Source organism: Triturus cristatus, chromosome 2_1 (genome assembly GCF_964204655.1).
Source record: "Triturus cristatus chromosome 2_1, aTriCri1.1, whole genome shotgun sequence".
NCBI classification, from domain to species: domain Eukaryota; kingdom Metazoa; phylum Chordata; class Amphibia; order Caudata; family Salamandridae; genus Triturus; species Triturus cristatus.
This window is the reverse complement of record NC_140581.1, coordinates 857,954,020-858,026,108: the sequence shown is the minus strand read 5'-3', so window position 1 is coordinate 858,026,108 and position 72,089 is coordinate 857,954,020. Positions and strand designations below refer to the sequence as shown.

The window sequence follows — 72,089 nt, the reverse complement described above, 5'->3', positions numbered from 1 at the left end:
TGATTGATGCACTCCACCACCGACATGTTTTCTGACCAGAAAACAACTGATTGGTTCCTCAGTTGCTCCGGCCATACAGACAATGCCACCAGGATGGGAAACAGCTCCAAAAAACCAATGTTACCTGTTGATCCGGTTTGGACCCACCATGCCGGCCAGCGTTGTGCTACCCATTCGGTACCTAGTATGGCCAAACCCTTCACTACCTGCAGAGTCAGTCATTAAGCCTATCTCCGTACAGGGTGTGGGCGGGCCGGGCCACAGTACCTTACCATTGAAGTCACGCAGGAATGCCATCCAAATCCGCATGTCCTGCTTGAACTCGCTGGATAATCTGGTGTGATGGAGTTTTTCCTTGATTGCTGACATGGCCTGTGCTATGGAGCATGAGAATGGTCATGCCATTAGAATGACCCTTAATGCAAAGTTTAACTGACCCACAGTCTGCTGCAGCTGATGTGATGTAACCTTCTCTTTTGCCAAGCATTGTTGTAAGGCTGACCTGAAACTAGTGATCTTTTCTTTGGGCAGACGTGAGCAACCTTCAACCAAATCCAACTCTATCCCTAAAAATTCAATCACCGTGGACGGCCCGACAGTCTTACCTTGCGCCAGCGATACCCCAAAATCCTGCATGAGTGCACAGAATTCCCGCACCGCCCAACCACAATCCTGAGAGCCTGGTGCTCCAAGGGAAAGGAAGTCATCCAGGTAATGCAAAACATACCGGTGCCCCGTCACCTGCCTGAAAACCCATTCCAAGAAGGAACTGAACTTCTCAAAACAAGCACAATAAACAGAGCACCCCATAGGCATGCATTTATTCATGTAGAACTTCCCCTGAAATTGGGAAACCCAGAAGATGGAAATCTAAAGGGTGTAACGGCAACAAGCGAAATGCTGACTCGATGTCTGACTTCGCCAGAAGCGCGCCAGGTCCCAGACCTCTGAGCATCTCAACAGCCTGATCAAAGGATGAGTACCTGACCGTGCACAGTTCTTCATCAATGGCGTCATTCAAAGACTGACCCTTGGGAGCTGAGAGATTATGAATCAACCTGAACTCCCCTGGCTCTTTTTTGGGGACCACCCCCAGTGGAGAACAAACAAAACCCTCCACTGGAACGCAGTCAAATGGACCTGCTGCCCTGCCCAGACGCAATTCTTTCTCAATTTTTGCTGCCGCCACCCCAGGGTTAGCCCTAACTGATAGCTGATTCTGGCAATGAGATACCCCTATGTAGTCAGGCGTGGGAATTCTGAAGCCATCTCTGAAACTTTCTAACAACATTCTGGCAGACGTAGGACAATTGTATTTGTTCAACCACAGAATCAAAGCACTAGTTATTATGGGGGGAACGGGCTTTCGTGCGGGAAAGACAATCATTCCTGTTTCTTACCCCCTCTATCCCTTGATTTTTTTAAACTCTTGGACTCTGGGTGGGAAGTATTACCGCAGAAGGAACATGAGTGCTTGAAATTACATGTGCCTGCAGCCCTGGTGCACGTACGTATGTTAAAATCCCAGCATGCCCCTTTCCCCCCCACCCCCCGAGCTAACAGGGGGGCCTGGCCGTAAAGGACTGTCCCTTAGAGCTGCCTTGCGACCCATGTCCCAGGTGGTCTAACCACAAAATCATATCAATTTGGTCCCATGTGAGGGCAGGGTCAGTAGCCTTTGCTCTCCTAAAGTCCTTATCGTATTCCTTCAACCCGATCCCCCCATATTTAGCGTGTGCACCAGTGATCCTACTCTGATATCATGCCATTTCTGCAGCTAAGCCTGGAAAGTGTTCAGCCATGACTGCCATATAGATTGAAAAACCCCTGACCCAATTAATCAAAGACTCTTCAATCCTATATTTTTGCAATTGGCTTGCCCATTCCCTCGGGTGCATCTACTCTTTGTTCTTTTTGGCCTCCTCCCTTTCAGTTTCATCTAATAGTAAGGAAAACATATTCACATAACTTCCTTTCCAACATTTTTTTTTCACCTCCTGTGTCACGCGCCTTGACAGTTTTTCTCTGGTCGAGCGCACTTCACCCAAGCCCAACACTGGCAATGTCTGCCACTTACCTGTTGCAGCTGCCTCCGCTGGTTTCTCTTTTCCTGAGTCCACAGGTGTGTTAACTGTTAGCAACACTTTGCTGACCCCTGTGGGAGCTTCCCCAACCGTTGTTGCACTACCTGATGGAGCTACCTGTCCTTCCCCTGGCTTGCCACCCGAAGCTTGCGCCACTATCTTTGCTGCTTTATCAAGAGCAGAATCCCCACCACCCAAGACCCCCGCTGTTGCACCTGGCGGCCCTGGCAAAATATTCTCTGGGGCAGAAGTGCCCGCTGCCCCTTACTGGCCACCCCTATCAGCAACCTGTGGCACCCCCACTGCCGGCACCTGCGGTTCTGTCTGTGGCACCTCACCCACTGGTGTAGTGACTGCAGCCATCTCCCCTGGAATCGTGGCGGGTTGTACCCTTTTCTTAACTTTCGACTTTTTTGGCACCGGGAAAATGCTGCCTTAGGGGCCGCCCCGGCTAGCCTGGACCTGTCCTCCACCCCCTCTTGCCCATACACCTTATTCCTTAATTCCTCCAAGGCTTCACCCATGTCTTCTACCTATTTCATTATGGACTCCATAGCTCCCATTTTAAGCATCATGGTCTCCATGAAGGTGTCCATGCGTGAGCACTGCTCGTTACGTTTTTGCCTTAGGGGCCGTATTACTACACACTCACAGTGCACTTGCTCAATACTATGCAGGCACCCTGAACACCAGATTAATATATGGTACTACACCTACACCCTCACAATGCACTTGCTCCAAAAGCTATGTCGGTACCCTGAACACCAGATTAAATATGGTACTACCCCACAATGCACTGTTCAATAAGTGTACACACCACCTAAGCAAATTGCAGCCTTACTACAATATCACCAAGGGAACAAGCCACTAATGATGGCCAAAACACACACCCAAATTCCTGTCACTTATGCTGCCCACTGTGAACTGGTCTGGGACACTGCCCAGACCCTTACCTTGCTGATGTAGCAGACCCGGCCGGCCACCAGCACCCACACAACCGGAGCCACGCCCACCAGCTACTCTGGTGAGTCGGATGAGTAATCTCTAACCCGCATGGCTCCCGGAGGCAATGAAGTGCAAGGCTGCCCGATCTGCCCAAAACAACGAGGTCAATGAGGTCCCTGAGTCCCCTGATCCACTCCCTGGTACTCTTGTTGTTATCCTCACTCCAAATGCTCCCTGCGCTGCCCCCAAACTCCAGCTGCTGCCTTGTGCCCAAAAACCTGCAGTAGGGAACAAAAGAAAATCGCGGGATCCCGATGTTCTCCCATTGAAAAAAGACCGGAGCGCTCTCTTCAAACTCTAGGCACCGACACCTCCAACAAACGAGAAGAGAAGAGAAAGAGAAATTGATGGGACCTCCTCACGAGGTCCACGTCCCAAAATCCAGTCAGCTGTGAGGGGCGGCGAGCAAAGAGGACGTCCTCGATGCTCCCCCAGTCTTTTATTTGCCTTTTCATGCTGGGAGACGGTTCTAACCGGTTTCCCAACATTGTTACGACGTGCGACTGGAAGCAACTCCGATCGCCTCAGGGTCGTGCGCCTGAACTGCCAATCAGGAAGGGTGGTGAGACACCACGTCACTCCTGTGCGCGGCGCACTACCGCCTCCCTGTTGACTCTGCGGGGGACCGGCACTGCCGCCATAGATTCGGCGTGTCCAATGCCGTCCCCGGCTTTAGTAAAAGGTTCTCCCCTAGGACAGTATGCATGCAATTCTCCCTCTGCGGACAACAGATAAAAAGACTTTAACCAATATATGACCGTTAACCCCAAACAGAACACACCTTTTCTGTATCCCCTGGTAATTAGCATGAAAACATACTAGTAATGTGCACACAATATTAACAACTGCTGTCTAGGTGTAGTCCAGAAGGGGAATAGATAATCATAAATACACAATAGAAATAGTGTATGGTACACTTTATTATGTATTTAACAGATAAAAAGGCCTGCCCTGAACAGACAAGCAGTTGCTGTCACAATTGCCAGGCCTCCGTAGCCCAGTGAACTGGCGGCAAAGATGCTCAGTAAAGGAAAGTGCACGTGAGGTTTCGCTCCAGACCACAAAGCTAGCTCTAAGTTGCTTTCTTTGCCCCTGTGCGCCCTCAGTATGGACACATGAGTGCTGTGTGCACTAAACCAAGCCAGAGACTCACTTTTTTTTTGTTTGCCTCTTTTATATAGCGCGAACTCGACCTGAAGGTATTGGAGTGCTGTACATGAGCACCGTATTTACATTACATATACAGGCACGGGGAGATTAAGTGATTTGCCCAGAATCACAGGATGTGGACGCGACCCTGAGGCTCGAACCCTGGTTTCCAGCACCAAAGTCGGCAGTCTAGCCGATGGACCACATCCTCTCCCACTCACTGAAGCTGTCTCCTGGCTTTGAGAAGCATGCTCATGCAAGCCTGGCTGGGAGCCTCGTCTGTCCCAGCAGCATGCATGGGGAAGGGTAGATGCCGAAGGTATGGCGGTCGTGCCTGCCCCCGATGACCATACAGGGACGGGCCTGTCGAGCGCATTGATGACGCGACAGGCGCGCCTTGCCACTAATTGCTCAAAGTCAGGGGCGTGATTCAAAGCACTTCCGGGTCATGCACTTGGGCTAACGCCAGGCTGGTTAGAACTGGCCTGGCTGGAATATGGGTAATAAAAGGCTGGGGAGCGGCGGAGTCCGCCTCTTTCCTTGCCGCTCCCTCAGCATGCCATTAGTCACGCCAGCCTCGCTAGGAGGCTGTATTTTAATTTTCCCACCCACCGTCCCCTAAAAGCAGGGTTTACAGGGTGTATTGTTGGGAATTTTAAATTTCAGGTTGACATGGTTATGTTTATCATATGTGTGATGATTTTTCTTTCCCATTGTTTAGGAGGTTTTTTCCTTGTACATGTTATGTTTTTTGTCGTATTTTTAGTGCTATTCCTTGGTAAGGAGGTAAGGTCATGATTGGTGAGCAGTAAATTGAAGGTCCTTAGAGGGCGGCGTCATTCTTGAATGGGGTCACCCAAGAGGGAGGGACAAGTGGTCTCTACTAGAACTCCAGGGGCAGTTACAGCCAGTTGGCTGGATGGGTGCGGGGGAGGGGGAGTTACGCTTTCTGGTAGGCTGCTTGGCCACCCCACACGTGCACAATGGCGCAATTAAACGGCGCATAACTGCAAGGGCCCCATTATGGAGATAATCTACAGGGCGTACGGGGTGACCTGGGGGGGAAAGTACCCTCACGGGGAACGGGCCCTCTGCGCATGCGCACTCTGGTTGGAGGGCAGGCATAAGGTCGTATGGGGGTGACCTGGGGGGGAAGTACACTCATGGTGAACGGGCCCTCTGCGCATGCGCACTCCGGATGGAGTGCGGGCATAATTTGATAAGGATCTGGTGCCAGTTATTGACCTTGCAGTAGGCTCATAATAGGGATACGCAGAAAAATAAAATGTTGTTATTATGATTATTGATTATGGTATGTTTAGATTCGGATAGGAATACCTTTGTACTAGAGATATGTTAAGGTTAGCCATCTGACATCTGCACCTATCAATGTAATCAATGTAATATAATGGTTTTCTGCGTATTATGTAAATATTGTATATTCATTTTTGCTTTAAAAATTGTATGTAAATAAATACGCACAGGCGTTTACGACCCCCTAATCCAAAAATCTTCTCATGTTATCTTGATATTGACAGGGGAGGAGGGGGTCTAGGTAGTACCTGGCCATACTCACAGCGCCACACTTTAGCAATGTGTGCAAGTAAGAGTTTGTGTTTTGGTAAAACACCTTAGCAGTAACACTGTCTCTAGTTCGGGTAATGGACTTGAATCCTCAGCAAAAAAACTTTCCAAAGCAATTAAAAAGGGTTTTCATCTGGTGTCGTGTCCACAACGAGTCAGTTCTCTTTATAAACCACACCCACCTAAATAACTAAGGCAAATGAACCTACCTCTCCGACAGTAAGGGATACTTAGGCAAGTAGTTAGTAAGTACTCCGCGAAATGTGAAGAAATTGAGGTCCTATTTGAGGGGCTGCAGCCAGCACGGGGAACCACTTGGCATGACTGCCCAGAGATCAAAAAATCCCCCAAATACCATCTCGGGCTATCCGCAGGCCCTTCATGCCGCTAGGACAGTAGCCCGAAACCTGACACAAATAAAAAGAATGACAATAATATTCACTAGCCTGCCTATGTGCATCACATTCCCATTCTCCTTCATCAGGCAGCACAAATGTACCACCTTTGATGCTAAACGTACACAGGGAGAGGGTAGTCTGTGTTTTATTGTTTTCCCCGAATTGCAGGTGGAATCTGTGGTGACAAAAATCCATAAATCTGTGCCTGGCGCTCAGGACTCGCTATTTCCAACCGCGGATTCATCGGAATGTACCCTCAGAGTAATTACTACTAACCGGGCATTTAAGGGCCAAATCGCCCACATCAGGATCATGCTATGGCTAGTTGTTCTCTGAGCAGGCACTCATATTACCAGCTTGTGTACCTTGCTAGCTGTGCCCACGCACTACAGAGGGGAACATACATAGAAGCCTGTTGACACCCATGGCAACTCCTTGTGAGGAATCCTCTAATGTCAACGCAGATTCATCTAAGAATCGAGCACAGAAAAGATGTCCTTGCTTCAAAAGAGATGTATTTATTTATTTTACAGCATCACATTTCGAGCAGGAAAGTTTTGTAATAGAAGAGTATCGCGGTACATTGTACCTTAAAAAGGGTCAACAGGAACCCCGGTTTGAGTATATACACATTCTCAATATATACCCTCCCCGAGCACACTAAACACAAAATTTTATATTTAAATGTCCATTGATTTATTCATCTTCTTTTCAAATCAAGTTTCCTTCAATCGGTACAGCACTCTTGTCTGTGTGTCCAAAACATTCAATGTAGTAAATTCATCCAACTTAAATCATATCATTGGCAGCCAACACGTGTTTCGTCATGCTATATCAAGCATCATTGACTTCTTCAGGGCTGCAAACCCAAATAAAACAATTTGTAAAATATGTATAAGAGGGTAATATGCTTTATACTGCGGTATGAAATAACTAAATAGTACTTGTTTTGCATACATTATTTAAGTTGTTTATTATACATGGATAATATCTGGTGCTTTTCTTTAGAATTTGAAACCTTCCCTCGTTTAGATAAATTTGAGGAAAATTGATAATTGCTAGCTGCATATATTGATTGAATTCAGAACATTGTGTTAGGAATAATACATTTTTTATTGGTTCATTAGTCTTAAAATATATGACAAATTGAGATGGGGGATTATGTGTTTTGATTAATACCTATATTTTTTATGAGGGTTGCATTTGATGCTTGATTTTGATTTTACAGTGTAAGAGTTGTACGTTGTTTTAATATTACGGATCAAGGTACAAGTTGTGAACTTGGCAACTACATTTCAGGTGACTTTACGTTTATAATTATAAAATAATGACTAACTAACAAATTATTTTTAATTTTGGCAATTACATATTAATTAACATAACCTTTGCTCTTGGGCTGACTTCACTTTTGTTTAAATATTAGTGTTTAAACACGCTCGGTGCATTGATTTCTGAGAATGGATTTAAGTATCTTATACTTTCTATCACTGGGTGATGTCTATTTTTTTAACACATGGTTATTGAAATTGTTCTGAATAAATAGGCTTTAAGAATTGTTTTATTAATGTATAAGATAAAATATACATATTTTACAAATTGTTTAATTTGGGTTTGCAGCCCTGAAGAAGTCAATGATGCTTGATATAGCATGACACATTTCTACTACTTCACGGAATTCTGCTGGGGGAGACTACAGTCTACGGACCTTGTGACGGCTGGGCGGGACTGCGAGGACCAGCCTGCCTAGCGCATTGTTCATCCCGAGCGCAGCTGGTGCCTCTTCTCTCCCACCACTTCCAGCACTGCAATTACGTCTCGCGGCCCCCGCTGCGCGGGAGCTGCTCGCCGCATTTAAAAACCGGCCCAAGGCAGGAACACTGGTACCACATTTCTACTACTTCACGGAATTCTGCTGGGGGAGACTACAGTATACGGACCTTGTGACAGCTGGGCGGGACTGCGAGGACCAGCCTGCCTAGCGCATTGTTGATCCCGAGCGCAGCTGGTGCCTCTTCCCTCCCAACACTTGTATTTAAGGGACGCACGCTCCTTCCGCGTTAGCGGAACGCGAGCGGGGCGGAAACCCGGGGCGAAGACCGGGCAAAGAGCGGGCCCTCTGTGGCCCTCAGAGGCACGAGGAGACCGGACCGGGGCAATCTATTAACTTTATCATTCATTGGAGGCCATCGTGAGTACTGATACATTCTACTGCTTTGTTAATAATGGCCGAGACTTTGTTCAAAAATCCACCCACAACTGTAGGAGGTATAAACAAGGGTACATTGGATGACTATTTCTCCAGGGCTGCTGTGGCTAATGGGAAGGAGACTGTACTAGCTGAACATAGGGCTGAGCGACGTCGTTCCATAGAATGTATGAAAAATAGATTGCCCACGGACATTTTGCTTTATACTACTCCTTCCGAGCCAAGTCCTCTCACTATTACTCAGGAGTCATTAGCCATTGATAATGTTCCTATATTGCTTCGAGACACCCCCTCTTCACCCGATAAACCTAATAATTCGCATGTCTCCATCAATTTATCTTCCTCTAGTACTTCTATCAAGGAAACTGATATGATCACGATTTCCTTTCAACCAGAGGTTAAGGCTACTAAAAAGAAGGTTGGGAGGGTAGTTGTGTCCAAAGTCCAAAGACCCCCTCCTACTAAAAGAAGAAAGAGGGTAGGTGACCATCAAAGGAATAAGATTAATCACTCTGACTTTGGTAAGGGACCAAGGTCTACTCTAGATATTGTATCTATGCCAAAGTCTAGTGTACCACCTATTTCATCTACAGCGGCCCCCATGGACACAAGCTCTAACACTGCAATGGCATCCCCCTCCCCTGACCTAATTAGCTCCCCATATTGTTCGACAAATGAAGGTTTGCACGTTGCCCCTCTTGAGAGTATCGAACGACTATTAAGGTCATTCGTTCTACCTATAATGGAAAGATTAAAAAAGATGGAGCAACGCCTGGGGGACCTAGAATTGGCTATCACTGAACACGTGGGGGCGTCTAAAGATCTTGCACATTTAGTGTTGCCTCCCCCTGTTGTATCAGTGTCATCCTCCATTCCCACTAGGAAAAATGGTAAGGTTATCCCCGGCAGTCAACCTATGGTTATATCTCCCAATACAGCCCAACACCAACCAGTACAAAATGATTTGGGTGAAGCGACAAGGGGAGCGTTAGAATCTACTTCAGGAAATATCCAAAATGTGAGGGGAGGTACTCTTTTAGCCAAGGCAGTGGACCACTTAAGGCATCAAGTTGATTTACCCCCAGAAGCGGTCCCTTACGTGGTAGTGCTTACGAGAGTTCCGTTACTGGAAAAGGGCAAAAAGGAAGGGTTTTTTTAGCTGAAAAATGAAACTATGCACTGGCTTACCCTAAATAGGCCTCTTCCCTTTAATGTTAATGGGGAGATATTGCACGTTCCGCGACTCCCCTGGTTGGGACGTATAGCTAAGGATATTGAGGGGGATCTAATTATTATCTAATTATTATTAACTTTAGAGATCCCAGAGCTGTTACTCATATCCTTGACTATACTTTGGGCAAAAGTAGCGGGTCCATTAGGCCTCGCGAATTGACATATTTCTATCCAAGATCCTCAGTCTCCCATAGGACGTACCCCAGGGTTCCGGCTCGAATGCAGACACATCAATCAGTATTATCCATACCCTCTGATAATCAGCATTTTATTCATGCACCCATCCCTGTGGCTTGTGAAAGTGTATCCGATTGGGCCACTGTGCCTTTTGGGAGCACCGAAATGGTTTTAGGAGGATAGACTATTGGCCACCATTTACCCCGCTGGAAGTCGCAAATAGATTCGATGCCCTCTCAGGCTTCGATGATTGCGATTGACAGGGGGTATCTCTAACTAGTAGGCCTATTATTATGGAGCAACAGGCTGAGAACATCGAGCCAACTTCCCTACCGCAGACCTTCTCCCTGCAACAACCTACTCTCTCTGGAACAGTTTCACCTTCTCCCGACCAATATGCATTGCCTCATGAGCATGTCTCTGTACCAGAAGAGGGATCTGATATGATTAATGACCCTTGTGGTTCTCTGCCCCATGACCAAGTTAACCAAGATCTATTGACTGGCCATATAAAAATTCTTTCTTGGAACGTGGCGGGCCTTAAGAGCAAATTGCCCATTCCTGAATGGGGCTCTTTTATGGCCATCCATGATATTTGTATGCTACAAGAAACCTGGGCATTAAAAAGTAGCCGAGCTCAGGGATTTGCTACATTTGATATCGTGGCCAGCAAGGGTGAGAGGGGTAGACCTGCAGGGGGTCTGTCTATATGGGTTGGTACGCACCTGGGAGTAACTGCATCACAAATAAGTACTAATTCGCAGGACGTTCAGTGTGTACTGTTGACCACACTAACTGGGCCAAATATCGCCCTGTTTAATGTATACTCAAGGCCAGTTAGGCGGTGTAGGAGAGTAGGGTCTGCTATCCTATGGTCACCCCAAATTTTTGCTTTTTGCTTCACTGGTTTTTGACATATTGAGGCTGTGGGCCTGCTAATCAGACCCCCAGCCTGCTGTTCTCTCTACTAAATTAACACTATGCACCCTAGGTGCATAACCAATTGGAAGTGGATCACCCTGTGAGCCCCTGTACCAGTGTACACTAGGTACCCAGGGCATTGGTGTATCTAAGGCCTACCAGGGGCTGAAGCATGTATTATGTCACCCCTGGCCTGGCCTAACAAATTTGACACAACTGGCTGATCACTCAGCTGGGGTAAGTTGGTGTAACCACCTCTTACTTAGGTGTAGTATACCTATACCTAACCTTAAATGGGACACATGTTAACCTATAAGTCACTCCTATGGCAGGCCTTGACAATCCTGAAGGCAGAGTGCTTGGTTCCATGTGAGATGGTGCTCTGGCATGAGCTGAGCCTGTCTGCAGTGGTCGGAACAACTTCCTTCTACCGTTTCCAGATATCGTCATACCATATACTCTTAAGTGCATTATGAACCTCGCGGTTAAATGCTATCTTTGGTTCGGCTTTATCAAAACATGTCGAGTAAGGTGTCATACGAATTGGAATACTAACCCCTCGCCAATTCTGGCGACGGGGTTAGCATTCCACCCTTCTAGAGGGACACGACATGTACAGTACCTGAAACCCGGGTAAAATTAGACATAGCCTCAGCTCCACAAAATGGATGCTGCCACCACAGACACAAGTCTGCCCTCCCGCTGCTGGGAGTCCTTCCAGCTTGGGAGGTGTGGACAAAGGGTTTCCTGCCAGGGGAGGTGCGTGCACCACCCCAGACAGGATTTTGTGTATTGGTCAGGTAGGGCTTGAAAGAAACCAGACATGCCTGAGGCTCACAAGGAGCCTCGGTGCATATGCCAGTTCAAACCGGTCCTGGGGCCCACCAGCCCCGGACCTGGGGCGAGCTGGACAAAGGATTGGGGGTGTAACCACACCCCTTCCTGGTCCCACCCTTAGGGAGGGACCTAGCAGGTAGTCCGGCCCCTAGAATCCGCTTAAAGGTAGGAGCTGTGTCCTAAGACTTCAGACAGCCTGCAATCAACTTAACTACAAGAAGAAGACGGGAACTTCGACGCTCTGCTGCACAGAGGACTGAAGGAAATCTCCCCTATGGTCAGGGAGTGACCATCTTGCTAACACAAGCACCAACCAGCTATTGAACGTCTGCTTTGCCGCCGCCTCCTGCCGGAGCCCGAGCCCAGAGCCCAACAAGACCTGGACCTCCAGACCTCTCACAGCCCGATCCACAGTCCCTGAAAAGAAGGAACCCGTGGAGGCACCGAGACACGTGGAGCCAGCCATCTTAGAAGACCGACGACAAGCTGCAAGCGCAACAACAGAGGCTCCCTCCAAGTTGTGCTTTGGGTCCTGAGAAGCCCAACCACCGAGCAGCATCTGCACCAAAGGTGAGCCCTCCAGCATCTCCACGATCTGCGTGGGGCCCCTCTGCACTTTGCATCTCGACGCGCCTGCCCGGTCCCTGGCCCGTTGGCTAGTGGCCATTTTGGCGACGAAACTTGAAATCAATGATGCTGGTCTGGTTGCTCCAGACTGGCCCTAGCTGCTCTCCAAAAGAGCAGCCCCTCTGACCTTGCTGGTCAGAACAATCAGCTTTCTTGAACTTCCACGACTCCTGCCTTTGCCAAGGCTTGTTTGCTTCTTTCGAGTCGCCGACACCGCCGACAGCGGGAGCCTGCGTGGGACAGCTCGTGACTTGACTTCTGGATGTCGTCGACCTTCAGGGACCACGTGGCTGCGGAGACAAGCTACACCTCTTTGCCTGTTTGCACCCGACATCGCCTTTACCTACCTGGTGCCACGCCGGTCACTGGCTAGTGACTGTGAACACTGTCCCCTCTGCTTTCAGGTCTTCTACAACTCCGATCCACCCTTGGATCCAACGCATCTCTTCTGGACCGACCGCCTGCAGCATCTTTGTCATCAGGCTTCATTGAATCGATAGAAGAAACCCGACGCACTTCGAGACCTATGCACCCGCTTCCTGTGGGTGAGGTAAAACTGGCACTCCGGTGCCCAAGTGTAGAGAAACATCTCTAGTGTCTGTGTTTTAAGTCTTAAGTTCGTAGTCCATCCAGAAGACCCTTCTAGCAGTAACTTTTGAACTTTTACGCACCCATTGAAAACCTATGGGAGCCCGCGTGTAACTTTCCTCACTGCACACGCGACCCGTGGACCTCCTGGTCACTAACTGAAGTTAGCTCCTTGTAGACCCAGCGATTCTAGAGGCCCGAGGCCTTTTCCCTTTCCTGTTTGTGGTACTTATACCACTATTTTAGTATATGGTTTGAGTGGCCACCAGGGCCCATCCATATAGAGTGCAACTTCTGTATATTATAACGTTGTCTTGTTTAACGATTTGTGCTCCTGTGCTCATAAAGAGTCTAGGGGATACTTTGAGAAATAAATACATATATATTTTCAATATATATCTGTGTGGTGTCCTTTCATTGGTATAAAGGGGGGTTACATTTGGTAAAACAGCCTGCTTAACACGCTTTAACGAGTTTAGCCTCAAAGACTGCTTAGCCTACGCTACCACTAGGGCAGCTAGTCCGAAAAGGTTGACTTACAACCACACCATAAGGGTTGCTTGGCATGGTACAAGGTGGTCACTTTAACTAGTGAACATCATATACCAGGCCAACTTCTCACATTGGTGAGCAGCGGTTGGATTTGAGCTTGCTGTGTTTTACCATTGTAATCTCTTGGTTACCAATTGAAAGATCACATAGGTACCTGTAGGTACATATAAAACAAGATAGATATACTTAAGTTCTACTGAACTTAGTTGTTGTAGAGCAAAGGGAGTAGCACACCCTGACTACAACTACTAGATAGGTTTAGTAGGTAAACCCAAGTGTAGGTAGATTGCAACACATCCACCCACACTTAAGAGCAATGGCTGGGGCAGAGGGGTCCAATGTACCCATCTCTGTTGAGAGTGACCCCCAGAGGGCACCATCCATCTTTGCTACCCTAAACTAAAATGAGCTCAGGCAGTTGGCAAATATCCGGGGCCTTAAACAGCCCAAGAACCCTACTTCTGCTGAACTCAGGGAGCTTTTACAAGCTGATGAAGATCAGAAAGCTCTCAAGAAAGCCTCCCAGTTAGGCCCCTTAGGGACTGGAACAGGAGGCCCCCCTTCTGAAGATGCTACTGAGGTACACCTTTCCAATAGTCACCCCTTAGATGAGAATCATACTACAGTGGATGAAAGTGATAAGGGTACTGATACAGAAGGTAGTGAGGATGAAGGGAGAACTAGCCCAGTGCCAAGTGTTATACGTGGCCCAGCTAACCTAAGGCTATTGGGGACTGACAATGGGATCATCCCATTGGATCTCCCCAGTGGACTTAACACAGGGCTTGGGAGGCAAAGGAATCACTCAGGTGAATCTAATGCTTCCCATGCCTCTAGAGGCTCTCAAGGTCACTCCAGGAGAAGGATGACCACCCCTCAGAGGAGGGAACATGAGGCCAGAATGAAGGAAGCTCAGCTGAGAATCAGGAGACAGGAGCTAGAAGTAGCTCTGATGGAAGAGAAACTGGGTAAGGCTAGGCAACCTAGAGAGAGTGGGTCTATACCCACTGGTGGCAGCATTGTCCCTAAGGACAAAGATAGGGTCTTTGACAATAGGAACCTGTCCAAGGTTTGCCCCCCTACAAAAGTGGGGATGACATCCACAAATGGATGACTGCTCTTGAGAGAGCCTGCAAAGTGCAGCAGGTTCCTGAAGACCAGTGGGCAGCAATCTTATGGCTCTCCTTTGAAGGAAGAGGCAGAGATAGACTCCTCACTGTTAGGGAGGAGGATGTCAGAAACTACAGAGCCCTGAAGAGTGTCCTAGCTGATGGGTTAGGCTTAACCACTGAACAGTACAGGTTAATGTTCAGAGACACCCAGAAGACACAGACTCAGGACTGGTCTGAATACATTGAATGTGCCACTAAGGCTTTGGAGGGTTGGTTGCTGGGAAGTAAGGTGTCTGATTATACAGGATTGTACAATTTGATGATGAGAGAACAGATTTTAAATAACTGTCAGAACCAGCAACTGAATCAACACTTGGTTGACTCAGATCAGACCTCTCCCCAAGAATTGGGAAAGAAGGCAGACAAATGGGTCAGAGCCAGTGTTAAGCAAAATAACCAGAACCAGGGCCAAGGGGGTGATCAGAAGAAAACAGACCAAAAGGGTGGAGATCAGAAATCTAAAGACCAGAAGTCTTCAACAGGGCCCCAAACTAGTACTAACGAGGGTGGGTCCCAGCCTAAAGGGAAGAAGAAAGAAGGTCCAAAGAAACCCTGGTGCAAATCTTGCAAGAATACAACTCACTGGACTAGTGATTGTAAGAAGGGTGGAGCCCCCAACACTGTTGCCCCTAAGGCACCTGCTCCCAGTACTACTGTTAGCAGTGTTGGTCCCCAAACAAAGGGTGTAGTGGGAATCACTATGGGAACTGAAGGAGATTCTGACTTAGACAGAACCCTGACACAGGCAGTCTTGATCTGTGATGGTGTGGAAATATGGATTTTCCCGATCAGTTATGTCCCCTATCTTGGACCCCAACGGTTCTATGAGCATGTCACAAGTACATGTATGTTCCCTCCAGTTCCAGTTATGAAGACGCAAATACATGTGCGTCCACCGTCAACATGCCCTCTGTCAGATCCGCCATGACTAGGCCGGATATTCCATTCCTAAATATGAAAGGCCACCGGCTTTATATGGTTCACTTATGCCATTTTACAGTCCAGGCAAGTAGGCCCTGATTCTGTCATCAAACTCCTCTTGCTTTCTGCCTCTGAAAACTCCAGTTCGAGCCTGCATCTGTGACCATGAACTTTGTCTCATTCTCTGCGCGGCTCACGAAGCCTGACATCAGCCTATTCTCTGCCAAGAACTGTATTTCGCCTTCGAGTTATCTGCTTCCCCCTCAGCCGATGCATTCCTGTCTAGTAGTTTAAGTAAACATCCTTCCAGCTACCGAGCAAAAGGCTCGACCTCTCTGTCCTCATGCAAGTAATTCATAGCCCTGTTACCATGGAATATTCCTACCCCCCCGCTTTCAGTGTAGACACTTAGACGCTTGTACACGCACGCACAGTCAGTATAGAATAGATTCTGTCCGAGAGTCCTTCTTTTGTGGATAACATAGTTCTTTAAACATAGGATGTTAGATATGATTTGGGATTAGGTTGACTTGACCTCCCAGACTTTTTGTCTCCACATGTAGAGCTAAATGTCAAGTCCCCTTCACCCCCTAGTTGCACGTCAATCACACGTCATACTGCTGCGCACGCATCTATGTCAAGTATTATCTTATAGATCCACCTATATGTGACATCATAACCAATTATGTTCCTTTTTACTCCTTATTACACCCATTTTTGGTTACGAAGATAAATCGTCATTTTCCTTATCAATTGTTACGCCTACTGCATTCGCCTCATTGTAATGTATGATCTATAAAAGTCATTTCATGTCAATAATGTATGTACTTCACTTCCTGAACCTCCGTGGTGATGGAACTTGGAGCAACCGATTATAATCGTTCATTGGAATAAAGCCCATTCCGAACCTCTAATACCACGGATTCTGCCTCTCATTTTACTGAGCTATTTAATTATGTTTCTGTATCAAATTCAGTCCAGGTAAAGGAAAATTATTTACCACATGAATGGCGCCCGAACAGGGACACTTTCTCATCTCACGCGCCGGCGGTGAGTTGCAGGCCCGGTCTCCTGCCACAGCTGGACGGACAATAACGCGTACCAGCAGGATTTCCTGTATCTCCCTCCGGCCAAGCGGGGGCGACTGAGACTGCGATCAACACCCAGACGAGGCGGTGAGAAGTGCGAAGTATCCCGACCAGAGCCTAGCTGAGAGAGCAAGATCCGAGGTATACAGAGACCCACCAGTTCGAAGTCAAGCCCAGTGTCCGACGAGTCGAGTCGAGTCCAGTCCGGTTCAAGTTCAAGTTACCGAGGCCTTCCGTTTCCGAAGCTACCCGGTGAGTACCATTGCTGGGGAGGCATTTCTGACGTGCACATAGGTTGTGCCGGTCAAGACGGGTTTGGGTACACAAATCCGGTCTGCACTGTTTCAGCAGTGTATCTGTACTGTTTAGCAGTATATCAAGTATTCCGAAGTATCTAGTTATTGTCAAGAATTATGCTTGGTGATTAGTTATGCAGACGATCATCATTGTTGGTTATTTTAAAGGTTAAAAATGTTTTAATGTTTAATGTTTAATGTGTTAAACGTCCTGCATATTGTGGTATGAATGGTTGTTTATTACTGTGCTTTTGTATTAAGTGTGTTCAAGATTAAGTATCGGATCAGTTGTCAATATGCCGCTCTTTTCGAAATTAAGACAGATCACTACGAGAAAAGGGGTTCTCGAAGAAGCCGTCCCTATTCCCCCTAGGGACACTCCAGGGCACTTCATGTATCACAAACATGGCTTAGACGCTATATTATTTCTTGATTTATGGGTAGACTACACCAAGGGATTACCAGAAAGTCAGAGGTGGCCCGCAGCGGGAACCTGGGATGCAGAGTGCATCATGAAAATAGAGGAAGAGTTATGGAAAAGGAAAGTCAGACAGTCACAGAAAGACGCCGTTGAGTTATGGCGTAAAGAATCTCATAGACGCACAGAAAAAGCACGTAGACAGGAAGAAAAGAATAAAGAAAGTTCAAATAAAGTTCGAGAAAATCTATTAATCGAGGAAGGTATCCGAGTGAAATCAGAACAAGTAGACAGACAAAGAAACGCCCTTATGAATGGTATGTATCCCCTTCTGGCCGAAGGATTACCTAAGGCTACTCCAGAAATACCGATAGACTTGCCACCCCCATTGTTCCCAATAAAGGTACATCCTAAGGGGCATCCTGGAACCGCAGAAGATGTTTTTCTTTCCTCATATTTAGATGACGCAGCTCCCGAATATGCTAATTCCGCCCCGCATAGACCGCATACCAGGGAGGTCCAACGCCAAGATCCAGCATCCGTATCCCTACAGCAACAAATCGAGTCACAAGTTCTGGCAAGCACATCTGTTTCTGCATCCGCTCCTACAGCTACTTCGATAGCTGTGTCCACACCTGTAGTTGCTGTGTCACGTTCGACGAATCCTTTCACACCCGACACCCCAGATGGGGCCACGGGAGGTGCTACCAATATCTTTTCTACGCCACCCAGAATAAATAAACTTACTTTTCAAGAGTCAGCACATTCACGTACACCCAAACTCATAAGTGCCCGTACGCTGAAGGAACTTCTTATAGATTGCAGATATGACCCTGTGCCCGGTAAAGAGGACGAAATGACCCTAGCATCATTGCGTATCAGACGAGCCGCAGTGTATTTAGGAAAGTTACCAGGAATGACTGCGCATCTAGATGAAATATATCATTTTGTCCAAACAGGGCGAGATCCAGAATGTATTAGCAGAGCTATGGAATACCAGAAAGTAGAGATACAGGGGGAACTGTTACGTTTCCTCATAAATTGTGTGATCAGAAATCAAGACCGACCAGGGGTAGACCCGGAAGCAATGCAAATTCTTACCAGATGGAGTCAGAATATATCAGAAGGAAGACATGATAAGCAAAATTGTATAATAGCCATGTGCCGAAAGATCCGTAAAGAAATAGAACGCCTACACGAAGAGAGATTAGAGGTAGACGAGTTCGAACAAAGCGAGGAAGAAGGGTCAGGACTGCCCACAGGACAGTCAGACACCATAGCCTATGTAGGTAGAGGAAGATCTTGTAATAATAATAGACGTCTTACTGACTCAATACGTCCGATATGTCCAGATAATAACAGGAATTTCCAAATACCTATAATTAATATAAGGTCTAACGAGCATTCGTTCCAAACCGCCGACAAACTACTCCGAGAACGAAGGGGTTATCATTTCCTCGATTCTATGGATGAACAAGATTTAGCCAGGGCAGCTGTCCATTGGGTGGACAGTCCCGGAAAATATAGTGATGATACAGTAGTACGCACATTTTTGAATCTTACCCCAGATGAACAGAGGTTAGCTGGGATTTATATGATTCAACAACTCATTATACTATATCGAAGTCAGCATTCGGACCCTGGTCCCTTACCTGACATACTGACTGAATTGCTTATGAACAAATGGAGAGGTGCAGGTACTAAATTAATTAAAGAAATTCTAGAATCAAGAAAGCAGTATATTCTTTTTGTATGCGCAGAGCATGTCTCATTGCCCGTCAAGGAAAGAACTACGTATCACATGGATAGACAGAATCCCTTACGAGAAGTGCACCCAATAAAAGGCGAGGACAACGAGTTCAAGCGCGTATTTGTATATACGCCCATATCGAAAATAGAATTGTTACAAATGAAGAAAGTGGTACCCAGTCATGACAAAGATCCAGCGGGTTTTCACCGAGAAATTAAAGACATGTTACTCATGGGAGAGTATACCTATCCCGACATTATGACAATATTAAAGGTATTGATGCCTGCTGGTATTTATGAGAAACTCAAGGAAAAAGAGTGGGAGGTAGGAGACCAAAAGATAGAATGGTCAGTGTTAGAAGCGGAAGAAAAGGGCCGAACTGCAGGAGCAGGACTTGGGGATAAAACTAAAGCACTGCCAGGTTTATTAGTACAGGTACTGCCACGTTTATTAACTACAAAAAAGGAAGATTGGGGTACAATTTCAGCCTGTAAACAGAAGCAAGATGAAGACACTAGTGATTACTATGCCCGATTTGAAAAATGTTTTGGTATAAATAGTGGCATAAAAGCAAGTAGCGAATCATACCCACATCTGTTTGTAACAAAATTAGTAGAAAATGCCCTGCCACCAGTAAAGAATAGAGTATTAAAATTCGAGAGTACCTGGCAAGGTAACACTCCATCACAAATGTTACAAATGTTACAGTACCATCACAATAGAATTAGAGAGGAACAAGAACATGAACACAGACGCATGAAAGACACGAAAATGAAAATGTTAGTTTCCCAGACAGTTCCAGCTGAAGGACATAAAAAGGGTATGACACATTCCGATTCAGCAGGACCTGTAAAAGGGACATGTAATTATTGTAAAAAGCCAGGTCATTATGTACACGATTGTCCAGTTTTAAAACATAATATCGCCATAGGTAAAACACAAGAAAGACCACGGCCATTTAGACAAGAGCAGAATGAACAAGGAGCTCTGCAGCATGCCCAGGCCATGCCAGCAGCACAACAGCCAATACAGTTTGTGCCAGCTGCACCACCGTTGCCTGTTGCTGCCACACAGACAACAACACGACAAATGTATCAGACCGCACAGTATGAATATCCTGAGTATCAGCGTTACGCATGAACTAGCCTAGAGAGGGAAGTTGATTTACCCCTTATCGAGATTCCTGTAGATCAAGAAGGACCTTATGTACATAGTGAATTATTAGGCCAAGATAGGAAATTTTTACTCGATACAGGGGCAAGTCGAACAACTATAAAACGTAGTGAAGTTCCAGGGGCACCCCTCTCAGGCTCACAGAATATTTCCCTTGGTTTTTCAGGAAAACCTATTGTTAATGAAGTGTCACAACCTCTGCCACTTACGATAGGACCTCTGACCCGAACTACAGATTTATTGCTTACTAAATCATGTCCAGAAAACTTGCTAGGAATAAAAACATTGAAAGCTCTAGGAGCCATAATATGTTGTTCTCCGGAAGGAGTAAGGTTGTTTTTACGTGATTTTAAAGGTCACTATGTGTCTAGAGACATGGATCCCCGACTGCAGACTTTACCTACACGTCTATGGGCACAAGGCCCTACTGATGTTGGTTGCATGAATATTACACCATATAGAGTCACATTAAAGGCAGGAGTGGTGCTCCCACGAATGCGACAATACAAGTTACCACCAGATGCTGTAGTGGCTTTACTACAAATCATTGACGAGCTTATTGCCCAAGGAGTAGTTGTAGAAACAGACTCCAATGTATGTAATTCACCGATAATTCCGATTCTTAAACGAACAGATCCTAAGGCCCCGCCAGTATATCGATTGGTTATTGATCTGCGCGAATTAAACAAGTGCATAGTGCCACAATTCCCTGTGGTCCCAGATATCTCGTCATTACTGACAGCTATTGATTCCGAAGCAACATTCTTTACTGTAATCGATCTCAAGAATGCCTTTTTCAGCGTCCCAATAGATCCGGAAAGCCAATATTTGTTCGGATTTAGTTTAAATGGACGTAGCTTTAAATTCTCACGCGCGCCTCAAGGATTTACAGAAAGCCCCAGCATCTATAGCCAAGCACTGAAACGAGAACTTGACAGTATCCACATGCCAGTTAACACTGCCCTGCTTCAATATGTCGATGATCTGCTGATCACCGCGAGAAGCGAACCGGAATGTGAAAAAGCATCACTGACAGTTTTACAATTTCTAGCCGAAAAGGGGCACAAGGTGTCCCCTTCTAAGCTGCAATTCTGTGTCCAGCGAGTTGTTTATCTTGGACACTCGCTGTCCAAGGAGGGAAGGCAGCTTACACCCGACCGCATTCAATTAATAGCTAACATGCCAATACCCAAGACACAAAAGGAGGTACGGGCTTTCATAGGCCTCACTTCATATTGTAGGCAGTGGATCCCTCAGTATGCGTTTCTAGCAAAACCACTCATTCAGTTGACAACACAGGAGGCAGCCACATCGACTGTTCTCCCTTGGACTCAAGAACATACACAAGCTTTTGAAAGCCTAAAGAAAGCTTTATGTCAAGCACCTGTTTTAGCAACACCATGTTACAGAAAACAGTTTACACTTTTTGTTACAGAACGCGAAGGTACTGCCTTGTCAGTACTCACACAGGAACAAGCAGGAGCACACAAACCATGTGCTTATTTTTCTAGTACATTAGATCCAGTAGCTCAGGCTTTGCCTGCATGCCTGAAATCAGTAGCAGCGACAGCTTTAGCAATCAGACAAAGCGATGCCATAGTGTTAGGACATCCATTGACAGTTCAAGTACCACACACAGTAGAGGTCCTTGTAAATAGAACGCAAACACAACACTTGACTATAGCGCGACTTACAGGATATGAACTTACATTGTTTCAGCCACATATAGAAATCAGACGCTGTAATACATTGAATCCTGCCACACTTTTGCCAGTAACCGGAACAGACCCACTAGCTCATGACTGTATTGAAGTTATTACTATAACGACAAAACCCAGACAAGACTTGACAGATGTCCCATTGTCAGATCCAGACCTGACGTTGTATGTAGATGGTTCATGTATGAGAACAAGTACAGGAGAGTTAGTGGCTGCTTACGCAGTCACCACAGATACTGAAGTCATTGAAACTAATCGTATAAATACTTTGTCAGCTCAAGCCGCAGAGCTCATCGCTCTGACACAAGCCTGTATTCAAGCCACAAATAAAAAAGTCAACATATACACTGATTCACGTTATGCATTCGGAGTTGTACATGACTTCGGCGTGCTGTGGCGAGAGAGAGGTTATTTAACTTCCCACGGTGCCCACATTCAGCACGGACCCCTCATTCATGCCTTATTAGATGCAATACATCTACCCACTGCAATATCAATTATGAAATGTAAGGCTCATACGAAGGTTACTGATATCATTTCCCAAGGCAATGATCTAGCCGACAGAACAGCTAAACAGACTGCTCAAACTCAAACCCCCGACATGACAAAGACAATAGTCCCGACACCGACACATTGTATGACAGTTAAAGATCCTACCCTTGACGTAATTGACATACAGACACATGCTACACCAGACGAAATAAAGAAATGGACTGAATTAGGAGGGATCCAAACGGACCAAGGATGGATGATGAAGGAAAAGTCTGTATGGTTCCTTCCTGATTCAATGGTCCAAGTTATAATTAACACTATACATAGTCCAGCGCATCTAGGAGAAAAAGCTATGCTAGACAGCATTCAACACATTTGGTTCAATAAACATTTACGAGCAGCAGCCAAACAAAAGGTCCGTACCTGTATGATCTGTTGCCAGTTCAACCCAGGAAAAAGCGTTCCCGTAGAACAGGGTCGATTTCATCCTCCTGACCACCCTTTTGAAGTCCTCCAGATGGATTATATCCAGATGGAACGATGTCGAGGATTCAAATATGTTCTCGTAGTTGTCTGCGCTCTGTCCCGTTGGACGGAGGCATACCCGGTTTCAGATTACACTGCCCCGACTACTGCCAAACAGTTGGTTCGAGAATTCTTCCCACGATACGGTTTACCACGTGTTGTCTACTCAGATAACGGCCAGCCGTTCTCATCCGAATTAATGAAACATGTTTCACTTCTGCTAGGATATCAGTGGAAATTCCACTGTGTTCGACACCCCGAGGCAGCAGGTCTCGTAGAAAGACATAATCAGATACTGAAAATCAGACTGTCCAAAATATGCAGAGAGAAAGGTGTCGACTGGATAGTAGCATTACCAGTTGCACTCTTTTACATGAGAATGGTAGCACACTCTCGAACAGGGCTATCCCCGTATGAGGTGATCTTCGGCAGACCACCAAATATGTGGGGGACGCCCATACCACGCAAAATAACTGATATTGACTGTAATATGCTGACAGATTACTTGGCTTCCTTGATGTCTGCACTACAATCTTGTCGTTCACAGGTTGCTGCAGCATTTCCCGACAACACTGAGGTGAAACCCCATGACGTAGTTCCGGGTGATTTCGTGTTTGTGAAAAATTTCGACCGAAAGACTCAGCTGGAGCCCAGGTGGAAGACACCCAAGTTGGTTCTGCTGACCACAAGAACAGCCGTGAAGATCGAGGGCCGCAAGGGCTGGATTCATTCAAGTCATATCAAGAAATTTCATGGACAATCCTCGGATATAGACATTGTGCCCTGCACTCCCTCACAGACTGATTCAAAACTTCCTTTTGTTGAACAGAGCAACTCTGAACACTATAAACTAAAGCTTAGGCCCAACCAGTCGAGCAATTTGATTGTTTAAGTCCTCTCCAAGGTGAAGCGGTTGAATTGTCTCTGACATGTATCCCTTGGACCTGAGTAGAGAAAGCACCCGGAAAATGTTGAAGCGACAGGCGTATTGTAAATCACTGCGTAGCCACTGTATAGTGACATTAATAATCTTGTTTTTCTCAAGTCTTTTAATAATTACTGCAAGCATATTGTTGCACATATATTACCCTATTTCTAGACATGTTTATAATGTTACTGCTGAACATTCTTTTAGTGACCTACCGCCGCATGAATTGTCTTATAGACTTGCGCTGCGCAATAACACTTTCATTAGTATGTTACATCATTCCCATCAGACTAGTAATGCCACTAATTGTTGGGTGTGTGGCCGACTCCCTCCCTATCAGAATTATGAAGGAGTCCTGCCTTTCTTTCCACATCCGTTTACACATAATGGATCCTGTGGAGCATGGTTTAGTTTAATCAATTCCATAGACTCAGACACAGCAGTTTACCAAGATCATTGGGTATGGGGAAACCTGAACCTAGTTTTACTCAAGGACTGCTTCCCTGACAAGGAGGGTCGCCCCAAAAGAACAGGAAATGATCTAGAAAACGAAGTATATGGATTAGGTAATTTTACACCTAATCTCATGATTCTAAATGTCGTATCCGAAGTTGAACTAGTCTTACCCACCATGTCAGTATTCCCAGCGAAGGGTGAATTGTGTGTAAGAAAGGTTGGTTCCATACATATGGGCCATAGTAAATGCACTACCACAGTAGAATTCAGTGATCAAGGCAAATCTTCATTTAGAGCTTATCGCCACTCCTACTTTATATGTGGTCAGACTGCATATATGCGTCTACCTCTAGATTGGGATGGTACCTGCTACATTGCATTCCTTTTGCCACCTGTTTTCCTAGCTCCTCCTGATTATTATAGAAATATTCATTTAGTACACAACAGAGAGCGGAGAGATCTCCCAATTGTCGATTACACTGAAACAGCATGGGAAAAATACACAGATTTTAATAAAGGCATCTTTCCTTATATAGGTACTGTTACTAATAGTAAACTGATACGTAGATTAACTAGAACCCTTGAAGCAGTAGTGAATGAAACTATTTCCGCCTTAGGCAATTTAACAGAAGAGCAGTCTGCTATGCGGATTGTTGTGCTTCAAAATCGTCTTGTCCTTGACGTCATCCTGGCTGATAGGGGCGGAGCTTGTAGGGTCATCGGATCAAGCTGCTGCGTATTCATACCAGAAAATTCGCCATCAGTATATAAAGCCATCACTCGCCTTCATAAGATTGTAAACCAGATACACCAGAACCCAGGCACTTGGACTTGGTCCAGTTGGTTTTGGAGTGTGATATCAGCCTGGGGATGGAGAGTTCTATCCTTCCTAGGTATTGGCCTTCTCATACTATTCAGTTGCTGTCTATGTCTACAATGTGGACCAGCGATCTGTGGCCTGTGTGCCACATCGTGTATTCCACCATCAAGATTTCATTCGTCACGGAAGAAGAAAGAAGAACAAATGATGCTATATGAACAGATCAATGGATTAATGAAGATTGATATCTCTTGACGGGCAAGTAGGGGACAAGGAGGGAATGTGGAAATATGGATTTTCCCGATCAGTTATGTCCCCTATCTTGGACCCCAACGGTTCTATGAGCATGTCACAAGTACATGTATGTTCCCTCCAGTTCCAGTTATGAAGACGCAAATACATGTGCGTCCACCGTCAACATGCCCTCTGTCAGATCCGCCATGACTAGGCCGGATATTCCATTCCTAAATATGAAAGGCCACCGGCTTTATATGGTTCACTTATGCCATTTTACAGTCCAGGCAAGTAGGCCCTGATTCTGTCATCAAACTCCTCTTGCTTTCTGCCTCTGAAAACTCCAGTTCGAGCCTGCATCTGTGACCATGAACTTTGTCTCATTCTCTGCGCGGCTCACGAAGCCTGACATCAGCCTATTCTCTGCCAAGAACTGTATTTCGCCTTCGAGTTATCTGCTTCCCCCTCAGCCGATGCATTCCTGTCTAGTAGTTTAAGTAAACATCCTTCCAGCTACCGAGCAAAAGGCTCGACCTCTCTGTCCTCATGCAAGTAATTCATAGCCCTGTTACCATGGAATATTCCTACCCCCTCGCTTTCAGTGTAGACACTTAGACGCTTGTACACGCACGCACAGTCAGTATAGAATAGATTCTGTCCGAGAGTCCTTCTTTTGTGGATAACATAGTTCTTTAAACATAGGATGTTAGATATGATTTGGGATTAGGTTGACTTGACCTCCCAGACTTTTTGTCTCCACATGTAGAGCTAAATGTCAAGTCCCCTTCACCCCCTAGTTGCACGTCAATCACACGTCATACTGCTGCGCACGCATCTATGTCAAGTATTATCTTATAGATCCACCTATATGTGACATCATAACCAATTATGTTCCTTTTTACTCCTTATTACACCCATTTTTGGTTACGAAGATAAATCGTCATTTTCCTTATCAATTGTTACGCCTACTGCATTCGCCTCATTGTAATGTATGATCTATAAAAGTCATTTCATGTCAATAATGTATGTACTTCACTTCCTGAACCTCCGTGGTGATGGAACTTGGAGCAACCGATTATAATCGTTCATTGGAATAAAGCCCATTCCGAACCTCTAATACCACGGATTCTGCCTCTCATTTTACTGAGCTATTTAATTATGTTTCTGTATCAAATTCAGTCCAGGTAAAGGAAAATTATTTACCACAATGGGGACATGGATTTGTCCCTGACTGTGAGCCCCAGTAACCTGGGCAAGTACAGACAGACTCCTTTAATTAATGAAAAAGTGGCTCAAGCCTACAGGGACACATGTGCCAGTGTCACTATGGTGACACCAGGCTTTGTGGACCCTGGACAGTACATACCAGGTGAGAACTACCTGGTGACCAATGCCATCAATGCCACTACTTCACATAGTGTGGCAGTTGTTAACTTCTCGTGGGGAGGGGTAACTGGCCTCAAAAGGGTTGTGGTTAGTGCAGACCTCCCAGTAGAATGTTTGTTGGTCAATGACCTAGAGAGTTCTCTATGGTCAGAAGTGGAGTACAGGACACATGCAGAGATGTTAGGTATATCACCACATGTCCTTGCTGTGACCAGGTCACAGGCCAAAAAGTGCCTTACTGAACCACAGGTCTTGGATCCTGGAACTATGGACCAAGCACCTACCAAGAAGAAGAACAGGAGGGTTAAGGCTGTGCCTTGCCCCCTGCCTCCAAGTGATGATCAGCCTTCCCAGGAAGATGATCTAGAGAACCCTGAAGGAACTGTCCCTGAAGAGCTTGAACCTGATCGGGTTGAGTTTCTGGGGGCAGGGGGACCTTCAAGGGCTGACTTGGGGCAGGCTCAGTTATCCTGTCCATCTCTTGAACCCCTCAGACAGCTGGCTGCTGCTGAGGCTGCTGGGAATGCTCAAGGTACCCATAAAGTGTATTGGGATGATGGGCTCCTTTATTCAGAGGCTAGAGACCCAAAACCTGGTGCAACCAGGAGGTTGGTTATACCTCTGCAATTTAGGGGCTTCCTTCTTACCTTGGCCCATGATATTCCTCTAGCAGGACACTTAGGCCAGAACAAGACTTGGGACAGACTTGTCCCTCACTTTCACTGGCCTCACATGAATGAAGATACCAAGGAGTTTTGTCGCTCCTGTGTAACCTGCCAAGCCAGTGGCAAATCAGGTGGCACAACAAAGGCCCCCCTCATACCACTACCTGTGGTGGGGGTTCCCTTTGAAAGAGTGGGAATAGATATAGTGGGTCCCATGGATCCTCCCACTGCATCTGGGCACTGATTTATACTGGTGGTAGTGGATCATGCCACCAGGTATCCAGAGGCAATTCCCCTTAGGACCACTACAGCTCCTGTTGTGGCCAGGGCCCTGCTGGGAGTATTCTCCAGAGTGGGGTTTCCTAAGGAGGTGGTTTCTGACAGAGGTACCAACTTCATGTCAGGATACTTGACAGCTATGTGGAAGGAATGTGGTGTCAACTACAAGTTCACCACCCCTTATCACCCACAATGCAATGGGCTTGTTGAGAGATTCAACAAGACCCTAAAGGGTATGATCAAAGGATTACCTGAAAAGCTCAGGCGAAGATGGGACATCCTTCTACCCTGCCTTCTGTTTGCTTACAGAGAGGTCCCTCAAAAGGGGGTTGGGTACAGCCCCTTTGAATTGTTGTTTGGGCACCCCGTAAGAGGCCCACTGTGTTTAGTAAAGGAAGGATGGGAGTTGCCTCTCAAAAAGCCTAAACAAGACATAGTGGACTATGTACTTGGTCTCCGCTCCAGGATGGCTGAGTATATGGAGAAGGCATCCAAACACCTTGAGGCAAGCCAGGCCTTACAGAAAGCTTGGCATGACCAAAAGGCTGTCTTGGTTGAGTTTCAGCCGCCAGTACAGAAGGTATGGGTGTTGGAGCCAGTGGCCCCAGCAGCACTCCAAGACAAATGGTCTGGACCCCATACAATCCTGGAAAAGAAGGGAGAGGTTACCTACTTGGTGGACCTAGGAACTCCCAGGAGTCCCCACAGGGTACTCCATGTTAACAGGTTAAAAGCATATGTTGACAGGGCAGACATGGGCTTGCTCATGGCTACAGATGAGGGACAGGAGGAAGAGAGTGACCCTCTTCCAGACCTGTTGTCTCAGAACCCTGAAGATGGTTCAGTTGAAGGAGTGACCCTTGGAGGCAACCTCACTGAGCATCAGCAGATTGAATGTAGACAGGTTCTACAATCATTTCAACATATGTTCTCACTGATACCTAGTCAAACTGACTGGTGTACCCATGTGGTGGACACTGGTGACAGTCTGCCTGTAAAGAACAAACTTTACAGACAACCTGACCACGTCAGGGACTGTATAAAGGCTGAGGTACACAAAATGCTGGAATTAGGTGTCATTGAACCCTCAGAGAGCCCCTGGGCTAGCCCAGTGGTTCTGGTCCCCAAACCTCACACCAAAGATGGCAAGAGAGAGATGAGGTTCTCTGTGGATTACTGAGGACTCAATGCTGTCACCAGGACAGATGCACATCCTATTCCAAGGGCAGATGAGCTCATAGACAAACTAGCTTCTGCTAAGTTTTTTAGCACATTTGACTTAACAGCTGGCTATTGGCAAATCAGATTAGCTGAGGAGTCTAAGGCCAAAACAGCATTCTCAACCCCAGGTGGGCATTATCAATTTTTGGTGATGCCCTTTGGTCTGAAGAATGCACCTGCCACCTTCCAAAGGTTGGTGAATCAAGTCCTTACTGGGTTGGATGACTTTTGTGCAGCATATCTTGATGACATTGCTGTCTTTAGCTCCACCTGGGAGGATCACCTGATCCACCTGAAGAAGGTACTTGAGGCTCTGCAAAAGGCAGGCCTCACTATCAAGGCTACTAAGTGCCAGATAGGGCAGAGTAAGGTTGTGTATTTGGGCCACCTTGTAGGTGGAGGCCAAGTTCAACCACTGGAGAGTAAGATACAATCCATCAAGGACTGGTCTCCTCCAACCACCCAGACTCAAGTTCAAGCTTTCTTGGGCTTGACTGGGTACTACAGGAAGTTTGTTAAGAACTATGGGTCCATTGTGACTCCTCTTAATGATCTGACATCCAAGAAGATGCCCAAAAAGGTTCAGTGGACAGTAAGCTGTCAAAAGGCATTTGATGACCTGAAGAAGGCCATGTGCTCTGCACCTATCCTGAAAAGTCCTGACCACTCCAAAGAGTTTATTGTCCAAACAGATGCTTCTGAGTTGGGTGTGGGAGCTGTGCTGTCACAACTTAATGTAGATGGTCAAGACCAACCCATTGCTTTTATTAGCAGAAGGTTGACCCCCAGAGAGAAGAATTGGTCAGCTATTGAGAGGGAGGCCTTTGCTGTGGTGTGGGCCCTGAAGAAGCTGAGGCCATACTTGTTTGGCACTCACTTCAAGATTCAGACCGACCATAAGCCCCTCTTGTGGCTAAATCAGATGAAGGGTGAAAACCCCAAACTGCTTAGGTGGTCCATTTCCCTACAGGGGATGGACTTTATAGTGGAGCACCGGCCAGGTACAGACCATGGGAATGCAGATGGTCTCTCCAGGTACTTCCACTTAGGACATGAAGACGAGACTGGTCAAGGCTAGTTTAATGTTCCTGCGTTTGGGGGGGGGGTTGTGTAGGAGAGTAGGGTCTGCTATCCTATGGTCACCCCAAATTTTTGCTTTTTACTTCACTGGTTTTTGACATATTGAGGCTGTGGGCCTGCTAATCAGACCCCCAGCCTGCTGTTCTCTCTACTAAATTAACACTATGCACCCTAGGTGCATAACCAATTGGAAGTGGATCACCCTGTGAACCCCTGTACCAGTGTACACTAGGTACCCAGGGCATTGGTGTATCTAAGGCCTACCAGGGGCTGAAGCATGTATTATGCCACCCCTGGCCTGGCCTAACAAATTTGACACAACTGGCTGATCACTCAGCTGGGGTAAGTTGGTGTAACCACCTCTTACTTAGGTGTAGTATACCTATACCTAACCTTAAATGGGACACATGTTAACCTATAAGTCACTCCTATGGCAGGCCTTGACAATCCTGAAGGCAGAGTGCTTGGTTCCATGTGAGATGGTGCTCTGGCATGAGCTGAGCCTGTCTGCAGTGGTCGGAACAACTTCCTTCTACCGTTTCCAGATATCGTCATACCATATACTCTTAAGTGCATTATGAACCTCGCGGTTAAATGCTATCTTTGGTTCGGCTTTATCAAAACATGTCGAGTAAGGTGTCATACGAATTGGAATACTAACCCCTCGCCAATTCTGGCGACGGGGTTAGCATTCCACCCTTCTAGAGGGACACGACATGTACAGTACCTGAAACCCGGGTAAAATCAGACATAGCCTCAGCTCCACAAAATGGATGCTGCCACCACAGACACAAGTCTGCCCTCCTGCTGCTGGGAGTCCTTCCAGCTTGGGAGGTGTGGACAAAGGGTTTCCTGCCAGGGGAGGTGCGTGCACCACCCCAGACAGGATTTTGTGTATTGGTCAGGTAGGGCTTGAAAGAAACCAGACATGCCTGAGGCTCACAAGGAGCCTCGGTGCATATGCCAGTTCAAACCGGTCCTGGGGCCCACCAGCCCCGGACCTGGGGCGAGCTGGACAAAGGATTGGGGGTGTAACCACCCCCCTTCCTGGTCCCACCCTTAGGGAGGGACCTAGCAGGTAGTCCGGCCCCTAGAATCCGCTTAAAGGTAGGAGCTGTGTCCTAAGACTTCAGACATCCTGGAATCAACTTAACTACAAGAAGAAGACGGGAACTTTGACGCTCTGCTGCACAGAGGACTGAAGGAAATCTCCCCTATGGTCAGGGAGTGACCATCTTGCTAACGCAAGCACCAACCAGCTATTGAACGTCTGCTTTGCCGCCGCCTCCTGCCGGAGCCCGAGCCCAGAGCCCGACAAGACCTGGACCTCCAGACCTCTCACAGCCCGATCCACAGTCCCTGAAAAGAAGGAACCCGTGGAGGCACCGAGACACGTGGAGCCATCCATCTTGGAAGACCTACGACAAGCTGCAAGCGCGACAACAGAGGCTCCCTTCAAGTTGTGCTTTGGGTCCTGAGAAGCCCAACCACCGAGCAGCATCTGCACCAAAGGTGAGCCCTCCAGCATCTCCACGATCTGCGTGGGGCCCCTCTGCACTTTGCATCTCGACGCGCCTGCCCGGTCCCTGGCCCGTTGGCTAGTGGCCATTTTGGCAAAGAAACTTGAAATCAACGATGCTGGTCTGGTTGCTCCAGACTGGCCCTAGCTGCTCTCCAAAAGAGCAGCCCCTCTGACCTTGCTGGTCAGAACAATCAGCTTTCTTGAACTTCCACGACTCCTGCCTTTGCCAAGGCTTGTTTGCTTCTTTCGAGTCGCCGACACCGCCGACAGCGAGAGCCTGCGTGGGACAGCTCGTGACTTGACTCCTGGACGTCGTCGACCTTCAGGGACCACGTGGCTGCGGAGACAAGCTACACCTCTTTGCCTGTTTGCACCCGACATCGCCTGGTACCTACCTGGTGCCACGCCGGTCACTGGCTAGTGACTGTGAACACTGTCCCCTCTGCTTTCAGGTCTTCTACAACTCCGATCCACCCTTGGATCCAACGCATCTCTTCTGGACCGACCGCCTGCAGCATCTTTGTCATCAGGCTCCATTGAATCGATAGAAGAAACCCGACGCACTTCGAGACCTATGCACCCGCTTCCTGTGGGTGAGGTAAAGCTGGCACTCCGGTGCCCAAGTGTAGAGAAACATCTCTAGTGTCTGTGTTTTGAATCTTAAGATCGTAGTCCATCCAGAAGACCCTTCTAGCAGTAACTTTTGAACTTTTACGCACCCATTGAAAACCTATGGGAGCCCGCGTGTAACTTTCCTCACTGCACACGCGACCCGTGGACCTCCTGGTCACTAACTGAAGTTAGCTCCTTGTAGGCCCAGCGATTCTAGAGGCCCTTGGCCTTTTCCCTTTCCTGTTCGTGGTACTTATACCACTATTTTAGTATATGGTTTGAGTGGCCACCAGGGCCCATCCATATAAAGTGCAACTTCTGTATATTATAACGTTGTCTTGTTTAACGATTTGTGCTCCTGTGCACATAAAGAGTCTAGGGGATACTCTGAGAAATAAATACATATATATTTTCAATATATATCTGTGTGGTGTCCTTTCATTGGTATAAAGGGGGGTTACATTTGGTAAAACAACCTGCTTAACACGCTTTAACGAGTTTAGCCTCAAAGACTGCTTAGCCTACGCTACCACTAGGGCAGCTAGTCCGAAAAGGTTGACTTACAACCACACCATAAGGGTTGCTTGGCATGGTACAAGGGGGTCACTTTAACTAGTGAACATCATATACCAGGCCAACTTCTCACAGGCGGGGTCTTGTTTCAGAGGCCATTGATATTCTGTTGACCCTTACCCAGACAATGGACCCCTCTACTGTGTTAATCGTGGGCGGTGATTTCAACTGTCATTTTGAGCCACTCATGGACTCGACCATGGATGGCCCGGATGACGTTGATTCACTGTGGGTGATTCCCCATCCATTGACCCCTTGGGTCAAGGTTTGGACCCCGTTAGTTCTACAACTGCAGTCATTTGTGCTTACAACCTCACTACGAGCCTGCAATGGGAGGGTGGAACCTGACAGACCGGGGAATGCAACTTTTAATCGGCATAACCAGTCCTCGATAATTGACTACATTTTTTTAGAGTCTAGGCACTGGGACAAGGTGCATGAGTTTAGAGTTGTTGAAAGAACTGATAGTGACCATAATGCCCTGGTACTCTCACTTAGGATAGGGAGCTTTGGGCTCAAATGCCAAACTTTGGCTGAACACTCTGCCACTGTGCCTTTAATTATATCAAACTGTAGATGAAGAGTTAAATGGCCAGACTTCCAGATGTCCGATTCTAAGCTAGCTGCCTTATATAAGATCATTATCCCTTTTGTTGAAGAAATGGGAAAAGTTGGACATCTAGGCAGGGCATCAGAAATCCATGTCAACTTGGTAGCAGCAATTAAGGATATTCTTTGCCCTGAGAGAAGGGCCAATCGCCCACGGACTTCGTCCCCTCAGTGGTACAATGCTTTCTGTCGGGCCACCAGGAAGGCTCTCTTTAGAACCTTAAAAACTAGCTATAGGGAAGCCATTAAGCTACATCGTTCTGCGTATAAGAAGGCGCTTAGTGATGCCAAAAGGGATTGGGAAGTTGCTCAGTGGGAGAATCTGGGCTCTGCACTTGGTAACAATAACTCTAAACTATTTTGGACTATAGTAGCTTCTGGACTTAGTGGCCATAGTCTGTCCCCTGCCCCCAACATTGCCCCCTCCGTTTGGGAAAGCCATTTCTGTGCCCTTTATGGCACTTCTGAGTGTGGTGATATGGTTATCAATGCAACTGAACCTCAGCAACTCCATAGTGCTAATGTACTTGAAGAATCTGCCCGGTCAACTGTTGTTAGCCAACGCCCCTTACTAGATGAATTAATCACTTTGCGTGAGGTTGAGATCGCTTTAGGAAATCTGCTCCCAGAAAAAGCTCCCGGTCTGGATAAACGGCCTGGGGACCTGTTTGGGACACAACCAAAAATCTGGGCTCCTTATCTAGTCACCCTATTTAACGGCATTTTGCTGGGCGACGACCTGCCGCCTACTTGGTTAGGAGCCGAAATTGTGCCGATTCTTAAAAAGGGTTGCCCTTTAATCCCCTCAAATTACAGACCCATCAGCCTAATTGATACATCACAAAAACTGATGGGGAGGGTTATTTTGGATAGGATCCTCGGGTGGATCGAGGAAAAGGGGATACTATCTATGCTCCAGGCAGGATTCAGGTCTGGTATTTCTACCTTAGACCAGATATTCCGCCTGCAGGTCCTGTATTGGAAAACAGCTAAGGTGGAGGGTGGCAGCCTCTACCTTGTATTTGTGGACCTGCGGGCGGCTTTTGACCTGGTCCCACGTGGGAAACTCTGGAAAGTCCTTGCGGAGATGGGTCTCCCGCCCTATTTGTTAGCCATTCTTTCGAGGCTACACCTAAATAATTTTGCACAGGTTAGGTCTGGAAGGAACGGAGAACTCACAGACCAATTTCCAGTTTTGAAAGGAGTTCGCCATGGGTGCGTCTTGGCACCTACCCTTTTTAGCCTTTACATTAACGGACTTATTGAATATTTGAATGGTGTACCCAATATTGATGCCCCTAGATTGGCCACAGGTAGAGTGCCCGCTCTGATGTTCGCGGACGACACACTCTTGTTGTCTAGAACATCATCAGGCATTCAAAAAACCCTTGATGGTTTTGTAGAGTTTTGCCATCTTCGGGGGTTGGAAATCAATATAGGAAAAACAAAGTTTATGATTTTCAACCCCCCAAAACGTACTCGCCCTAACCCTGTGCTTTTTGGTAGTCCCTTGGAAAGGATCAAAACGTTCATATATTTGGGTGTTACCCTCACAGAGAAATTTAATTGGCATAAACAGATTGCTAGATCAACGCTTAGGCTCACTCAGCTAGCAGGGGGACTAACTAAAGTTTTTAAGGAATCTACATTTAGGCCGGTTTCTCCTGCACTTACAATATACAGTCGTCAAGCAAGAATGTCAGCAATCTATGGGGCTGAACTCTGGGGGCATATGCAGACCCAGACTCTTGATCTTAAAAGGGTGGAGCAGTCTTTTGTCAGAAACTTAGTACACCGCTGATCCCACTTAGATTCGACCTTGAGTTAACCCCAATAGAGGAGATAATAGGCGCTAGACCAATTGTGTACTGGAAGAGGCTGTGGTCTGTCCCTGAACTGGCCGACTATAGAGCTGAATTCCTTGAGATTTGGCCTATCCTTAGATCCAAAGTGATCCCTTGGCTTAGGCATATTAGTGCAGTTTGTACTCGGCTTGGTTTCCCTGGATTATGGGACACGCCGGAGACCAATTGTGCTGGGATATCTAGGAAGATACTCCTCTCTCACATCCACACGTTAAACCATCAGACGTTAATGAGTTCATCTTCCTTGGGTAGGTTATCATCTGAGTTCCTTCAAATAAAAACAGAGCCTAGGGCCGAGGATTTCATGGACTTAATTGAACCCCCAGCTGCCCGTAAGCTGTATATTCAGCTGTGCTATGGCACTCTTCCCATAAGATCTTTTACCTCTAAGTGGACTAATTCAAACACTCTAGTTTGCCCTGCATGCACCTACCATACTGAGAATATCTCTCATGTTTTTTTTTTTTGTCCTGCCTATTCTGTATCCAGAAAACGCTGGTTGATTCCTATCTGTAGGAATCTGGGATTTTTGCACTACACACAGGCTTGCAGGATATTGACTTATGACACTCATCCTCCCATTGTCTTTGCTGTTTCTCGCTATTTGTTGTATATGTGGCGTATTAGGCAGAACTTTTTAACCTAATTATTTTAAATGTCTTTTTGCTGTTTCTTTTTATGCTTCTGTACTTTTTATGGTCTGTTGACCGAAATACAGTTACTACAACAACAGCATGACGAAACACGTGTTGGCTGCCAATGATATGATTTAAGTTGGATGAATTTACTACATTGAATGTTTTGGACGCACGGACAAGAGTGCTGTACCGATTGAAGGAAACTTGATTTAAAAAGAAGATGAATAAATCAATGGACATTTAAATATAAAATGTTGTGTCTAGTGTGCTGGGGAGGTTATATATTGAAATTTGTATCTGCTTTTGCAGGTTTAGGTAGGGTTGCTAGGTAACCAACTCCTCTTCCCCTTAGAGCACCGATATAGATTAATTATCAGTTTGATATTGTGACCTAGATTTACAGTAGAGCGCCCTTTTGCTTACCTTGTTACCTAACAATTACTGAGTATATACACACTACGAGTGAGTGTGACAAGTGGATAGATGCTGAACTTGGGGGACACCGGTACGACACTGACAACAAACACGTACTTGGATGGATTAATTTGTTTGTTTATTTAAATGTGTATCTGTTTTCGTTTAAACAATTGCATGTGCTTTGTGATTGCTGGTCTGTAAATACCGGAAATAAGATTGTGTGGACTTCTAATTCCCCTACAAAGGTATTCGAATCACTGCGTGATCCAAAAAATACTAGGGGCCCGATGATTGGTTAAAATCAATTGCCTCGATCTGCAAGTTGGAATCATTCCTTCTGTGGCCGAGAGGCGTGGTCTCGCGTCCCCCAGTGCCCCGGCTGGTTCCAAACAGAATTCGCTGTGTACGAGCACCTGCTGCTGAGTGGAAGGAACCCGCAGACCAATGGGAAGAGCGGTGCTTAACTTGTTAAGAATTCGTGCCGGGGCTCAAATATTTGCTCGGAAGTCCGTGGTCGGCGCCATCGGAGGTTGAGGTGCCAAATACAGGGCTGCGTCACTTGATTCCACCTTATCCCTCTGAGGCACCCAGGGGCGTAATACAGGACCCCCGTAGCCCCCGCGGTGTGTGTGTGGGGGGGGGGGCGGCTGCCAGGGGCCCGCGCCACACTATACTCCGGCCTGACAGCTCCGGATTAAATCCGGAGAGGGGCCCCTCTGTGTACCTTGCAGGGGCCCCCCTTCAATTTTCGTTATGCCACTGGAGCCACCATCGGACACCCCAGGTGCTGGTACCCACAAATCAGTGCCCCACCTGCAACCACCGGCTCGAATTATGCAGTGTGGAAGGATACGCCGGGGTCTGAGGCAGGCGAGCTGCTGGAAGAACACACAGTGTCCTCGCAGTGGCGCCAATTGCCTCAAGGCAAGTAGGGAAATACACATCGCGTTCCCTGGGCCCCGACAGGCAGTATAATACAGCCATTAACGGGGTGGCCCCTCACATCCCTGAACCTCGAGGCTTCCGCACCTGCTGCACTAATGATGGATTTATAGCGCTGCCTCTGAGGGCGTGGCGAGCGAGATGTCCCTGCACCGACTTGTTTTCGCGTCCAAACCACATACACACCAAGTCAAAGCAGAACCGCGTCTTGGCACTCTGGGCTCTGCCTTTTGGACTTGTTAGTGAACAGCCGCAGCGTGCTGTCGTCTTCGTGAGACAGCTATGCGAGCCTCCACCTGAGCTGGATATATAACTGTGTCTAGCACCCCATCCATAATATTGTGAGAAAGGATGCGAGGCGCTGTGAAAGCGCCCACATGGCGGGACACTAAGGAGCTTAGCCCTGAATGTAGTGCATCCTTGAAATGACCTTGTGCTTCTGAGATTCCTGTGTGACCAGGCTCCTGGTAACAGGTTAAGGCTCGGAGTGCTTAGGCTCAGCCTTTCATCATTTCAGTCTCTATGCGGGGTGGCCACGGGCTCTTTCAGTGCGTTGAAACCGCAACGCAGCATTAGCGGGCGGTGTATAATGTTTAACTGCTGCAGCAAATAATTTGCACAAAAGTTAGTCCACATTGGCAATAAGCACTTTAAAGGTGGGATTAATATAAACGCGCGCACACTTACATTTCTACGCCCTCGGGTATGCGCGTGGGCTGAGTGGGATGAGAGGTGGCCAGTGGCCCGGGTGCATCAGCAGACACGACATGGTAGTTTCTGGCAGACACCCACATGACTGGGGATATTGGGTCCGTATCACCTGAGCGGCTCTAAGTGCCGCCGGGGCTCTACTTCCAAGTGAAGTGGAAAGACAAACGGACAGGGAGACTACACCGTGTAGAAGACATGTTTGGGGCTTTCTGTTAAACGCAGCAATGTTTAATATGATAACGGGAGGACTCCGCGTGCTGCTACTGACAGGAGATGCCGAGCGGGGTGCAGTGGGCGTAGGAGTAGAAACACGATCTCTCCTGGAGACATATTGTGGTTTAGTTCCGTGACCTCCGTTTGGTATGTTTGCTGGGGCAGCGGAGCTGTGGCAGCTGGACAGATCTAAGTGCTGCTCCAATAATGCAAGTGAAGCGAGCGGCGGATACAAGTGGACACACCAGTTCGTCTGCATACATGTTGTAGTACAGTTTCATAACACACGCCCACCTCATGTGTGTTTATTCGGGGCCCTGGGCGTGCTGTAAATGGGCGGCTCTAGGTATGTGCAGCGCTGAGTGGGGTGCAAGGAAAATGGTGAACAAAGATGCTTTTTTGGTAGACATGTTGAGGACCCGCACGTTCACACACACACACCCTCTCACACACATAATCACAGGTATGTGTGTATATTGGGTGGATCGTGGGCCTGAGATAACTTGGTGGTTCCAAGTGTTGGCCCAGTGTTGATGGAGGCGCCATAAGCAGTCGATAGGAGCGAGCACACTGGTTCCTCTGCAGACATGTCTGGTACAGTTTCATCATACACTCCTATGTCGAGTATGGTTATACGGGGGCCTGGGCCTACGTCAACCGGACGGCTTCAGGCACTGGCAGTACTGTTGAGTGGAGTGCACAGAAATTAATAGGAGCACAGATCCTCTTTTGAGATATATTATGGTACACATCCTTCTCTCTCTCTCTCTCTCTCTCTCCTCTCTTCTCTCTCTCACACACACATCACATGAATGTTTATTGAGTGGCCTGGGGCTTGAGATAACTTGCCGGTTCTAATTGTTGGCACACTGTTGGTCGGTGTGCAATGAGCGGTGTAGTGGAGCGAGCGCACAGGTTCCTCTGTCTTCAGACGTGTTGTGGTACAATTTAGTTAAATAGGCCTTCATCGGGTATGTTTATTGTGCCACTCTTGGACCTGATATAACTTCACAGCTCTATGGGTTGGCACAGTGTTAATGAAGGTGCAATGAGCGGTGGATAGGCGCGAGCACACGGGTTCCTCTGTCTGCGGACGTGTTACAATTTAGTGAAAGCCTCTTCATCGGGTGTATTTATTGTGCAGCTCTTGACACTGAAGAAACTTGACGGTTTTAAGTGTTAGCACAGCGTTGATCGGGGTGCCATGAACGGTGGATAAGACCGAGCACACAGGTTCCTCTCTGTCACTCAGCATACTAGCTGTGGTACTGTTTAGTGGCACACGCCCACCTCGGTTATGTTTATTGGGAGGTCCTTGGGCCTGCGTGAACCGGACGGCTCCGAGTCCAGTGCAGCCATGCGCTGCCGGTCATCTGCACCCAGCCCTCCTATCTCCCCATCACGGAGCGCAGACTCGAAGCGCGAGTTTACTGTACACACTCCGCCTATCTGCAGCGAGTCACCGTCCCTGCAGATAACACTTATCTAAAGTTTCACCGATCCAGGGAATGCCGCTCCGCCCCATCTGTGTCTACTGTACACAGGGAGACGCTTTGTTTAGTCCTCTAGAACCATAAACTTGTTTTGCTGATGAAGATCCCAGCTGATACTCATCTCTCGGTACAGAGTTGAGACATGATTGATGGCCATAAAGTTGTTGTTATTATTGAAGATTTACTGGAGTTAAACTGCACAGGAAAACGTTTCAGGTTATTGTGGCAATATCTGCCCCTGAACCGGACAGGAGCTGTGCAGGAAGCCGGGACTAACAGAAGGTGCTTCACGTCAGCAGCGGCGAACGCGAGCCCTCTGCGTGCGTGACGACGCGCGCTGCTCTGCCTAGTGCGGGTTCGCGTTTCCATCGTCCCCTGTGTGCTGTCTGCACACCTCGCCAACAAGATGGCCGTTGTTAGTACCATCGCTATAACGAAAATTCTCCTGGTGATGAAGACAATACTGAGATAATTAAAGAAAAATAAAACTAATAAAAAGACCAGAGAAAAACTGTCACACAAATGGAAAAAATACCAGTAATAAATAATCATGGTTGTCTTAATTAAGACAACAATAACAATGAACTGAGCATTAACAACTCTATTATTATTATTACTACTATATCAATAACAGTAACTTCTATTATCGCCATCATAATAATACCAATTGAAACAATAATACGGTTGGAGATCAACACATTTTTCTCCTATTATAGCCCTGATAATATAGTGCAATGCTTCCATTTTATGATCCTAAATGTATGTCCCATTAATACCGCTCATTGGATTAATACACAATACAACGCAACGCTGAAGCACTGACAGGAGAGCGACAGTTGAACGATTCGATTAAACTGGATGCCCTTTCATAGCTTCATCTGTGTCCGGTTGGATAAAAGGTAGGTAATACAAATACAAATAAACCGTTGGTTCTAATGTACTGGTTACGAAAGCTAAGGTTAAAAAATGTACACTTTTCACCTCGCAGTAATTTAAAAGAAGAGCCGTTCCTCCGGGCACAATTTGGAGTTTCTCTCCTCTATAAATATCCTCTTTCCGATGCTTGACAGTGGCACATACACACGCTCCTCTTTTTGATTAGAAAGTGGGCACCATGCATGCCATCTATCCGATGCCAGGCAATGCGCAGTGAGTCCTGGACATGCCCCTCTTCCTCATGCTACACTGTTGGCACACATTCGTGCCATCTTTCAGTAGGCAGCCTGGGGCACATACACATGGCATTCTTCCTGATGCAAGCCTGTGGCACATACTCATGCCACCTTTCCGTTGGCAGCCAGGGGCACATATCCACGCTCTCTACCTGGTACTAGGCGGTGTAAACTTTCACTTGCCTCTCTTTCTTTTCGCAGTCGTACACACGCCACTCTACTTAGTGTTACACTGTGGGGCATATAGATGCCCTCTTTAATTCGCAGAAGCTAGAACCTATGCATGCCCTTTTTTTCTTTTCGGATACTGTGGGCACATACACATGCTATCTTCTTCTCGCCAACGATGCCACATACACAGCGTTTTTTGCTCTGCTCGCTGTGGGGGGCACATACATGCCTCTCTATCTCTGTACGGACCGTACCACATACTCGTGCGTATTTGCCAGACCGTGGGGACGTGCACAAACCCCGTTCCGCTCGCACGGCCTCTCCTAGGGGTCTCCACGGGCCTGCCTGCCTGCGTGACGTCACGGGACTGAGCTCTCATCACATTCACATCTCCTGACTAACAGAGAGAAACACTGTCACTGCCGCAAGGGGTAAAGGCAGCAAGAAGGACAACAGCCTGTGCGCGCGGAGCACAGCCACCCAACCGTCTACAGGGAACGAATTCAATATAATTACCTCCTTTTCAGCTAGAGCTCCTTTCTAAGCGCTATAAATTACAAGTGTCGTAACGATTCCAAACGATGATGGTACTTAAGTTTCTCCCAGGCTTAGTTCCCTGTTCCTAGAGAAGTAATAATAACAACAACAATAATAATGATGACGACATCCTGACTATTGGCAACAATTAGTAATACTATAAAATAAAGAATAAACACAGCTGTGTTACTATTGCTATTACTGCCAGTATTGCTGCTGCATCGACTAGAGTGACAGTTACAAATGACACGCGTCCTTGAAGCTCAGACATGTCTTTGGCAGCTGCCGCTCTACACCCTTCAGGGGCGCTCACGGCAGGGCCCTGGGGGAAGCATGCCCACCCTGCCAGCTCTGGAGGTGCCCGTATCTTGGCAGCGAGGCTCCTCCCACAGAGCCACCTCACCAGCTTATGAGATAGGCGGATGTGCTGTTCTGGGTTAATGCGAAGCAATAGTGACATTTTTTTTTTAACAACATTTTTTAAAGGCTCGTCGTACCAAAGAGGTAACATTGTCAGAGTTATCTTTGCTGATCCTCGCGCCTGCCTTCTGGCAGAAGCGCCGGGCTCTTGTGCTGGTAACTCACGCTAGGGCGGGCACACGCACGGTCGCATGCAGGCACACAGCAGCACAGGAACCCGCATTGGTATACGCTCACATACACAGGCACACACACCTACACATGCACGCACACAGGACATTGGGTCATTAGCAGACAGTAGCCTCCCTTCCCCGTGCCCCAGCATGCAAGTGCGTAACGCAGCCCCCTGCTGAGAGTAGGGAGCCCACCGCCCAGCCTCCCACTCCCAAACCTTCGGGCTGCCCCCATTCAGCTCAATGCAAATGAATGGCTGACTATGAGCTGTGGTAGACTCGGGAGCCCCTTCTCACATTCTTGGGGCGGCAGGGGCATCATTGTACATCACATCAGTGTGATGAAGAGGAAACATTAATCCCATCCTCGTCGCCAAATGTGATGAGGATGAAAAGCACCAACACCTTAAGTTTTCTTTCTGATGAAGTTTAATGGTTAAAAGCAGGTGCCCACAGAGGTGCTTCCGCGTCCTGTGATTTCCAACCGCAACAGCCAGGCAGGAGCGCTTGGAACTCACAGAGCCGGGTGAGCAGTCTCGGCCATTAAGTTCAAGAATAACAATTCCATGACAAGCATTACATTAATAAAAAAAAGTACAAACAATATGTATAAACCATTACAATCACTGCCAGCATGTTGAACTTGTTGTGTGCTGGTGAGCGCTGTGGGTTATTTCATTCCGTTTGATGCAAGCAAAATTAGACTGCTGACAAGTGGGTGTGTTCTCTGCAGCCTCAGGGCTCGGAGGCTGTCAGTGGGCACTCCTCAAATCCCGCTCTACCTGTGACCGCTGAGGGTCACATCTATCAAAGGCTCATCTGCGGAGGCGACCAGCAGCAGTCAAGAACTGTCACACGGTCAGGTCCTCCCAGTGAAGGCGCGAGCTCCCCCTGCCCAGCCCCCTGCAGCTCCGACCAATCAGCGGTGACCGCCCACACAATTAACCCCGCCGAGGGGCCGGGCATTACTGCAGACTGAGAGCCCGCGGGAGGCAGAGTAGACGGCACCCAACGGCGCGGCACGGCCCGGCACCTCACAAGGGCCTGGATTAACCTCCAGGGGACCTCCTTTACCCTCACGAGCAGCAGGGACGCTGCGAGTGCCCCTCCCCGCGAGCACTGTGAACTGTCATCGGCCAGTGCCCGAAGTGCGTATCTGGGGAGGCAGCACGTGGAGTGGGCGAGTGACAGCAAACCGCGTGCACCGCTCGAAGCACATTCACGCGCTGCGCAGCACAGCGCGAGACCCCTACCTGGACCCAGGGAAGGTTCACCCCGGCACCGAGCGCAGGTACGCACTGGCGTGGAGACGGGGTGGGGGTGGGAGATACCAAGAGAGGCAAAGGGGGCAGGTGGCTCGCGCACTAGGAAGTTCTCAACTGCTCGTAATCACTAGAATAGTGAGCAGACCTGGCAGAATTCTTACCGAAAAGCTACTTACAAAAACGGAGTTATTTTAGCAAGATACAAATAACATGGGTCAGATGACAGTAGGTTTTTGGCAGCGCCTTGAAAGCTGCTTGGAAGAGGTTTTCTTAATTTTTTTGTTTTTTTAAAGTGTTGGGGGGGGGGGGGGGGGGGCATTTGCTTCCAAGAGGGCTTCGTGTTATGGTGCCCAACAACACGGTCAGACAAACGCGCCATATGCGATAAGTATGTGCCCGGCGCAGCCTGCAGAACTGTGTGCCCCACTGCTGCTGCCTCCTGAGACTGAAATCACAGGTTTCGTGTAGCCCATGACGTGTTTTGCGGATTGCAGGGACACATATTAAGAAGACGCCGGGATTTGCTGTAGATCACATGATCACGACTTGTTTTATTGTGTCCTAATTAAAAGGGGGGGGGGGGCGATTTAAACAACACCAAAGGGTACCCTACGGGCCACCTCATAGCACTATGGGACATTATCAAAGTGAAAGTTGACAATGTGCATACTTTTTTAACACCTAAAAGTGATAAACAACATATAATAAGTCTTTGTTTTACTTTCGGAAATTAACACCCGACGCACCCTTTGCAGCCATAGATAGAACTGAGAAGCATGTGATATACCTTTGCAGCGTATTTATTATTGTCTGTATATGCTCGCCTGCAGAGAATATGTCCCCCCCTCCCCCCCCCCACACGTATAAGTGACTGTCACTGAGGTGTGTCTATGCCTTTACATCTGCCTCTGAGCACACCCTCCCCGCTGGAATATGTACGAACGGCTGTGTGTCCCGGAAACCGTTGTTGTCTGTACCTCGGTCTGATCCCTGCACACTGAAGACTTGGTTTGCATGACTCCACTCACACATCCCCTTTCTGTCTCAGCAGAGAGGCCTGCTCAGCGGAGGGTCGCCATGTACGAGCTGCAGGCGGCTGCCGGGGACGTGGAGATCGACGTGGAGAGCCTGGAGCTCGACGAGGAGAGCGATGCGCCCCCCAGCCTCAGCCCCCCTCCGGCCGGGGACACCTGCGAGGAGGAGGAAGACGACGAGGAGGAGGAGGTGCCGCCGGGGTCTCGCCCCCCGGCACAGGGCACCACGACGGGCACCGATAAGGGCTGCGGGGAGCAGAGGAAGCTCAGCCGTACCCCCAAGTGCGCCCGCTGCCGCAACCACGGAGTGGTGTCCTGCCTGAAGGGTCACAAGCGCTTCTGCCGCTGGCGGGACTGTCAGTGCGCTAACTGCCTGCTGGTGGTGGAGCGGCAGCGGGTCATGGCGGCGCAGGTGGCGCTCCGGAGGCAGCAGGCCACAGAGGTGAGCGGGGCGCGGGAGGTGGAAGGGAGCAAATGAAGTAAGGTTTTGGGGAGTGTGTCCCAGGAATGCAAGTCTCGGCCACTGAGGTGGGGGGAGGGGAGGGGGAGGGAAGGTGAGTCGTGCTAGAGGAAAGTAAGCCCCTAAAGGGAAACGGGCAGGCGGTGGGAGTTTGGCACGAGAGAGTGAGGGCAAACTATGATGGGGCTCGGGTCGTTGGTAAGCGATTGCGGTTAGTGGGACACGAGATGGGCAATAGGGGGCAGAAAGCAATATGAGATGAGCGGGGAAGGACAGGTGCGAGAGAAGCTCGAGGGTCTGCTAGTCACCGAGGACAGGCCGGGCGGAGAGGCGCTGGTGGGGCGCACCAGAGAGGGGGAGGAAGGCCACTGAGGTGAGAGGGTCCTGGGGGCTCTGAAGGTGGCGCCGCGAGACAGCAACCCACAGAGACCGAGACATCGGGGCAAAGGATACAGAAGGATGCTGAACAGATGTAGGGTAAGGAGGTGGCCTCAGGTCACCGGGTGGAGAATTAAAATGTCGGTGATAAGCATCTGTGCAGTTCAACGAGTGGCCTGTGGAAAAGCACGCAGTGTCGGGGTCTAATGACATGAATACTACTTGGTCTGCCCCCACGAGCAGCACTCGGCAGGGCTTTATTGAGCCCATGACAGAATCTTCCTCTCGTGCCTGTGAGGAAAACACAAGGCCTCAAGCGCGGAATTAAACAGGGCACTTCCCATTCGCCTGTTAGGGCAGCCATATGGGTAGTGCCTGGGTAGGGAAGGCCTGCACGGGTTTCAGTGCAGTAATGCAACCCTACCCTGGGCCCTACAGCTGATCCTGTCGTGCTTATGGGCCGGCCCGTCCAGGGCCTAGGCCGAGACACACACAGACACTCACGCCGCGTGCGCGAATATGTCAGTGAAATTAGGTTTTCATGAGTACTGGTAAAAGGGCACGAGCTTGACGATCTGACATTTCATTAGAGCATTTCTTGAGGAACGAGGTATTTACTTCCGGCGACAAGCTAGAAGACAGCAGAGGTGGGAGCATCTCTGTTTTAGACTAGCTTGTCATCGGAAGTAAATACCTGGCTCCTAGCGCGAGGCAGTAATGTACTCCTTAGTAGGGGTTTGAACTGTAAAAGATAGAAGAAACACTGTGGAATGGGCCCTTCAGGCCTCTGGGCCCTGTTGACACTGCACCTGTTGCACCAATGGAAGCCACGCCCCTGAGCGCGGGAGGGGCCGCAGCACCCCCACCGCCACCCTGCAATCGTTCAGAAGAGGAATGATCAATTAGAAGGTCTTAAGGTTTACTTTTCATCTTTGCATTTTCTTTAAGTTCAAAGACAGAGGTCAAGAGCCATGAGATGTTTTTAAAACACCGCTGCTTATTTAAAATAAAAGTTGGTGTTTGTTTTTTCCTTTCCTTAACCGCAGACTCAGGGAGATTTATAACTTAAACCATTGGCAATCTTGCTTGGGTGCAGGAAGAATGAAAGGAAATACTACAGGATGTCAAACTTTTTTTAACACAGAATATTTAAATGCTTGTAAATTAACTTTACAGATATTTAAAAACCTATCAGCAGCAAGAAACCTTTAAATGAGAAACTAGGTTTTTTGTTGTTGTAATTCTGAGGTCTAATGGAAACAAAGAGTGTAATAAGATCAAAACACACCAAGAAACATTACTTGTGGAATACACAAGTGAATCATATGCACTGACAGTCGATGTGCACTACATGGGTTTAGTAGTGAAACTTCATGATTGATGCAAATTTACAGGCCATCCCGAGAGGACATTTAAATGGATAATGTGCTCTTTGTGAAAGGGAATACCCTGGCACACAAACGTGGTCCAAAACGACTACCCACCATTATTTCCTAGGATAGGGGTGACTCAGCTGCAACAGATTGTGGAACACTTGGGTCTTCCACATAACTGCATGGCTTCACCACATAACACTGAGGGCAGCACTCTCCACTCTGAAAATTGTTCCAACACCACTGCTTAAAGATACTTCAGTCCCTTCGCGCGTCCCCACACACACACACACACACACACACACATGCGCAAGCAAGCGCCTTGTCCTTGTGAAACATTGGTTTCATCATTATAACTGCAGCCCCGAAATCACTCAACAGACCGTTACCATTGCCATCTATGATTATGCGACAATGGAAGGCCGAGTTATTTTTACTAAAATTATGTGGGGAGAAGAGGCAAATTATGCAGCCTTATATGGCACATTCCCTGGCAGTATTATTTTCGATTTGTGTCACAAATATATTTTTGATGGAACCTGCACTTTACTCTAACAGATTATGTATGTACTGAATCCATAATTGTGCTGTAAAATCCGCAGCCACAAAATCACATCATTTCACTGGCGCTAAACGTTCTTCATTGTTTTATCAATAATATATCCATGAAATGTAAACATTCTAGTTCAAATGAGTGGCCATTGTCGCCTGCATATTGAAGAGACCACCTTCAACATTCACTCCTTTTACAGACAGAATGTGCTTTGTTTTTAACAATGCAGATATTTTATTTGTGCAACATTCCACATTTTTAACCACATAACCATTGTTCCCTTTTTACTGCAGGCAGCTAAACAGTATGGTTCTGTATTTAACTTGCTATTTTCACTAAACATTTGCATATCTGAAAAACAAACAGAATTCAAGCTAATCACCCAAAATTAGACATGTAAGATAATGTATTATTATTGTGAATGGTTTCAGGGTTAGGGTGGCCTATGGAGCAATAAGGCAGTGCCTGGTGGACGTCTCGTGTCTGACAGATCTGTGTGTTTGCCGGTTTTTAGCTGTTGTGGGCTGGTTTTATGGCCTGGCTCCATTTACTTACCGGTAATTGCATTACCCCGAGTGCCTTTTCACCCTATTTAATTAGTTAATGATGCATGGCGGCCTCGTTAAGTAATTAATTAGGGGGCAAACATAGGAGGAGGTACTATTGATTTTCCCGATATTGACAGTTTTTTTTAGCTATCCGGTTCGCTGATGGCAGCCACTTGTATATTGGTGCTCAGGCCAAAGTTTTTGTCCCAGTTCACCCTGATTGCTTTTCTTCATAGCATTGATTGTGTGTGGTGGCAGCACCGTCTGCATAATACAGCCTCCCCACACATAACACGAGGTCACACCTCTTCTCAAACATTTAGACTTGGATTTCCTCTTCCCATTGCAGAGCAGTCTGGTGTAATTGTTTCTGGAAGCACTTTCACAGACATTAGGAAAGTTGTTTCCCACTTGAGTGTATTATTCCGAAAACACGCGTGTTTTCCTTCTGTTCAAAGCGCCGGTTTGTTTTTAGAGACGCAGATTCGGCTCGGCGTTTTAAACTAAGTAGTTATAAACAAAGGTGGTGCCTGCCGGGGAGTGAGGCCCGCCGAGTGAAGGAACACAAACACAGGCGGTCTCAGCGCCTCCGCAGATGCACACGGTGCCCCTGTTGTCCCCACAAACAGGCGCAGCAACCGGCTGTTGATCGTGCAAACAGCACATATCTTCCCGTGTTGTGGGTGCCGTTTACCCACAGTCTGGAGCAGTTGTTGGTGTGCACTGCCGCGCTGTACTGTATCAGTGTATCACCCTCCTGCTCCCGTGGGAACTCCACGACTTGCCGTTTTTTGCGCTGATAACCTATAGAGTCTTATAGAGCTAATAGATTTTTTTGTTTTAAAAACGACTCTAAATTTTCCTAATGCGAAATAGTTGACATGTGTAGGGGCTAATAATATAAACAGCGGCGACATAGAAGCATAGAAGCATATACACTAAAGGAAAAGGTCATATAGATTAGTGATCTGCGGGTTTAATATGTCCACTTCGCACATAAATGAATGAGCGCGAATAGACGTCACACGAACGCGATGACGCCACGATGTTGAGAGTAGACATACTATAAGGCGGTTTACAACTTGCACAGTGTTCGGATACATATGGCCCCTCACTCCCGTGGCTCCTCCCGGTGGTTCGTTTCTTGACCGCCGTGTGCACGGTGTGTCCATCCCTTCAGCCAGCAGGGGCAGTTATTTAATAACGAATACAGGGGGAAGTGCTTCGGAAAAGCTACCCACTCCACAATAACAATTACTAGTGGGCAGAGTACCCACATGGCGTTTGACTGCGTGGACTGTTGAAAGGTGACAGTTGGACAAGAGACGCAAACACTGCGGCATCAGTACGAAGCTCGCGGGCAGACCGCGGTCAGTGTGGGAGGAGGATAGGTGAGAGGTGCGAGATACGTCTTTACATATCTGAGATTTTGCAGAGCATGAAGTAGATCCTTAGGAAGACGGGACAAAACGATTTACAACACAATAAAGAGATCGAAACGAAAGTGCTTTTTTAAAAGTCAACTTTAGTGCAGAAGGCATCACTCCTGCAGGACGGCCCCAGACAGCTAATGGCGTGTACATCAGACCGTGACAAATAATAGAAATGCAATGATGCCTTTAGCACTGGATGCACGAGTAGAGATAAGAGAGAAGTACAAGGGAAACTGCAGCGTCGGGATGCTGGGTGGCGTGACCGTCGTGTACCTTGGATTTGGAAGGCTGGTGACCCAGAGATAAGTGGAGGAAGAGGTTAGAATTCAGGAGAGAAGGGTACAGGGTCGTTTACAGAAAAAGAGGTCATTTTAGAGTGCTGGAGTATTTGTGGTAGTGACTTCGCAGAGTCACACAAAAAAAAAATACCGACTTTAAAAGCCAAGTTAAAAAAACCTCTGAGCCTAAGAAAGGTGCCTGGACTGCAGCTTAAGTTCCTGCTTCTGTGCAAAGCAGGAAGCAGCAGTCGCTTACTTTTTAGGTCTCGCGTAAGACAGCGCGATTGCGCTGTTGCTTGCAATAGATATTATTTTCTACAAGGGGCTTGCAGCTTGCCAATCACTTACCATTCATTGGCTTAATTTCATTCTCATTTGCTGCCTCCTAATTGGCCAAAGTGTGCCAGTTTTGTTTCCTTTTCTTTCATTTGGAGCATGGACCAAGTACTGATTACTTTATTTTGATTATTTGGGCTTCAGGTATTATTTTTCTTTTGTCTTCCTCGTCTCCTATGCTGTTTCTTCCATATTGCTTCCTCCCTTCCACCCTTGTTGTGCATGTTGCATCTTCCCCCACCTGCCTTGTCCGTGTTGCTTCTTCCCCCATCCCTCCTTGTCAATGTTGCTTCTTGCCTCCCACTCTCCTCTTTTCCATGTTGCTTCTTCCCTCTCACATCTCACTCTGCAATTATCTGTGTTGCCCCCCTACTCACCATAAGAAAAAAAGCACTATGATGCAGCCAGCTCACTGCATGGCCAAAGCACATTGGCAAAGCTCCTAGCTCTCATAAAGGAGAGACCTATTGCCAATGCTTGTTTTTTGGTTCATGGTGCTGCCTTCCACCTCATCACCAGTCTGCCTGAAGTGCCAGGGCTGACTTTCTGTAAACGGGGAAAGAAGATGAAGTAGCTGAGTGCAGCCATTTTGTTTCTCTGCTGTTACTCTTGTGACTGTGGGAAACACACATCAATGCAGTGAATGTCCCATCCAATAGGCACGGGTTGTCCAGACACTCCTAAACATGAACATAATGCACAGTATGCATTTTGTATATTCAACGATTCATATTTGTTATATTGTAGCAGGTGTATAGAGGACACACTCAGTATAGTGTACAATTAGGAAAGATTGATGTGGTCACCAAGAACACGTATATCCAACCGGACGCTTTAGCATACATATAGGACAGTGAGTGACCTAGGTAATTTTCAATAGTTCCTCAGGCCAATTGAGCAAGCACCTACTACAGCTGACGTGTTTCATCACAAAGGGCTTTGTAAAGGCTAAAAGTATTAGGAGCAGCATGCAGTTATGGTCAAACAACGTTGACATAGTTGCAATAGTATTGGATAACGATAGGTTGTACTGTAGAGGAGTGAATTATCCAAGCAGTCGTCCATGTGATTAAGAAAAATTATGCTAGTACAGGACATAAGTGTGTTAACCTCTGTCTGAAGCAACTGTTCGATAGACACCTCTAGGTCAGTGGGAGTGAAGGAAGGACATCCGGATGGAGGGGTGGTTGAAGTTAAATGACAAAATTCTTTGGCAAATTTGCACAACTTCATACTTCTTCGAGATGTGAAAAATTTCTGAATACGCCTGACAATACTTGTGTAATTGAAACTTTGTCTATCCCATGTATCAGGCAAGAAGGTATTTAAGTGGTCCTTCTTGAGTGGTGTACCTAATTGACCAAGTTTGAAACGAGTTGGAAGGGGAGTCCAAATTTAGGAGTCTTTCGTGAGAATGAGGGTGAAGTTTAAGTGGCCTGTTTCTAGACCCAAGGCATTTCTAGATAAGAGGGATGCTCCCGAGGGACTGTTTGCTTATGTGCCAGACTTGTCAGGGTACTCATCTGAAGTGCTTTTTATAAGATGCAGGGCACCGTAAATGTATTTTATGCTTCAAGTGTAGTCATGTGGAGGAAGCTAAAGCATGGGTGATATGACTGAATTTGGTACTGCTGGAAAGCTGTCACCACAGAATGTAAGACAGCTTTGAGAGGAGCAAGGTGACACGTGGGCATTCCAGAGGGTAGAGCCGTTCCATATTCCATATGAGAGACGACCATGTTCAGGAACCTTTGCTACATCCCTCAAGAGAAACCGAGCGATGTGCGGTAGCATACGTAGCTGGTAGTTTCCTTTCCGATACACTGTCTTAACACATGCCTCTAGGAAGAAGCAGGCCATCCAGTAACCAATGTCCCAGTAGATTTTAAAACCTAAGCAGATGTCTTCAAACAAAGTGACATTCTCAAATGCATTTTTCTGGTAATTGTTATCAATGCAGGATTGCATATAGAGATTTAGTTTCTCCTCTACAATGGGTGACCCCTTTAAACTTCGAGTCTAGAGTGAAGCAGTAGTGACAATTTTAGAGTATAACACTGGAGTGCTCAGAACATAAAGACATTCCGAGAAATATTCACTATTCTATTTTGCACAGAGGAGAATTAATTACGTTTTTTGCTGGTTTCATTTTAAATGCAACGCAAATAGATCATTTATAAGGGCCTTTTTAAGGGCAGATACAGATGGTGTGTTTGTCATTATCGTTGGAGCTCTAGGCTGAGAACTAGGGATTTGTGAGCACTTTTGAATAAGGATGGCCATCTTTCTCCGGATCCCTAAGGATACTGTCTCCTGTCCTGAACGGTCCACTAACAATGCATTGTTTCAGGGATGTTATTGTAATTAGTTCAATGGAAACAAACCAAGTCCACAACCTCCAGAATACATTAGGTTGTCCTATGATTCAAGGACTGGAAAGAATATCTGCAATGACATGGAAGGAGGCGGTTACTTTATATGAAATAGATGGGATGTTTTAATGCATGCCAGTGCATATTAGATTTATAACGTTGATGAAAATACTTGTTCCCATAGCAATTAGATTTTTGCAATAAGCACTAATAAATGTAACCTCTACTTTTACTAGATGTTTAGTTATATATACATAGTTTATATTATAGCATGAACCTTATAAGGGAGTTGACTTTGTCATATGACTTGTATACCAGTTATGGATTCTTTATACCCAAGGCAGGCCTTAATTGTGCTCTTCGAGGAGGAAGACAATGCACGGTCTGCCAAACTTTCTGTCAATTGCGTTAACTTGTGTCATGTTATAGCCCTTGGAAACAAGCACAGCGCTTCACATAATGTGGTGTATTTCTTTTCTGCAGGATAAGAAGGGACTGTCGGGGAAGCAGAACATCTCTGAGCGGAAGGCAGTGTACCAGAGGCACGTCAGGCCGCCCAGCCTACTGGCCAAAAGCATCCTGGAAGGTGAGAGGCCTCTTGTGGCATGCACTCTGTCGGCTTTGGGGACTGTTGGCATTCTTTGGTGGAGACAGAACAGGCCCCTCCCCATCACTCTGTTCTAGCCCCGGATTAGAATGTGAGGAGTGTGCATAGCACCCACTACCTTCCAGCATTCTGTAAAAAAAAAGATGGATGCCGTTGATGGGCTATGATTAACGCTCCCTGTTTTCCGTTTTTACTGATTTTTACAGACAAATACAGACAGAAAACATTTATTTTCTTGTCTGCATTTATTTTTAAATGTGGATAAAATGGAAATTGGGTTACTTTTTGAGTAATTCTAAATACTGTCTGCCATGACTGCCAGGCCATTAACTGTGTGGATTGATAAGTAAGGGGGCTAAAAAAGAAAGGAATTTTAGTACAGAGGCTTTAACAGCAGTAGATATGCACAAGGTTAATACTGAAATTTGCATATTTGCTTATAAGCGCATTGATTTATCTGCTGCGGCTGTTTACAGCACTGAAACCTAGTAGGTATTCAAGCATGAGTGCATATTTACAGGTTAAATAAATGTGGAAATATACTAATTTCAGCTTCATTTTTCCACAAAACCCAAAATAAATATAGATAAATACAGATAAAATTAGCAAAAAATAAATATGGATAAATACAGATGCAAATGTCCAAAAAATAAATACCATAAAACCGGGAGCCCTAGCTATGATACAGCACATTATAGTCCAGAGCTGTAAGTCAGTATTATGAGTGACCCGAAGAGCCCGTCAATGAATATAGAGTTTCAGGTAATATTGTTTTTTGTTGGTGGTCAGATAAGGAGGAGGTAGACAAATATTGTTTACCTCATAATTTGGGAACCAAAGGCCCAATGAACTAAAAACAGGATGCCAAACGTAGTTGCAAATTGTACACTGACTTTTTGCGACCTGATTCTGATTTTGTAATGCAACCTATGTACTAATATGTGGTATAAAATCTCCAGCCCTAGGTCTTCACAGAACAATCCCCCTAATGACTAAGAATTAAGAAGGCCACTATTTGTGACCCTCTGTTATTGGCTGCAAACAGACGAATGGTCGGGGAGGGGATGTAGCCTTACGGCTAGAGCGGTCGAGCTTGAAGCTGGGGAACCGGGTTCGAGTCTCGGCAGCGACACTCAACATCCTATGATTCTGGGCAAATCACTTAATCTCCCCGAGCCTAACAAAAATGAATATGTTCTTCTGTAACAAAACTGGTGCTCGTGTAAGGCGCTCTGATAGCTGATGTCTCGGGTCTAGTTCGCACTATAGAAAACTCTTTAATAAAAAAAAAAATGAATGGTGGTGCAAGAAACAGCAGACCACAATTCCTTTGTTAGGATTTCCATATGTAAAACTTTACCTTTTTAAAAAACAGCTCATGCTCCTTAAAGGAACTGATGCTGCATTTAAACAAAGGTTTTTGTTTGGGAATGCATTGGTTTGGGAGCAGGCAGCGGTCTGCTGGATGATTACCCGCTCCACCCGAGGTCCCCCAACATGATTCACAAAGGGAATTCATATAACGGGTGCGCCATCCCATTTGTGAATCAGTTACCACGTAACGTGGAGGTGTCAGTAATTTATAATCACAATTGATGTCTCAAACCATTGATACTTACCGGTCTGACTCACGTTTAGAATGTATTCCCTTTCATGCTTCCTCCTAACTTCTATTCCGAATACTTCCAAACATCCATTTTGTGAATTCCGGCACAGGGTGGGTGTTCCGTCGCAGGAACGCCTCGGAAAACTGCCTGAGTGAAATCTACAAGATTTCACTCAGTCACTTTTCCGACGCCGCTGCGTCAAAACCTTACGCCTGCTTGAAGCAGGCGTAAGGCTTGACGCACCATGTTGCAGATTGGCTGGGTTGGAACAGTGCTGGCGTTGCGTCGCGCCCAGCACTGCGCCAACCTTACTCCGGCAGATGCGACATGCATCTGCATTTCCTTGAGCCATGGCACGCCGCATTGTAAAGGCGCAAGGATTGTAATGCGTGTTGGAAGTTTCCTGGCGCATCCCTGCTGATTTGCAGGCATGCGCCAGGAATTGTAAATCTGCCCCTTTGATTTTGGAAATCACAGAGTTTGATCGTTCAAAAGTGTTTTGTACATCGTGCTCCAAGAGAGTGAACACGTGAAAGCATGAGTTTGTGTAGGTGCAGGTGGGCAGAGGTGGCGTGGACATGGGAGAAAGGAGCTCAGACACATATAGATATACATTAAATGAGCGAGGAGGGAAAAGTCATTGAAATGAGAGAACGCACTCAAAGAAAAGGAACTTTGTATCCGAGGGAAGAAGGTGGAGAGAGAAAGACAGGAAGAGGGGGCAGGAGAGATACCAAGAGACACAGAAAATGGGGGAGGTGAGAGCAACCCCCGCTGGAGAGACACAAACAAGAAAGGTAGACAGAGAAGCAGAGGAGAAGGGAAGTGAAGGAGAGAGAGTAAGAGATGGATATGGAAATACAGGGACAGCGAGAGAGCCGAGGAAAAGAGTGAGAAAAAGAAGCGCCTCTGTCCCCTGTTATCAAGCTGCTCTGATCTGACCCGTCGAAGCTCGGAGGAAGGCACCTGGCATGCGAGGGCGATTGCTAGCATGATGGTGGTGATAACAATTACTATGAATCAAGTTATTATAATAATTATTTTCAATTTTAGTATTATTAAAATCATCAACTCTGTTCTTATATTTAATAAGGTAATGTAAATACTAATAGGATTAGTGTTATAAATACAATATATGCTATTTTTAATATTACTTTAAAGTTTAATAATACTACTATTAATAATAATAATAATAATAAGAATAATACATTAGACGGAATTACAATGATAATAATAAAGACTATGATATAACAGTTCATAAGGATTATATCTATATAGCTATAGAATGTAGAAAATGATGACCGTATTAGATTCATTCATATATAATTTCTGGTAGCTTTATTTATCCTGTATGAAGGTGGTATTATAGCCCCCTAGGAGATTGCAGTCGCCCTGGGACTTTTTCATTTTTTTCTTACAGAAATACTGGAGTAATTTCATGTTTGGCCGAGTTGGACAGGAGTACAATTGGGACTTTGCGCGTGGTGTTTACTGGTCTCCTGCGTGCAATTCAACACTCCTCCAGGGCCTGCCTTTAAACCCCTGTTTGCAAATGAGGTGCTGAAAATGTATCCATTGAGTACACACAGCGCGGCACGGAAATCACTGCGGGGAGCGCAGCCCGCCAGCAGGGGGCAAACATCACCCAGCAGCTGCACACGAGTGCCGGGCTAACGCCTCAAAATGTTACACATTGCTCACAATTAATTCACCCCAGTTGTTCCGACACTAAATATCTTCCTTGCACTGTAGTTTGAGCTCTGTCTCAGACCACGGAAACAAAGAGGGGTGTCCAGAGAAAATATAAACCGGCAGCGAGCGCGTGTCAGACGCATAAACGACGCATGCGCAGGGGAATGCGGCGGGAGAGGGCCCCACCGATGAAGGTGATTGCGGCAGGGGAGGGTGTCGTCGTTAAACATTAGGGACTGTTTCCAGTTTTCTACGGAGATAGTTATTTAACGCTAGTTACACATTTTAAAAGGGAAACGACTTGGCACTCGTAGTTGAAACAGCAGATTACAGCAACGCAGAAGAATCCATTTCCATTGAATTTTATTTGCAAATGAACCTGCCGAGGTTGTTCTTGGGTAAACACGGCATAATGGGATCCTCAAACAAAAATCCCTGCTCCATGGAGGGGGTGAAACGCACGGGCCGTTTGCTCTCTCAGCGAACCTTGTTTACATTTGCATCAGTCGCGGAGAAAGCAACGCCTGCCTTGTGTACCAGGCTTCCAGTGAGCGTGCCATGTCGGGGCCTGCGCGGGATGCTGTAATGCACTGGGTTTTAACACGTATCGCAAAGAATGAGGTTAAACTATACCATGCACCATGGTCACCGTGGGCTTCTGGGGTACCTCATTATAGCCACACCACCCCCGTAACCCGCTGTGCTTTCTGCGAGAGTATTATGATTAGGGCTCCCGGTTTTATGGTATTTTTTTTTGTCATTTGCGTCTGTATTTATCCATTTTAATTTTTTGTTCATTTTATATGTATTTATCCATATTTATTATGGGTTTTGTGAAAAAGTAAAGCTGAAACTGGTATATTTCCACATTTATTTAATCAATAAATATGCAGTCATGCTTGAATGCCTGCCAGGTTTCAGTGATCTGAACACCCAGAAGATAAATCAATGCACTTACATGAAAGTATGCACATTTCAGTATCAGCCTTGTGCATTGCTACTGCTATTTAAGCATCTTTACTAAAATTCCTTTCTTTTTAACCCTCTTACCTATCAATTCACACAGTTATTGGCTTGGCAGTCAAGGCAAAGTATATTTAGAGTCACTCAAAAAGCACCCAGTTTCAGTTTTTATCCACATTTAAAAATAAATACCGACAAGAAAATAAATGGTTTTCTGTCTGTATTTATCTGTAAAAATCAGTAAAAACGGAAAACAGGGAGACCTAATTATGATTTTATCAAGATAACAAAAGCATCGCTAGGGTTCTTTTCTGTCTCTGCACCCTGAAATCTACCCTTGTTCCCGCTCCTTGCCTTTTCTTCTGGTTCTATCTTAACTATCTCTCTTTTCTTTTCTCCTTCAGCTGTCCTTGGATTTCCCTAACGTCTGTATACTTTGCATGTAGCAGCTCACCTATAAACAACTAGAAACAAAGAGGTACATAGGTAGAGATATTTTTTTTGGTTCCTGGGCATGGCCTAAAGAGTAGATTTTCTTCTAAAACAGCATGGTTTACTGCACTGTTTTAACTGATCAAGATGTTTAACTTTAAGATTGGCAATGCTTTTAAAAGCAATTATTCATTGAATGACAAATTGTGGGAATTATGGTCAGGGCCAGTGGAATTATGCAATTGTGCTGCTGCTGCCTTTTTTCCGCATACTTATGGATTTGCCGTATTTGCCACACAATCCACCATCTGCTGCATAATCTACAGATTTTAACAACAAAAAATGTTACTAGCTCAAATGGTTCAAAAGTTACTAAACATGCAGCAACGTGTTTTGCAAAGCTTGACTGGTCACATTTCTATTACTTACTGCTATATTTGGGTTTTAACTGGTACTAAATGGGTGCAACCTATGCCCAGACAGTGTTAACAAGTGTAAAAATGACAAAATAATGAAGTAATACTATCACCAAATGTGCTGCGTTATGCCACATTACACAACATAATTTGACTTTTCTTGCAGATAATGTAGTCAACCTTGTTTCATAACTCGGCTCTCCCCTGCCACATAATTCCAGTGAGCCTGTTTATGGTCTGTAATTTACATGAATGACATCAGGGACACATTTTTATATTCAAGGAAGGTTAACCCTCTCCATAAAAATGACACATGGCAATATAAAAATGTATGAGGCAATATATGAGTTGCAGCTATAATGCCACCACTGGATTCTGCAGACATTAACAACTATCGACTACCACTCTCACCATAACCCCTCATAGTCATTATAGGGCTGTAATACATGCTTATATTTTAGGTGTACTCTATACACCAATTGCTTTGCCAATGTTATTACACAATGAGGAATGAGGACACACTCATTCATTGTTTTACATACTTCAGATGAATTACACCGTGGGTGGTAATTTAACTAATGGGAAATATAGAACTGAGTGATAGGTTTTACATGTGTAAAAATACTTAGACCTTCATTACAATTTGCCTGGGGCAGTATCTCCCCCTGCCCCCCAAGGTAATACTCCAAGCAACTAAACGTTTTCCAGCTTCTCCAGGCTCAGAATCATTGCGGTCAGAAACTCCAGACCCAATAATTTCAGTCCTACAGACACCAGACCTGACTTGCTGCTGCAGGCAACAGCCCAGCCCCTGCTCGACCCCGTAGGGGGGGGGACACATGGGAGAGAAGACAATTCTCCTCCCATGCAGACAGAAGCCTGTCCAAACCCCCTACCTTACCACCCACTCCCCGTGGACCACTCCCGACACTTTCTGCCTCTTTAGAGCATGTGCATAATGTCACCAGCTTTTTGCTGGAATGAAGATAAACTGCCCCAATATGGCTAATATTACACTATGTTTGTCCTGAGAAATTCTGTTGCATTATTTTCAATTAACAAAATACGTTCCTCTCTTTCTTTTTTACACAAGCCCCAAAAATGGAACAAATGCTAATTTATCTATATATATCATAGTGCGAAGTTGTTTTTAATATGATCCACGGCAAACTGTATTGCTTCATTGACAAGGGACTTGAATTTTACCCTTTTTCATGGCAAGCTGCTCCGTAAATTAATCCATATATACCTATTTGTTTTTAGGATACCGACCTGTGACGGCAGATGCCTACTTGGGCGGCAATGCTCCTCTGCCAGCCCCAGTGAGCGATCGGATGAGGAAGCGGAGAGCGTTTGCCGACAAAGAGCTGGAGCACATCATGCTGGAGCGAGAGTACAAGGAGCGGGAGATGCTGGAGGCATCCCAGGCCCTCTTTCTGCCAAGCCGTCTTCTGCAGGCAGCTGAGTACAACTCCTACAAGAGCAGTGCAACCTACCCACCGGCAGGTCCTACTGACCCTGCCCTTGCCAAGGACTTCTGTGGCTTCCTGCCCAACTGCCTGGACCTCACTATGCAGTACTCGGGCTCCGGCAATGTGGAGCTCATCTCCTCCAATGTCAGCGTGGCCACCACATACCGACAGTACCCGCTGCCTTCTAGGTTCTTGGTCTGGCCAAAATGTGGTCCCATCAGCGACGCCCTACGCTACCAGCAGTGCATGTTGAATGCCAGCGCTTTGCAGGCTCTGAAGCCTGGAACTGCCTGGGATTCTAGGATGACTGTCCCTCTACAAGGCTTTGATGGCCAGGTTGCCCCCAAAGTGTCCACTAAGCCAGAAAGTGACATTCATCAGCCTCACTCTGAGCCCCGTTGTTTGCAGCAGGAGAAGGACCGCTCAGCTTTCTCTCCCCCCAGCAGGAACTTCTCACATTCAGCTGAGGCCAAGGACTCTGGCCTGCATGAACAGGTCCTTGGGCAGCCAAACCAAGAGGCGGCCCGGCCACCGAGATACAGCCCCTTCCATTCCCTGTTCCAGCAGGCACTGCATGAGAAGGTGGGGCCAGAGCTCAGGACTGTCATAGCGAAAGAGACCTTTGAGGAGGCAGCAAAGAAGTACAGGGAGTGTGCAGTCAAGGAGGCCCAATCCAAGTACAAGTTCACCATAGACCGTTGCACAAAGGACATCTTGGTCACCCGAGAGGCTGGCACGAAGCGCCCTGCACATGAGCCTCTGCCCTTTTCAGTTGAATCTATTCTCAAGAGGCCTTCCTAGGGTGCTCATGGCTTCCAAGTGTTCTGTTGCCCGATGCGTCTGCCACTGCTGGTCACAAGTTCTGCTTGTCCTGGAAGAACTTGTACAGTGACAGGAACAGAATGTAAAACTGCTTGACCTCTTCATCACTTATTCTATAAAAGAGACTCTGTTTGGGCAAGGGCATTTCTTGCTGCATGTGATCCATTTCACATTGTGTATGATATGCATGTTGCTTTTCGTTTTTGTAAATAAATATATTTAAATATTAAATTATGATCTTGGATTTTGCTAAAGTCCATTTTGGATTATTTTTTATCAAACGTACAAAGCAATTGTGTTATACTCAGAATTAGTTTCAAATGGCATGTTCTGTCGGTGAGTCTTTTATGGTTTTAATTGGGAGGGTGTTGTACCATGCAGGTGCTGCAACTCCAATGACTTCTAGGCAAATCTGGGTTTCACAGCGGCGTGTCAGAAGGCAAAGAAGGAGGCTAAGGCAACACTGGATACTTTCAGTGCTTTTTTGAAGGAAGGTACAATGATAGGAGACTAGGTGCTAGGCAGGCAGAGGAAAAACAGCCTAATAGCATAGAAAGGGGAGCACTTGGCTCCTCTACCCAGCAGTATTTCCAGCAGTCAGCTATGGCCAGACACCCAAGGGCAGAGGAACCCAACCATTTGTAAGTACAGGGTGAAGTATTGACTACTTTTTGAAAGGCAATTTTGTGCCTTGCTTCATGTTAAGCCCCTTTGTTCCCCTTTGATTGCATCATGGTCAGAATACCTGGTGCATTCATCATAAAATATGACATACAAGTCAAATACAGCACATTGTTGGCACATGTATTTGACTATGCCACGAAATACATCTAAAATATCAGTTAGGTGGAAAACCTCTGCACCTCATGCTGATCTAGAAGTGCTTTGATTTTAATCCAACAGTTTGTTCCAAACAGCACCCCAAACCCAGTCCCTTCTTGGCTTGAAAACGAAGGGCACAACGAAAAAGCTCTGCAATTGGAGACTATGGTTTTCCAGCAGTTGCCACGGAGTAGGCAGATAACTGCTCATCACCCCTTCCAACAAACCTCCACGAGGCGCACGAAGTAGCCCTGCTCTTCAGATGGCAAGATTGTAAATAAGGGGTATGGTCACAATCCTATCCTCAGATATTACGGTGTGGTATTATACCTGAGACCTAGAATACTGGCAAGTTGTAAACCTTAATGAAGCTGATGGTGGGGAGGGGTTGGGAGGAGGAAGGAACAGAGAGAGGATAAAGGGAGACGGGTGCATGAGGCTATTCTGGAGAGCCATGCAGGTCCCAGCAGAATCCCCTCTGTTTTAGCTCTATTCAGGGTCAGGTCACTGAACTTCAATCTTAGTTAAAACTCTGCCTCCTAACAGAGCCCAAGCACAATGACTGACAGGTCATGAGTGGATACCATTCAGGAGTCTGGTGTGTATACTAAGCAGCAGGGCACCATTCTTGGTATATTACATCATTTGTTTACCCTCCACTCCTTTATTGAAAGAGCAAAGGTTATTCCCACAAGTGTGCTTTCTCTTTGGTTTGCCACAGGGTCTTTTGGCCCCTCTCCTTTACTCATACTCTTGTGTATTTTTCTACTACTAAAAACACAGGTATGCTTGACACTTTTACTTATAATGGACAAAAGTGCATCTCCTCTGCATGACTAAGTGACTCCGGATGGGCAGCTTCTGTGTAGAGGATCACGATGCAGCTGTCACATGCCCCCCAGCCACAAATCACCCGTGCTGTCATTACGGTAGATGAATAACTCAGTCAGGGCCAGTTGTGTTGCTAATCTATATTGATAGGCACTGATCTGACCTCCCTCCATTGCCTTAGTCAGTTCCACTTTTGAAAATGGTGCAAGTTTCCTGGCAAAGCAGTCCCTCTGGTTTTTTGCTAGGGGAAGTGTTTAATTATAATTGGGCGACTATGCGTGTTGATTCAACTCTCCTAAAAAGAACATCCCATAATGAAGTAACATCTTGGCCTACAATATAGCAGCTGGCAGTAAAACCTCTTTGCTGAACAGACTGAAAGTATTAAGCTGTACCTTCTGAAAGGAGAGTTATAAAAAAAGGAGTCAGAAGACAACGTTTGCTTACGAAGTGGTGAACATCAAAGACAGTATTTTGACTACTTATTTAAGAAAACCTTTGTGCTCCCATATCTTAATTTTGTTAGCAAAAAGCAAGAAAATCCATCAAGATGTTATCATGACAGCAAAGTAAAAGAACTGAATGTGCAAGGGCAATTAGCGAACATCATTGTATTTTTATGACAGGCTATGCGATCCGAACAGCAAAAACATCCTAAACATAAAACAAATCAGAAATTAAAATGTTATACCAACAAAATAAACAAATCAAAGTATACTCTGACAGACAATTGCAAGCTATGAGTCATGTTGCAAACTATACATCATATTGCATCAGCAGTCTAACAGAACTCGATTCCCTGTCACCAAAACGTACTGGGGGAACAAATTGAACACTATATTAATCCCCACATGCCATAACCTTGATGGACAGCCCAAGTGAACAACGATAAACCATGACACACATGTGGAAGCCAATGGAGGAAGGAGGGTGACCCACAATCCCCTTTTCTCTGCAGTTCTTATTGTGATTTTTTTAAACGATTGATGTAGTAAGGCTGCATCTCAAAAATGAAATAGTTGAAAGCATCCAAACTCGGTGACACCTCCTTCATCTGGAAAGTTCCAAACTGTCAGAAATATGTAGGGAATCAAAAAATGCGTTGTTAAATCAGAACAATTTGTGCCACAGATGTGCACTGCTCCTATTACTGTCATGACCCATGGCACCATCATTGTCACATATCATCAAGCAAGGTGCAACTTATGCATACATAGAAGTTTTGCAGGGCACACGCTCCAAAAGAAGAACGACTTCAAATCTGGGAGTAGAATGATTGACTGTGTTGAAGCCAAACTTTGGGAAAGCATTATATTATTGCCCTGAAGCACACGAGGCCAATAGACCAATTTACCAATCCATATACAGATCTTCAATTTGAGGCAAGTGTCATCTGCCATGGAAAAAAATGTTTTTTGTTCACAAATATGATGCTGGTGAGTAATTGTTTCCATTTGACATTTGACCTTTGACCTAAGAAAACCAAGGTTTGTGGCACAAGCACACTTGGTTATTTACATGAAAGCAAACTATTGCCATAGCAGATAAAGTCCTCCCTAAATATAGGCCAGGGTAAGAGTCCAGGCTCACTAGAAATATGTAGACAATATATTTGTTCTCAAATTATTTTTCTATGCTAAGCAACCATATCTAGTAAGCTAACTGTGATTATGGAATGGATGCCTGTTTGCACGAAGCACTATATAATGTCATATTATCTATTGAATGGGTGGTTTGCTGTAATGTAGGATGTAATCAGCAATCGACGAGAGCATGCACGTTTCTTTAACTCCTAAATTTCACTGCTTTTGCTTTGTGAATTGAGACGAAATAATAACACCACTTCAACTGCAGCTTTTAGCGAATCTTGCTACTTTTGTTTTTATGCGACTGAAAATAGCCTATAACGTTTCTACATTTTTTCAGTTTATTGGAAAACGTTTTCCAGTAAGTACCAATATCTCTAAGGGACTTCTAAAACAGATAAAAGAATTGCAGCTTGTTCGAATCATTTCAGCTGTGTATGTGATGTGTACTGCTCGGTGATGTCTTTGATGACGCCATTTTCAATGGCAACTAGGATTTCATCAGTGGAGCTATTGTGAAGGTAACTAGGATTGTGTGGTTAATCAAACACTTTTCATAGGTCAGCCTCATTAACATTTCTTTCAGTCAAATGTAATGGTTTTTAAATGTACATGCCATGGCTCTTATAAACATGCCAAATCTAAAGAACATTCTAATACTTTCACTTTAAATATATGGGGGGCAATTTAGCAAAGGTTCTTCGGGCTCGAGGTAGGATTTTTCTGTTCTGGCTCAGCTGGTTTACATTTTAGGTGTGGGCGGGGCAGGGCTGGGCTGTCACAGGAGAAGGGAGAGGAGTGGTGGCACTCTTTTAGTGTGCATGATGGTTTGGCCAGCAGTCATGGGCCGGCCAAACAGTCATGCACACTGAGCACGTTCTCCACCCGGCTGTATTGCACAACCTGGGTAGAGAACATGCACAGGCTCCCAGTCCCTGTCTGAGTGCTGAACCACTGTGCTCAGACCAATCACAAAGCTGCTGTCATGCTGGTAACAGCAGCGTCGTGATTGGCTAGGGGAGTCTGGGAGCCTCTTATAGGCTATTGCATAACCACACAGCACTACCAACATTGATTAATTATTTGTTCATTTATGACATTCTCCTAAAATAGATTTTTATACTGGCGGAACCAGAATCAATTTCCTGATGACATCACACATTAAAAAGAGTTGTAAAGTCATAAGCTATGCTGTGACCACACTCCAAGGTACACACAAGCAGGAGTAGGTAAACAGTTTTGTCTAACACAAAACTGACAGCTTATAGTTAGTCAATCTGCAGACTGAAATTCGATTTGAAGAAATGCTAATATCTGCTCTGTGGGCAAAATAAACAGCGCCAAGAAGTGCAGGGTCCCTGCCGTGATTCTGATTGGTTATCAGCTGCAGCCAATCAGCATGGTCCTTGTTGGACCTGGTATCTGTTGGCGTGGTTTCCCCTGTCTTTTTGCCTTCGGACCCCCTGTTTTTGACTGTGTCCTAAACTTTGGTTTTTCTGGCTTTAGGAGTCTTTGCACTTATTCACTGCTGACCAGTGTTAAAGTGCTTGCGCTCTGTGTCTAAAATGTAATGGCATTTGTGTTCTCCATGATTGACATATTTGATTTATTGATAAGTCCTTAGTACAGTGCACTATATGTTCACAGGCCCTGTAAATTAAACGCTACTAACGGACCTGCAGCACTGATTGTGCCAACTACATGAGTAGCCTTTTAGAACATGTCTCAGGCTTGCCACTGCAGAGTCTGCCAGCAGTTTTAAACTGCCATTTTGACCTGGCAAGCTCACTGACTTGCCAGGACCAAACTCTTCCCTTTTATTGTATATAAATCACCTCTTAGGTAAGCCGTAGGTAGCCCCATGTGCAGGGTGCAGTGTATTTAAAAGGTAGGACATGTACCTTTGAATTTGACGTATTCTAGTACTGAAAAACTGCTAAATACGTTTTTTACTACAGCAAGGCCTATCCCATTGACTAGCATTGATGCTGCCTTGTAACCCTTTACAAGTGTAACTTCTAATTGGAAAAAGATAGGAAAACTAAATTTGGAGTCTTTGGACTCACAATTTAAAAACACAGATTTTTGTGGAGTTAGTCTTTAAGTTGCAGGTCCGACAATGGCACTTTTAGAAAGTTGGCATTTTCTCACTTTAACCATTCTGTGCCTTCTGACAGTCTCTGAAATACATGTCTGATTTGGTTGACAGCTGGGCTTTGTGCATTCCTTCTATGCAGTCACACACAAAGGCAGCTTAGGTGTAGCACACACAAGCTGATGGGTCTTCCTGAGCTAGAGTATAGTGAGGTGCTGACACTTGCATTTGAATAGGGCTGTCCCCACACAACGGGTTGCATACCGCCCTGTAGTAAGTCTAGAACCAGGGCAGGTTCTTGTGCACTACAAATACCTTTCTTTGAAGTCTCCCTACTTCAAAATGAGTATTACTGCTGGACCTCTGACACCATATACTCAGAACACTTCTGGAAGTAAAGGCATTCTGCCTGGAAGGAGAGCTGTTTTGCTGCCAGGAGGGGCTGCCACTTTGCTGTGTTGGCCTGCTGCTTCTTGCCTGTGAGTTAGAGAACTGGACCTGATTATCTACATTCTGCATCTCTAAAGGTTCTCCAAGGGCTTGTTGGGCTTGCCCCCTGTTTCTGAAGGGATGTCAAAGACTTGACCTGCATCTTGTTACCAGCACCTGGGATTCTTTGCTGTGAGTCCTGATCTGCCAAGATGTGCTAAATCCAGTCTTGGGCCTTTGGGATCGGTACTTTTCTCTGCGATTTCGACGCATCTCTGTTGCCTGCACCGAAGCCATAGACACCACTCGCTGACTGCACGACGCAACGACCTCGACTTACACTGCAGCCCCAACTTTGCCAACTCAGTGCCTCCCAATCACCGCTACTGCATCAGTCTCGGACACCGCATCGCCAATGTCTGCAATGCACCATTCCCGACTCCAACCCATTCCTAGCCCTGTGCGGCTTTGCGCCAATGCATCGCCTACAGCCCAGCGGTTGACATCAAGGCATCCTCCTGACATACAGTGCTCATGACATCGATGCATCAATGATGTTGCCTGACTTTGGAAATGACTCATCGCCTTCGGCAGCGATGCATCCCTTCCTTTGCTCAAAACATCTTCCCCGTGCTTCGGTGCATCCAAGATACTGTCAGCGGGTCTGCATGAGCCCTGTATCCGGCACACGCTCCATCGCAGTCAGACTGAACCTTTTGTTTTGCCCCGGTCAATAGTGACCAGATAGCCCTAGTTGGAGCTATTGATTTGTAAGTACTGCATTTTGATTTAATCTTGCAAAACTTGTATCTTGACTCGTGTATGTTGGATTTTTATCGTTTTGCTCTTGTTTTACTCAGATAAATATAGGTTATTTTCCTAAACTGGTGTGGAGTACTTTTGTGGTGTTTCACTGTGTTACTATTTATGTGCGCACGAATACTTTACGCATTGCCTCTTTAGCCTGACTGCTCTATCCCAGGCTACCAGAGGGTGAGTACAGGTGGACATTTAGTGTGTCCTACACTTATCCTGACCAACCCTGGGCGTAGTGCGCGTAGTGAGGCTACGTGAAGCATTACGGAGTGGGGGCAAATCTATGCCCACCCGCACACTTCACGTAGCCCCACTACGCGCCGCCCGCCTCCCTCCCGCCCTCATTTTACAATTACTATAAGTATTAGATAAAGAAAAAATTACTTACCTGAGCTGCCGCGTCCCGGGGCTCCATCTTGATGTTTCCCGGATAGCTTCTTCCTCACGAATGCGCATGCGCGGGCGCCCGCGCATGCGCATTCGTGAGGAGGAAGCTATCCAGGAAACATCAGATGGAGCCCAGGGACGCGGTAGCTCAGGTAAATAATTTTTTCTTTATCTAATGATTATAGTAATTGTAAAATAGGGCGGGAGGGTGGCGGGCAACTCTGCTCCACCGCGGGGTGTGCGTAGTCTGCCCCCGCTATGCCTACTTTGCGCAGCGCGAAGTGGGCAGTACAACGCACACTCCGTGCACGGAGCGGAACAAAGCACCCACCCTTAATCCTGACTAGGAATGTGGTTCCTGCTTGGACAGGGTGCATGCCTCCAACAGTCCTAATTCAGGAACCTATTATCATTGAGAGAAAGGCCAATCAGATTGGTGTTCTTTCAGTGATCTAATTGGCCACAGTATTAACCAATCAGAATAAGACCATGGGTGTGGTGGCCAAATCTGACTGGCTATTTACTGGTGCCCACAATTTGCACAGTAGGTAGTCTTCTCAAATCTGTTGGTGGACTACTGCCACTACAGAGTGCAGCTCGCCATTTTTTTCAGTCTGGGTCATAGACAAAAGCAGAACCTCTGGAACAAGTAGATTCATGCTGGGATTTGTTTTTGCTTACTGTGGAGTACGGGCAATCGAAAACGCTTTCCCAGGGGCAAAAATGCATAGTCTGTGATGTGACCAAGGGCTGCATTGATGGGTTGAGGCATAGGAGGAGGGTGGTGTTAGGTGGGAATTAATGGGGTAGGGCATTGGAGGGGTGGTGTAAGGTGAGTGAGGGGTAAGGGAAGCATGTGCATGGTGTGGACATTCAGTCGTAGAGTTATATTGAGCGTTTCATACCACACTGCCCTCTAAATTAAGACCCTCGTCTCTAGAATTGTCCTAGATTTGACATGTTATGCTGTTCCTCAGTAGCTATCACTCTATCACACCATAGGGTAAGCCCTCTCTGCTTATATTTGCTACCCGGCTGAGTCATGTGTACTAAGGAAGTAACTTAATTATTAGATTGGAATTAAATAAAATTGAAAAATGTGAGACCAGAAAATCTGAGATCAATCCAGGCTTCCACTCTTGATCAAATTGTATGATCCTCGGCAATTGTTTTATTTCACTTTGCCTAATTTTCCTTCATTATCACATATAAGAGCACCTTGAAATTTATGAGTTCAGGACCTGTGCTGTACAAAATCTTCTCTTGTGTTTGATATAGTAAACTTACATTGTTGACCATGTATAACAACAAACCAGGCCACCCAGAGGAATCAACAAGAAAAAAGGGGGGGGCGAAAAGGGCTTTTGGAAAGAAGGTCCAGCTAGGTGTGCCCAATAATGTCAAACAAGAAATCAAAGCTGTTCCTTAAAGCTGATGAGACGGACCAGGAGAGTATGCAGGTGGCCGATGTGTGTAGTACTTAGTCGGATATAGGAGCCCTCATACAACCGTCTTGGTGTCGTGAATCACGCACCCTTTGGGATGTGAAGCGTCATCATCGGGCTGCTCCTGCGTTGGGCCGGCTGGTGCAATGCTCAACGGGCTCTTTTGAGGAGCGCTTTTATGGAGATCTTTTATCCGGTCAGCCGTTAGGTGATTGAGGGTAGGGGGCTCTATTGTAATGTAGATGAAAGGGTAAGTGAGAACGTTAAAATAGGTAGGGGAGTGCCAACTTAATCAGTTTATTCTGGGGCCTTCTTACCTAATTAAAAACTGTGTGAGGTGAAGTGTGGGTGCCTAGAGTTATGTGCTAGGTAGTCAACACTGCCTCATCTAGGGTCAACATGTTTCTCGCCCTGTCTGAGAACTACTCTGGCGATTCATCAGGACCTATAGGATTCTATCTACATGTGAGCTGTATAACAAATATTAATTATTAAAACAGCATTTTGTTAAGGAGATTACCTGCAACTCGGTCTACCTGTGGAAAAGAAGACCAATATGATTAAAGAGAGCCAATCATAAATTGTTACGGTTATAAGGTGCGTCTCATAAGCCAAGAATGTGCAACTATAGTGGTGGTGCACGCTCAGCGTGGTGATAAAAACACAATAAAACCATGTGATGTGAACACTCCACAGTGTGTCATTGGGTTCCAAATAGCCTTGTATAGTATCATAAGAACGTGCTGTGTGCACTTACCCTATCAAATTCATAGGTTAGCGTGCTGCAGTTCCTGGTAGAAGACGCAAGGAGTTCCTTGCGTTCTGTAATTGTATATAGACATGGTTGCTAACAGAATGGTATATTGAAAGTTAAAAACTCCAGGGTAATATAAACCCCTTCTCTTGATTTAAAAATTATTATAATTACAACATATCTCAGGCTCCCCGCATTTGGCTGTTGTAAAACGGGCATTCAAAACAAGGATTAGTTGAAGTATGAAACCTAATCTTAGTGGAACATAGAACACTCTATCTGGTAAAGGAACTAGTCAGCGAAGCTTATAACTCAGAGAAGTCCCCATGAAACCTAATCTTAGTGGAACATAGAACACTCTATCTGGTAAAGGAACTTGTCAGCGAAGCTTATATCTCAGAGAAGTCCCCATGGGCTAAATAAAGTTAGAAACCTCATCTTAATGGAAAGGCGAACTCGCTATCTGGTAAAGAGTCTAGTCAGCGAGGCTATTAACTCAAAACCGTCCCCATTCAAAGTCTTTATGCCTCAGTCTATCCATGTAGTACGTGTCGAAGTGACAGCCCGCTAAAGATATAACTAAATCGAAGGCATGCGAGTACTTACTGACGCGCCGAGTCCACGTCTCCAGGCGACCTACCCCGCTCTACCAGGACTGGGAGGTGCAGTATCGTGTATCGCGGGGACTCAAATAGGAAGTGTTCCTATGTTGGAAGGCGGGAATGGGCGTGACCGTGTGGCGTTGTTTTGGTGAACGCTACGGTACATCTTGGGCGCCATCTTGAGTGAGTATTAATGTACCGGCGCATTCAGACCAGAGCAAGGACAAGAACCGATGTTATATCGTTGATGCACTCGCTGTTGTGTGTGTTGCTATGGTGGGGTTGGCACTGCAATTACATAGCCCGTTTGAGATAATATAGTGCGGAAATAGAGTGTGGTTTAAAAAGAGTGCACGCACCCTTAGTCCTAATGAGATCATCTAGGAGAGAGGAAGAACCATTGGCGTGAGAAGGGCACCTCAGATTGGTGTATGAGATGTGAAGTCAATGCGGTTGGTGTAATAGGGTCATAAGGCACTGGTTGCCAATATAATAGTTTGGGTGTTTGATCAAGGTGGTTTGAGGGATGACCATGGGATTGCTTCATTAAGGCCTGTGGTGTGAGACCCCAATCTGTACACCCACCTTTGTTCTTTCACAAATAGTGCATCTTTGGTGATATTGGGGCAAGATTCCAAGATGAGCCATGTGAATGAGTCTGGTGTATGTCCTGTTTCTTGGAAATGCATACACATTCTCGTGTTGGTTCTTTTGCAGCGAAAATTGCTGCGGTGTTCCGTGATGCGTGTTTTTATTGGACGAGTTGTCATGCCAATATACTGTAGTTTGCAAGGACATGTAATAAGATACACGCAGTTTGCTGTATTACAATTGGTGTGGTGACGTAGTTCCCACTTGAAGCCATTGCTAAATTGTACAGATTTGTGTGTCGAAGTGAGGGGGCACACGGAGCACGAGCCACAAGGGTAATGTCCACTAACAGGTGGTAGGTTCCATAGAGATCTTTGGTTGGAGTTCCCCTGTGCGCGTTAACGGGTATGGATCAGTGTATCCCTCAAGTTTTTCATACGTTTAAACGAGAACCTGGGGGTTTCAATGTTCATTGTGCCCGTGTTGAGAATATTCCAGTGTTTTTTAATGCACCTTGTGATCTCATTTGAAGCAGGAGTAAATGAGATGACGCAGGTAAGAACATCAGTAGGGTTTAGTGTTCTCGGTGATAACAATGCTTCCCGATGGTTATTGCGCGCTCTCTTGTTAGCTAAGGCAATTTGTTTTTCTGGGTATTCCCGTGCTCTTAAGTTGGTAGCCAATCTTTTTGCCTCCAACTTATAGTCAGACAGGTCACTGCAATTACGTCTTACCCTCAAAAATTGTCCGACAGGTAAGTTCTCCTTCAAACTCCGTGGATGGTGGCTGGAGTATAGTAACAAACTATTCCGATCTGTCGGTTTTTTGTATAGGGTCGTGGTGAGAGTTCCCCTGTTAAGAACGATATTCAGGTCTAGGAATGGGATGTTTTTTTCGGAGATCGTGTGTGTAAACTTAAGGTGTGGGTCGAGAGTGTTAATCCAACCACAAAAGTCAAGACAGGTTGACATCTCTCCTTTCCATAGTATCAGGATGTCGTCGATGAACCTCTTCCAAAGGTATATATCAGCAGAGAATGGATTTGATTGATGGAAAATGTTGCGTGTCTCAAAGTCAGACATGTAAAGACATGCCAAGCTCGGCGCAAATGTGCTGCCCATACAAGTGCCTTGTGTCTGTTTGTAAATTTGGCCTTTAAATTCAAAAAAATTTTCAGTTAGGGCTAACGTTGCGCAATCCATTATAAAGCTGATAGGAGTGTTATGGTCCCAGGGATCATGATTAAGGACGCTTTCCACCACATCAAGTGTAGCTCTCTGAGGTATGTTGGTGTATAATGCCTGTACATCTAGGGTTACCAAAAGTTTGATCTCATCCGTGGGAGGTAATCCTGTTATCAGGCGAAGTAGATCTGAGGTGTCTTGTATGTAGGATTGTGTTGTTTTGACAAATGGTTGAAAAAAATAATCGCAGAATTGCGAAAGGGGTTCAAGGACTGAGTCAATTCCTGACACTATAGGCCTGCCGGGTACCGGGGTAATCCCTTTATGGATTTTTGGCAGAGTGTAGAAATATGGGGTCCTTGGGTTCTTTTTTATCATCAGGAAAGCAGCTTCTTTCTTGCTTATCCAACCCTGGCTCTCTGCTGAGAAGACCAAAGCTGTGATAGTTGTCAAAA

At 46.2% G+C, this 72,089-nt stretch overlaps 1 protein-coding gene across 2 annotated transcripts; it reads left to right on the top strand.

Annotated features, from left to right (window-relative positions):
- The first annotated feature begins 42,943 nt into the window (after positions 1-42,943).
- Positions 42,944-60,323, top strand: DMRT2 (doublesex and mab-3 related transcription factor 2). Of its 2 annotated transcripts, none has more exons than XM_085632962.1 (4): positions 42,944-43,342; positions 44,365-44,792; positions 52,565-52,667; positions 59,062-60,323. In XM_085632962.1, exons 2-4 carry the CDS (start codon positions 44,394-44,396, stop codon positions 60,069-60,071), a joined length of 1,512 nt encoding a protein of 503 aa, XP_085489088.1. In that variant the 5' UTR covers positions 42,944-43,342; positions 44,365-44,393; the 3' UTR covers positions 60,072-60,323. The 2 variants fall into 2 exon arrangements, with proteins under 2 accessions (XP_085489088.1, XP_085489087.1); XM_085632961.1 differs by having other exon boundaries at positions 42,946-43,342; positions 44,368-44,792.
- The last annotated feature ends 11,766 nt before the right edge of the window (positions 60,324-72,089 follow it).

Coding starts and splice junctions, on each gene's coding strand:
- DMRT2 (XM_085632962.1), top strand. CDS start 44,394: ATGTACGAGCTGCAGGCGGCTGCCGGGGACGTGGAGATCGACGTGGAG. Junction 44,793..52,564: donor GGAGGCAGCAGGCCACAGAG/GTGAGCGGGGCG, acceptor TCTTTTCTGCAG/GATAAGAAGGGACTGTCGGG. Junction 52,668..59,061: donor GGCCAAAAGCATCCTGGAAG/GTGAGAGGCCTC, acceptor ATTTGTTTTTAG/GATACCGACCTGTGACGGCA.